At 36.3% G+C, this 72,089-nt stretch overlaps 1 protein-coding gene and 2 long non-coding RNA genes across 4 annotated transcripts; 2 read left to right on the plus strand and 1 right to left on the minus strand.

The window, feature by feature from the left end:
* Positions 1 to 361: 361 nt before the first annotated feature.
* On the plus strand, positions 362 to 10,905 carry BET1 (Bet1 golgi vesicular membrane trafficking protein). The gene is made up of 4 exons (XM_005550206.5): positions 362 to 522; positions 5,038 to 5,162; positions 7,862 to 7,918; positions 9,775 to 10,905. The coding sequence occupies exons 1-4, from the start codon at positions 504 to 506 to the stop codon at positions 9,928 to 9,930; spliced, it is 357 nt and encodes a 118-aa protein (XP_005550263.1). The 5' UTR covers positions 362 to 503; the 3' UTR covers positions 9,931 to 10,905.
* A 3,283-nt stretch (positions 10,906 to 14,188) lies between these two features.
* On the minus strand, positions 14,189 to 39,676 carry LOC135970199 (uncharacterized). Of its 2 annotated transcripts, XR_010585781.1 has the most exons (4): positions 38,478 to 38,704; positions 38,249 to 38,311; positions 18,591 to 18,755; positions 14,189 to 15,321 (listed from the first exon to the last, which is right to left on the minus strand). It is a non-coding gene; the product is annotated as an uncharacterized lncRNA (long non-coding RNA). The 2 variants fall into 2 exon arrangements; XR_010585780.1 differs by having other exon boundaries at positions 38,249 to 39,676.
* LOC135970200 (uncharacterized) lies at positions 31,806 to 42,375 on the plus strand. Its single transcript, XR_010585782.1, has 3 exons — positions 31,806 to 32,028; positions 32,762 to 32,860; positions 42,200 to 42,375. It is a non-coding gene; the product is annotated as an uncharacterized lncRNA (long non-coding RNA).
* The last annotated feature ends 29,714 nt before the right edge of the window (positions 42,376 to 72,089 follow it).

Genomic DNA, 72,089 nt, shown 5'->3' on the forward strand with positions numbered 1-72,089 from the left:
TTTGTCTAACTTTCCCTCAACTGCCTCTGGAGGTGAGAGGGAGTACGAGGCTGAATCAGGAAAGATACCCCAACCACCCTCTTGTGGGTCGGGAGGAGCAGATCTGCTGGGTTAATCTTGGTGGTTAACAAACTGAAAGCAGCTACCTGAAGCTGCGAGCGGAGCAGCTGGAACGTTGTCGGAGCAGCAGTAGAAGCCGGCCCCTTTACCGGAAGCCCCGGCCGCCCCTGGAACCTGGCTCACACCACGCCCTCAACAACACTTTATGCGTCGGTGAACTACATTTCCCAGAATGCCATTCAACCTTCTTCCCAGGGCTCCAATGAGCGCCCTGGTGACGCCATCAGCAGGCGCGGTGTTTAGACTACACTGATGTCGTGGCGCTTTAGGGGAAGAAGTTGGTGTTTCGCCCGGCCCTGGTACTGAAGACGCGGTCGGGGTCACAGCTCTTTCCTACTCACCCAACCCCCCGCGCCCGCCTTTTCTCTCTCTCCTCTGGCAGGATGAGGCGTGCAGGCCTGGGTAAGAAGAGGGCTGAGGTTCGAAGTTCGGGGCCCTAGAACCGGCCATGCTGGGCGCGGAAAGAAATCGAACCTGTCTTCTGTTCCTGGCATTTGGTCCAAAAAACAGGCTGTCTAGAGGGGATCTTTGTGGGCCAAGTCGAATGGAAACATACCATTTGTCCCAGTTCCTTGGAGTTTCCTTAAGTCTGAGTCAGATTCAAGTTTGGATGGTAGGCTAGAGAAAGTAGTGGACTGGGGGTGGGTGTGTACAGGTGGCATCTCAGTGGTCGAGTGTCTTAGTGTTATTGCCTGAGCGTGGTTATGGACACTGCTATGTTTTCCAAAGCCCGACTCCGGTTTCTCTTCCTCTACTGGCCCTGGATCTTAGTTTCTTCAGAAGTGGAATTTGAAGAGTGGGTGGTTGCACGCAAAACACACTAGTAGTAGTGGTCGTTAGTCTGGTAACAGTGAGTTACAAAGGTAAATAAATGTACGTGTCATTATTGTTAAAGGTCCTGGAACTGTAACTTCTGGGTCAAAGGCGATTTCTTAATCTGAACCTTGTGCCACGGTTAAGGCAGTAGAACGTGATAAGGTTTGGCGACTTAACATTTGATCTTTACCTTTGGGGTTAGTAAAGTGGCTCATCAGCAAGAATAAGTTAGACCCAAGGAATTTTAATGGGCCCTTATAGTAACGCACAGCTACTAGAACAGCATTTTCTGATTCTGAAGCTTTCTCTTAGGACACGATTTATTTTTTATTTTTTTTTTTTTTAAAGAAGACCCTGCTAAATTAAGAGTGCAGTATACTTCAGAAAATAAATGAAACTTTTGAAAAAAGATAGTGTTACCTTTCTCAGTCATTATAAGATTGAAGAAAGAAAAACAAATTCCCCAATGTGTCAGATATAATGAAAGTTGCCAATAACCATAGACTTGTTTATTTATTAATAAATTGTAGTATGAAAAAGTTTTTTGTTTTTTTTAATGAAGTTTTTATGAATACTTGGATCATAGAAAGTGGGGCCAGGTAAATTGATGAGAAAAAAAAAAGAAAGAATTTTGAGTAAGTTTGGTTTTATATGTGTAAATGTTTTTCTTGTTCATCATCATTAATGACAAAAAAAGATTTATTGTGTGCTTGAGTAAGCTCTAGGTATACAGTTGTTTGTTGCCCGGTTTGCGATCCCCAAAGCTTCCAGTCTAGTTGGAGAGTAGAAATATGTGCAAAGATAAGTTATAGTACAAAGTAGTCGCTATACATCCAAATACCAGATAGGTTCTACATACAAGGGATGGTCTCAGAGATTTCAGAGACAGATTACTGTGTACTTTGTGGAGAAGATCCTTGTGTATTTTGTGGAGACATAGGAATTTGAAGTAGACCTTGAATAATTGAGAGTAGGGGAAGTGGGTTCCAGATAGGAGGAACTAAAAAGAAATAAGGGATTATGATTAAACCAGTTTGGGTGAAGTAAGTGATGCGGGATCACACTGTGGAGATCTTCGCATGCGAGGCCAAAGAGTTTGGATTTCATCAGTAGGCCCCTAGGCCCTTTTGAGCATTTTTCTGCTGCAGTGTGCCATGTTAAATTACAGGAAAGTGACTTGAGTAATGATTCTCAGCCCTGACTGTACATTAGAATCCCCTGGGAAATTTTTAAAGTATTGTTTCCTGGACCTCAGCTCAGCCAGTTAAATTAGAATTTCACTAATTTAGAACCCACTACCTACTCTTTAAAAAAAAAAAAAAAACAAAACATTTTTTCTTTTCTTATTTTTAAAGTATGAATGTATATTGACCTGAAATTTTAAATTTGGGATCATAGTGAATCTGATAGATATCTGTAGGCAGAAGTTGCCACACTTCACATGATAACTGGTTTTGTTAGCTTACTGATAGAACCCATCCAAAAGAAGTAGCGTTTATCTAAATAAACAAAGGCTGAGGATGATCTTCAGTAATCACTAGCTTTTTTACAACTTTTCATAGCAGTACACCACCAGAAGGGAAGTGGCTCTGTTTGGAATAGCAATTCTAGCATTTTATTTGTTTTTTACTTTTTTCATTGTATTTGGGATGGGTCATAGTTTGAGGGAAGATCAACTCTTCAATAGAAATGTGCATTGATATATTTTTGGCAATAAATACAACAAGAATATCACTTTGAATAAATGGAACAGCATGGAAGAACTCTAAAATTAAAATTAAGATAGGCAAAAGCAACTAAACAAAGGAAAGAAAATAGGAAAGAAAAAATTTAGAATGAATTCCTTGGTGAAGTTGTCAAATGTTTCCATTCAACCAGTCAGTAATTACTTACTGGGTAAATGTTGTATACTCAGAACCTCAGCCACACAAAATAAGAAGACATTATTCTTTTCTTTAAGTATCTTGGCCCTTATTAAACTACAGTTTGCACAGAGTATCATTGATTAATAGAGTAGGAATGCGTTTTTAAATGGTAACTTTAATTGTTGACTGGGGGAAAAAATATGCCCACTCCTTGAGTTCTTTTATAATAACACATGTGGAGAGCTTTATGGATAGTGTGTCAGCAGGAAAATTCAGATAGTACAACTCTCTTCTGTTTGGAAAATACTTCTCCAATATTTTGTTGTGGTTTTTGTGGTGGTGGAGATTGCATAGGTATCTGCTGCATATAAAGTACTCATTAGGTACAGGGAGGATATAGAAGCATGAGATACTGTCCTTGCCTTCAGAGAAGCATATGACTCCATTCTGGACAAAGGTGTGCACATTCAAAGTTCAATAACAGTGAACTCAGATTCTTTTCATTAATTAGTTCACATCGTGTATTCATTGAGTGTACCTTACAGTGTGTATGTGTTTGTAGGTTTATGGGGGGACGTACAGTCTTGAGTCAAACAAACTTAGTCTCTGACCTTATAGTACTGTACAGAGTGCAATATTAATGTTACATACAATCAGAGCTGTAAGAAATCAGTGAGAGTTTTGCTTTATAGGGAAAATGAAATTTGTGTTGTGCCTTGAAAGAACTTCCTATTCTCACCTTGACTGTCCTTCAGTGATCAGTGCTGTTACCTCCTGTCATTGCTGCTGCATCGCTCATTGAGCATATGGAGTCCTCTAGTTTTGTTTGTTTTTAATAGATGCAGCCTTGCTGTGTTGCCCAGGCTGGTGTCAAGTTCCTGGCCTCAAGTGATCCTGCCTCCCTCAGCTTCCGGAGTAGCTGGGATTATAGGCGTGAGCTGCTGTGCCCAGCAGGCTCTGAGACCTTTAGTTTCGATATCATCCTTTTCCCCACATTCTCGAGCCACTGTTGAATCTACTTCAATATCTGTCCAGTCTAATCCCCATAATCCAGATCTTCTACCACTCTTTTGGCAGGCAGTCCCAACCTCTTGGGGCTCTGTTTTTCTGCAACCCCGATACTATAAACTTCCAACTACAGATTAGTCCAACCATCCATCTTCTCCTGGACTAACTCAGGCCGATGACTCTTCTGTAGGAAAAAAACCACACACCTGGGAGGATTGAAGCCACCATAGTATATTGCCTCAAACAAGTTTGTTTTATCTTTAGTAATCCTGTGCAGTCCCGGTCCCTTTCTTCCATTCATTCTCCTTACTGTATATTCTGAATGATCATCCATTCTTCAGCAGTTAGCCCGTTTTCTCCCTTTACTGAGAAAATTGATGGCAACAATTATATTAAAAAAAAAAAAGTGTAGTTAACTAACACCCTGAACTATGCCGTTCCCTCTCAATCGCCCAACATATTTATGTATGTATTCGCTGTCTAAGGCCCACTCCATCTGTTGTTTGATAGCCTGATGACTGTGAAGTACTACATTAGGCAGGGTGGTGGACATTCTTATCCCTTAGAGTTCCATAAAAGTAGCACCTAGAAAGAACAATGGATCTGATACATGGTACTTCTTCAAATATATGTTGAAGAATAAATGAATCTCCCTCTTGACTCTCAGCTAACATTCTGCATGAGTTATTCCATCTCTTTCCTAGAGCTTCAATTTGCCCCCTCCCTGCTTTGGCTCTTTCCTGTCCAACTGTCTGTTTAAGAGAAAGAGATGCCAGTAAAGGACCCTCACTGCTATGAGCTCCCCTCCTGCTGTATTAACCACTTTTCCCTTCCTCTTCATAGCCATGCTTCTTCAATGTTAACAGTAGATGATGTTACTGCTTTTAGAACTTTTATTAAACTATATGTTTCTCTTGAGCAGGGAATGTATCCTGAATATCCTTGTGTATTAGTACCTATTTTTGTATCTTCTGGGCAATCAATAAGCAGTCCAGAAATGTGTATTAAAATGAACTGAACTGAATCTTCTTTGGTTAACAGAGGGTAATGGAAAGAATTGATCTGATCTCTGTTTGGTTATTTATTTTTTAAATTCATTTGGAGTATGAATATTAGAGACATATGTGGTTTGCAACGCCCACCAGGGGTCTTTTTCAGTTCTTTCCTAACTATCTATGTTTCAAAAGTGGCTTCTCTACAATCCCCTTTGTGACTCTGATCCTTGCAGGTGAAGGAGTACCTCCTGGCAGCTATGGGAACTATGGCTATGCTAATAGTGGGTATAGTGCCTGTGAAGAAGAAAATGAGAGGCTCACTGAAAGTCTGAGAAGCAAAGTAACTGCTATAAAATCTGTAAGTGTATAACAAATTTTATATGTGTTTTAATTCATCTATTTCTATACATATATAATTATAAACTATATTCTTATTGACGTCATCCTAAGGAATTCAGTTACTCAGATACTGTGGTTTTGTGAGGTCAAAGTACACTCAAAATTTAGACTGTGCTTTGAGTAAGTTAGAAAATGTGACACATCAAAAGATAGGTTTTTTTTTTTAATACTTAAGAAGAATCTCCAGCTGTTTTTTATATACTGTGTGCTGTCTGCTGTAATGTCTCAAACAGAGCTGTCCATCTTCCACCCCCAAGTAGCTCTTCTGCTTTTTTTAATCCAGTCTTCTAAGCTATAAATCTTGGTCTTTCTTATTTCTACCTTTGTACTCCATTTCGGTCACTGAGTATTACAATGTCTTTCTGATGTTTCTATCTTTGCCTTTCTATTTCTAATACTATCCCCTGGTTTTCTTTTCTTTTTTTTTTTTTGAGATGGAGTTTTGCTCTTGTTGCCCAGGCTGGAGTGCAATGGCGCGGTTTTAGCTCCCTGAAACCTCTGCCTCTCCTGGGTTAAAGCAATCCCCCTGTCTCAGCCTCCCAAGTAGCTGCGATTACAGGCACCCGCCACCACACCTGGCTAATTTTTGTATTTTTAGTAGGGACAGGGTTTTACCATGTTGGCCAGCTGGTCTTGAACTCCTTAACTCAGGTGATCCGCCCACCTTGGCCTCCCAAAGTGCTGGAATTACAGGTGTGAGCCACTGTGCCCGGACTATACCCTGGTTTTCTTAGTTGAACTATTGGAAGAACCTCTTAACCTATCTGTTCCTGGTTTTTTGCACATTATGATCTGAGTTATATAATCATTGCCACAGTCCTCTTTTAGAATATTTTAAAGCTTGCATCCTGCACTCCCAGAAGTCTTCAGTGTCCTTCCACAATTTAATAAAGTTCATGCTTCATAGCTTGATTAAATCAGATAGATCTTTCAAAAATTGGCCTTAGCTTATCTCTCAACACTTCCAGAATCTGTGTGTGCTTTCTACTAGACAAAAAAGTAACTTTTCTTCTTATGAACATAAGACCATTTGTGCCATTTCTGCAGCACTTATTCATATTGATTTGCATTGGCCTTATTTGTATGTAAAAGGAATTTACCAGAATGCAGGTTTTCTATTGTACTTACTTTATATTCTATATAGCACCTAGTATAATTCCTTATCAGTGGTGTTAATTAAGTAAATTTGTATTGATCAAAGGAATTACACAAAGATGATTTTAATAATATATGTGATTGATACTGCATTATAATGAACATGACGTTCACTTGTAAAGCATTCAGTAGAAGTCCATGTTGATAAAACTTAATTGGCATTTCATTATAATCTTTGGAAAATCGAATTACATTCAGCTGGAGACCTTTAGATTTTGAAACAGGATTGTTTTCAAAGTCATATTAAACTAAAATAAGTTGATTTAGGAACTGAGTAATATTGTATAATGCCAATTTTAAAAATACAACACTTGGAAGGACTTAAGAATTAAATGCCTTAAAAAAAAAAACCCTAATGTAGATAATTTAGATTACTTGTTAGAAAAAAGTTGTGATGTCCTGGAAATATTTTTCTTTAGCATAAATGACAGTGATAGAAGTTGAGTAATGTGGACAATCTAACTTTATAGTTACTTTATTATCTCTGAGTTGTTAAATCTGGCAGGAAAGCTCATGTTCTGATCTACAGAATTCTAGTATGGTTTTGTGTCAGTATTATCCCATGTGCTTTCACACACATGAAGAACAATATTTGCAGTGTTTTACCAAGATTTTCAGTAGATGATTCTGTTTATTTAAATATCTTGGAAGTAAAGCCTTTGATGAATCTGTCCTATAAAGTATTAGATAGATTTTAGTTTGAATAGCTGTCGTAATTACCTATAGTATTGTGTTTTGTAAGCTATGACTCTTTTCTGTGGAGCTTCAGAAAGTAACACTAATATATATATTTTTTCAATTTATTATATATTTTAAAGCAAAAACCTTTAACATCTAAGGAAATAATCAATTTAGACATATTTAAAGTAATGTAACATTTCATTAGGAAAATATTAAATAATTTTGTCTAGATTTGAATTGGTTGTATGGGTATTTGTCAGTCTTTTGAAATGTAAGAAGGTTGGGTACTGGGCTTAATTCTTGGGTGATGAAATAATCTGTACAACAAATCCATGTGACATGAGTTTACCTGTATAACAAACCTTCACCTGTACCCCAAACCTAAAATAAAAGTTAAAAAAAATAAAAAATGTGTAATTTATAAAATATAATAAATAATAAATAAAATGTAAGAAGGAAATATACAGATATTTGTAGGAATTTGTAGCTTTTGTAGGAATATAATAAAGATATAAAAGCATGCAAGTGTAAGAGAATCAGAGAGAAGTAGTACATACCAAATTAAAAGATGGAATTGAATATTAAGATGAAATTAAAATAAAGAAGAAAGAGGAAATGTCCATAATTTGGGAGGAGTAGAAATTCCAAATTCCAAATTTATTTTTTATTGAGCTTGATGGAAAGAGTATCAGAAGAAGAGAGTTTGTGTCTAGAAGACCATTTCATTTCAGAAAATGTGTATGCTTAGAATGACATTATTTTTAGTTTATAATCTTGAATACGTTTATGTGAGTAATCATGTGTATACCTTCTTCTTTACAGCTTTCCATTGAAATAGGCCATGAAGTTAAAACCCAGAATAAATTATTATCTGAAATGGTAAGTGGTTATGTTTTTAAGAAATTTGATCTAATATTTGCGAATAATAAAATTTCAACTTTTATTCATTTTGAAATAGATACAGAGATCCTAAGTCCTTGATTCCCATCCATTTGTATATAATGTGTTTGGAATAACTATAAGGTTTATTTTTTGCCATGCTTTTGCATTTTTCATCTCGTCTCACACATGTAAGTGGGAGGAACAAGTGGAAGCCAATATATCTTTAATCCTGTTTTTAGAAAGATTGTTAAAAACTCAAGACAAATGACTATTTTGAGTAGTCTTAGAAATCTCAATAGTAGAGACTGCTAGTAATTTATTAACCAAGCAATCAAAAAGCGCTTTATATCCAACCAACCAAATGTCGTTCACTTAATGGAAACTTACTCTTTTGCTTGATTTCCTAAGGATCACGTCTGAAAAAAGTGCTCATAAATTTGAACAGCCCGGAACCTTTTCTCTCTAACAACATATACCTTTTCTTGTTAGAGTCCTCTTCCATTTGTTAATGTTTATCTTGAATGTCACGCTTCTCTGAACCTTCTCTGGTTCCATGTGCTTTTAAAATTGTGCTATTCAAAAATGAATTTGGCATCAAAAACAATGTTCTTGCTAAGCTTGTGCGCTGTAATCAGCTAGGGACCTCTTTAAAAATGTATTGAAGAGACAATGTATTCTGTCTTTAAATACACTGATTTAGAATTTTGTGGGGAGGGATCTAGACATAAATATTTTGAAAGAAGCATCTCCGGTGATTCTGATGCATAACTGTGGTGAAGAACCATAGATCTAAAGTGTATGAGCCACACAGACACTGAGCTGTACAAAGGATATTATTATGCCAGGGCCTTTACATCTCAGGATATTAAAATTTCTGTGAAAGTATGTGTAATATTTCTAGTCCATACCTAGGCCTGTCTCATCTTTAGGATTTTCCAGCTATGTTTTAATATGGTAGTTTTTCCCCATCCGTATTTATAGTCCTTATCACATTTTACTACCTCTATATGATGTTCTCTTAACTTTTAATAGACTACTTCAAAGTCAGCTGTCTAAACAAAAGGATATTAAAAGTAAAGGTCCAAGGCCGGGCGCGGTAGCTCATGCCTGTAATCCCAACATTTTGTTAGGATGAGGTGGGCGGATTACCCAAGGTCAGTAGTTTAAGACCAGCCTGGCCAACATGGTGAAACCACATCTCTACTAAAAATACAAAAAAATTAACTGGGCGTGGTGGCCTACGCCTGTAGTCCCAGTTACTTGGGAGGCTGAGGCAGGAGAATCACTTGAACCTGGGAGGCAGAGGTTGCAGTGAGCTGAGATTGCACCACTGCACTCCAGGTTGGGCAACAGAGCGAGACTGCATCTCTAAATAAATAAATAAATAAATAAATAAATAAAGGTACATTTAACTGCTAACCATATTACATTTTGGATGAATTCTTCTACTTGGGTAGCAATCAACCATTTGACCTTGGGGAGCAATGACACAACAAAAAATGGGAAGAAAAATCTGTATGATAATGCACAAAGTACTTACATTTATTGTTAATTCTTTTTTATCCACATAATTGGAATAACACCTAAATAGTTTTGAGTTGTTGAATTACTCTGTGGGGCTGAAGGAAGTGTTTATTGGACAGTGAAAGAGCTTTTTATTCACTGAGAGTATTACTGTATTTTGCATGGAGAAATCAGGCTGATTATCCAAGGTTATCAACAGGCTCCTGAATTAATTAAACACAAAACTGTCATTACAAATGTACTATGGTAACAGTTATTCAGTTACTTGGATGTGCATATGTAGACTTAAAATCTAACTATTATATTTTATTTGCCTTTATCTCTGATAGGATTCACAATTTGATTCCACAACTGGATTTCTAGGTAAAACTATGGGCAAACTGAAGATTTTATCCAGAGGGAGCCAAACAAAGCTGCTGTGCTATATGATGCTGTTTTCTTTATTTGTCTTTTTTATCATTTATTGGATTATTAAACTGAGGTGATGCATGTAATTGTGCATTTGGAATTTGTTCCAACTTAATGGCTTGGAGTACCACTTTGATAAAAATCAGCATCAAAACATTCCTTGTGTTCAAATACTGTGGCATTTTCCATTGAAAATTGCTGAATTTTGCTTATTTTATAAATCACATTAGTTAATACAGGGCTCTCTGAATACTGTTTCTTAATGACTCATTTTAGCCCCTATTTTCAGGGGTAGTGAGATGGTATGGCTCCACTGATTTCCAGTTTGTTTTTCTATTATTTGCCAACTGTCAGATTAAATAGCATTATAATATTTTGTTGTAAGCATAAATGCAGGTTTATGTTCCATGTAAGGAAACTTAGTGGGAGAGTAACAGAATACCTGGAGAGCCTAACTCTGAGCTCATGAAGTAGTCAACCAGTTTGTGGTAGAATGGTAATTGAATTTTCCTAACTGCATCAACTCTAATGATATACTCCCTCTCCTCCTTTATTTAGTTAAAATCGTAGGCTGATTTCTTTTTACTTACAATCTTCCTAATAATTTTTGATGATAATGACCCCTCATTTCTTTCTGCCCGAAGACCTCATTCTTTAAATAAAGCTTGTTATTTTGGCATATTTCTGGTAGGGCCTATTGCACATGTGTATCAATATAGTTATTGTTTCATATTAACTTTATAAATTCTCTTGGCTTATAATAGTTTTATGATTTTTACTATGTAGGTAGGATATTTGATTATCATTTGTGACAGAATAATGTGAAGTTAAGTAATTACTGAACTCTAAATGGAAATAGTATGCAAGAAACTCAGACGTTGAACTTGAAGATAAGAATATTGTTGCTTTAATCCAGTGTATTTGTTAATGGAAAGAAAAACATAAAGGCAGACTGTTGAGTAAAAAAAAAAATTAAAATATTGTTAATATTCTGTATTACTATTTTGGAATTTGTCCATTTATAGGCTCTGAAAATAAATTTTTAAATAAAATATATTAGTTGACTGTGTTGCTTCCTTGTTTAAGCCTCTTTTACATTCTTAATAGGATCTGAGAAATGGTCCTGAAAACTCAGATTCCAACCCAAATCAAGCAAAGCTAATATGTGTATTGTTGGAATTTGCTTCAAACAAATAAGCAAATCTTGACTGTATTTCAAAAATCTCTTTAATTCTTTATATTTTGGGTTATGAATGTATTTTCTTTGATTTTGTTGAGTTTTCATTTCTTTTTGTTCATCCTCAATAACCTGTCAATTTGGGTCCTGTTTTTACTGGCTGCATTTGTCATTATTTGGGCCTCTACCTGACAGGTTAAAACCAACGGAATTGAGTGTGGTTAAGTGACTTAAACAGACAAGCCTGAGGTGTGATGGGAGAGGCACTGGTTTGAGTTACATGACCTGGGTTCACATCTCTGTTCCTTCACTTGCTCAGTGCTTTTGTCCTTGATTTCTTCATTACACCATCTATTTCATAGGATAATTGTGAGAAGTAGATAATGTATTGTAAAGTGTCTGGCATGTGATAATCACAATAAATGTTGGTTCTCACTAACAGAAATTCTCAGAAAAGGTAGTTATTTTAAGGACAAGACAATAGGTTGTTTTCAGGCTTTGAGGTGATGAAATTCCTCCAAGTAGGTATTTTCATCAGACAATTGGAGAGTGACTCATTCATTCAAGAAGTTTTTAACTGTACTTTGTGCCAAGTATGTGACACCAGAGCTCAGGGGAGACTCAGAAATCACTGTCAATAATTAAAGTTGTGAAAAACGGGAAGAGCAGAAGGCCAAAGAAAATGACCTAAAGATGAAAACAGGATAATCAACAATGGAAGCAGAGGATATCAAAGCTTTAGGAAAACCAATGATGGCAAGAGAAGGATGGATTTCAGGATTGTTTGGCTATCTTATGGAAGTACTTTGTAAAATATTTGAAAACTTTAAATGTGGATAGTATCATCAGAGATTTCAGGAAAAGGGATTTGGGGTGGTATAAAAGTGATTCTCATCACCGCATGGTTCAACATTTCTTATGATTTTTATTTCTAAGTACTATGTAAAGTAGGTCTCTACCTGGCATTTTGTCTTGCTCGTTCACATCACTGTGTCTGCTGAGATTCCTGGCAAACTGGCATGTCCCTGCCCACCAGGCATCCTTCTGCCAACACCCTCCTTTCCCATCTAAAACAAATATGCAACATTTTAAGCATCAGAATTCTGGAGCAGAGAACACTAGCACCTGTCCCCATGAAAAGCTCTGGTTCTATAAAATAGCTTTCCTGATTTTTTAATGCTCCTAAATTTCAAGTTAGATATATTGAATTTACTTCTTTGAGACAATGTTGAAAAACTGCTTGATAATTTGGGTTTATGCAGTCAGTAAATAATGTCATCATTCTATACTGATGAATAAACTTTGACTAAATATTTACTGGGAAGCAGAGTAGCATCGTGGCTAAGTCCGAAGGCTGTACAGTTACACTGCCTGAGCATAAATCCTAGCTCCACCATTCACAGTATGACTTTGGGCTGATGACCTCTCCGTCTCAGTTACTCTATTTGTGAAACAGGAATAAAAAGTGTATAAAAATATAAAAATACACACATAGGCTGATAGGAATAATTAAATTAAATATTAAAAAATAGTAATTTTTTATTTCTGTGGTGTAAAATCTCCCACCACACTTGATTCCAAGCACTATTGTGACAGCACTGAAACACAAGAGTTGTGAAAATACATGCACAATTGGCTCTCATGAGTTGGTAAAAGCTAAATTCAGTACACTGTGGTTATGTTGATAAATGTTCTTCAGAAATATTTAGAAGTTATTTGTTTCCTAAATGAGAACCTCTTACTTAAATTTTAATAGAGAAACTTCAGATGACATGAAATTAACTGGTGAATTAACTTGAGAATGATACCTTTCAAAGGCAATAGACACTTAGAAGATCATTTACACATTTTGCATATGTTAACTTTTTCTCAACTTGTATGGATAAAATCTTCCTACATTTATTGACCTTCCATCTTCTGGTGTTTGAAATCTTGTCTAAGAATCATATATGAAAAAGGCACGTGGTTATTGTTACTCTGGCTCTCTCCGTGCTTTTCCCTTCGGCTAAATGTTCAAGCAGGAGAGCAGGATCCTTCTGTGCATTTCATATAGCTTTGTTCTCTTTGTACATATATTGGCATCTATATCTTAGCCAAGTAATTCACCTTGTCCTTTTAGAAGAATTTTTCACAAAACTTGGGAAGACTCTTACATAAACCAGAGAGATATGCAAAGTGCCAAGTTCGACTCTTAAAGTAATCTTTCCTTAATCTTCAAAATGAAGAGAAAGAAATAAACATAAAATATTTCTGACCAGAAAAACAAGCATATACTAGATGTGAGACTCCAAAATTCATTCAAGCTTGATCATTTATAACTTTAGTAGCTAAAGTATAATGCAAAATGTAACCATATTATCCATTATAAATATAAGTATTCTACAAAGTCTTTGTGACACTTAGAAAAGAAAACCTGTTTAACGTTTCTTTTGACTAACTTTGCTAATTTCAACATGGGTTATAATTATACAATTATGTAAAGAATTGTTCCTACTATGCTTTCTCAAAGATCTATGATTGTGGTGTGATACACTTGAAAGCAGACAGCTGAATCTGACTTTTAGTATTTATGGCTTCTCTAATGCCTGTAATTAATTTAGAAATGAGCAGGAAAAAATGAAATACATAGCATAAAAATGTACCACAGATATTAATATATAATGGAAAACCTTGTTAGTTCATCAATTTACATTTTAAAAGAATATTTATAATTATTGCTTTCTCCTCAAGTTTATCTCAATTAATAAATAGTCCAACCAGCTGGTAATTTAGTAAGCTTTTACATTATTTAATAATCCATTTGCCATGCAAATATTAATAATATTTGCATGCATATATATATATATATATATATATATATATGCATGCATATTTACTCATGACTGTTAAATTTTTGTTCTAGGACTTCCCTAGAGAGGTTATACACATACATCCATCCTAAAATGTAACATCTGCTATGTAAAACTCATGTTTTTCTTCACCAGTGAGGAATTTTAAACTGTTAACGTCTTCAAAAGATACCTCTTTTGAAGATACGGTGTTTGATGGCATATGCACATAAACAATTTTTCAATTCTTTTAGAGATATGAATTCCTAATAAAGAACATAACAATTATGTAGAAAAGAACATTTTTATTATAAAAAATAAAATGTTTGTGTTTAATTCATTTAGGAAAGACATATTTGGTGTGTACCAACATAAAGGACCTTATGTTAAACACCCATGTTTTCCATTAAGCACTTGGCACAGTAGTAGATCCCAACAAGTGTTTGTTGAATAAATTGATGCTTTGGTTTTCATCTTTTCTACTAGAGAACATATCTTTTTAATCACCTCTCATTAAAATTCCAGTGCTGAGACCATAAAAAGCCCTGAATAAAAATGTATGGCTTGATTAATAACATACCAAGTTTACTTACTAGCTGAGCTTCTTTGAGTATTAGAGGTACAATATTTTAGCCATTCGATTAATTGGGGGCCAAAAATTATTGCTAAATTAAAATTCTTCTTACGATTTTCCCTATTGTAAAGCTGAGGGAAGATGGGTTAAAATTGAATGCCATGTCTATAGGGTCAAGTATGGATGCCACTTACTCAGGCACAAGTGGAAGAACAATTGAGGAAAGCTGTTTAATATTCTTCCTCTTCCATCAAAATTCACATTTTGTAATCAAGTATCTTAGTTTTAAAATGCACTTAAAAACCTTTTTTTCTCTAAACTCAGAACATAGCCTTGAAATGACTTTAAAACTCTGTTTCTCTCCCTTTCCCACCAGATGCTCCCTAGCACCATCACACTTATTTAATGATATGCTTGTTTAGAAACTTCCGGGGCTACTCTAGAAGCAAACTAGATATGGAAACCCAGCTGTAGAACTCTCCCACATCTAGAAATTAACTCAGAGGGGATAATCTATGACCCAGCCACAGTGAAGATGATACCAGCTTGGATTCTGTTCAGGTAGACAATAATTCAAGATAGTCATTGGAACAAGACGTGCAGACCTGCACCTTGCACAACTCCTGCAAGTTTCTTTTTTTAAACCCCCACAGTCAGCCCAAAAATTTGAAATGGTTTTGTAGAGGCATAAACCCAGTCATTTCCTCAACTGCCGGCATTTGATTAATACAGCTGCTTTCCTTCCACTATACCTCACCTCTTGTGTATTCGGCTTCTCAAGTGGCAAATGGCTGAACTTGCGTTCCATTACAATTTCAAGGCATAAGAGGTTTATCAGTATCTCTGACCCAAGCTGATCCAGTGAGTCAGGCATTTCATTCCCGAAAGCCTAGATTAAAAAAAAACAAAAAAAAAAAAAAAAAAAACTTTTTTAAAAATTTTTATTTTTTGCTATACTTTAAGTTCTAGGGTACATGAGCACAACGTGCAGGTTTGTTATATACGTATACATGTGCCATGTTGGTGTGTTGCACTAATTAACTCATCATTTACATTAGGTTTATCTCCTAAGGCTATCTCTCCCCCCTCCCCCCACCCCACAACAGGCCCCGGTGTGAGATGTTACCCTTCCAGTGTCTAAGTGATCTCATTGTTCAATTCCCACCTATGAGTGAGAACATGTGGTGTTTGGTTTTCTGTTCTTGTGATAGTTTGCTGAGAATGATGGTTTCCAGCTGCATCCATATCCCTAAAAAGGACATGAACTCATCCTTTTTTATGGCTGCATAGTATTCCATGGTGTATATGTGCCACATTTTCTTAATCCAGTCTGTCACTGATGGACATTTGGGTTGGTTCCAAGTCTTTGCTATTGTGAATAGGGCTGCAATAAACATACGTGTGCATGAGTCTTTATAGCAGCATGATTTATAATCCTTTGGATATATACCCAGTAATGGGATGGCTGGGTCAAATGGTATTTCTAGTTCTATATCCTTGAGGAATCTCCACACTGTCTTCCACAATGGTTGAACTAGTTTACAGTCCCACCAACAGTGTAAAAGTGTTCCTATTTCTCCACATCCTCTCCAGCACCTGTTGTTTCTTGACTTTTTAATGATTGTCATTCTAACTGGTGTGAGATGGTATCTCATTGTGGTTTTGATTTGCATTTCTCTGATGGCGAGTGATGATGAGCATTTTTTCATGTGTCTGTTGGCTGCATAAATGTCTTCTTTTGAGAAGTGTCTGTTCATATCCTTTGCGCACTTTTTGATGGGGTTGTTTGTTTTTTTCTTGTAAATTTGATTGAGTTCTTTCTAGGTTCTGGATATTAGCCCTTTGTCAGGTGAGTAGATTGCAAAAATTTTCTCCCATTCTTTAGGTTGCCTGTTCACTCTGATGTGCAGAAGCTCTTCTTTTGCTGTGCAGAAGCTCTTTAGTTTAATTAGATCCCATTTCTCAATTTTGACTTTTGTTGCCATTGCTTTTGGTGTTTTAGACATGAAGTCCTTGCCCATGCCTATGTCCTGAATGGTATTGCCTAGGTTTTCTTCTAGGGTTTTTATGGTTTTAGGTCTAATATTTAAGTCTCTAATCCATCTTGAATTAATTTTTGTATAAAGTGTAAGGAAGGGATCCAGTTTCAGCTTTCTATTTATGGCTAGCCAGTTTTCCCACCACCATTTATTAAATAGGGAATCCTTTTCCCATTACTTGTTTTTGTCAGGTTTGTCAAAGATCAGATGACTGTAAATGTGTGGTATTATTTCTGAGGGCTCTGCTCTGTTTCATTGGTCTATATCTCTGTTTTGGTATCAGTTCCATGCTGTTTTGGTTACTGTAGCCTTGTAGTATAGTTTGAAGTCAGGTAGCATGATGCCTCCAGCCTTGTTCTTTTGGTTTAGGACTGTCTTGGCAATGCAGGCTCTTTTTTGATTCCATATGGACGTTAAAGCAGCTTTTTCCAATTCTGTGAAGAAAGTAATTGGTAGCTTAATGGGGATGGCATTGAATTTATAAATTACCTTGGGCAATATGGCCATTTTCACGATTCTTCCTATCCATGAGCATGGAATGTTCTTCCATTTGTTTGTGTCCTCTTTTATTTCATTGAGCAGTGGTTTGTAGTTCTCCTTGAAGAGGTCCTTCACATTCCTTGTAAGTTGGATTCCTAGGTATTTTATTCTCTTTGAAGCTATTGTGAATGGGAATTCACTCATGATTTGGCTCTCTGTTTGTCTGTTATTGGTGTTTAAGAATGATAGTGACTTTTGCACATTGATTTTGAGGCAATAATTAATAGCCTAGCAACCAAAAAAACTCCAGAACCAGAAGAATTCACTGCCGAATTCTACCAGAGGTATAAAGACGAGCTGGTACCATTCCTTCTGAAATTATTCCAATCATTATAAAAAGAGGGAATCCCCCCTAACTCATTTTATGAGGCCAACATCATCCTAATACCAAAGCCTGGCAGAGACAAAACAAAAAAAGAATTTTAGACCATTATCCCTGATGAACATTGATGCAAAAATCCTCAATAAAATACTGGCAAACCGAATCCAGCAGCACATCAAAAAGCTTATCCACCATGATCAAGTGGGCTTCATCCCCGGGATGCAAGGCTGGTTCAACATATGCAAATCAATAAATGTAATCCAGCATATAAACAGAACCAAAGACAAAAACCACATGATTCTCTCAATAGATGCAGAAAAGGCCTTTGACAAAATTCAGCAGCCCTTCATGATAAAAACTCTCAATAAATTTGGTATTGATGGAACATATCTCAAAATAATAAGAGCTATTTATGACAAACCCACAGCCAGTATCATACTGAATGGCCAAAAACTGGAAGCTTTCCCTTTGAAAACTGGCATAAGACAGGGTTGCCCTCTCTCACCACTCCTATTCAACATAGTGTTGGAAGTTCTGGCCAGGGCAATCAGGAAAGAGAAAGAAATAAAGTGTATTCAATTAGGAAAAGAGGAAGTCAAATTGTCCCTGTTTGCAGATGACATGATTGTATATTTAGAAAACCCCATCGTCTCAGCCCAAAATCTCCTTAAGCTGATAAGCAACTTCAGCAAAGTCTCAGGATACAAAACTATTTTTTTTTTCTATTTTGTTTCAGAAACACATTCTGAGAAATGCATTGTTAGGTGATTGGTTTCGTCCTTATGAGAACATCCTAGAGTGTGCATACACAAACCTACATGGTATGTTCTACTGTACACCTAGGCTATGAGGTGTACCCCATTGCTTCCAGGCTACAAACCTGTACAGCATATACTATACCGAATAGTGTAGACAATTGTAACACAGTGGGAAGTGTTTGTGTATCTGAACACATCTAATCATAGAAAAGGTAATGCATTGCACTGTGATGTTACAATGGCTACATCACTAGATTATAGGAATTTTTGCAATGTTACAATGAGTACAACATTACTAGATTACAGGAATTTTTGCAATGTTACAATGGCTACAACATTACTAGGGGAAAGGAATTTTTCAGCTCCAATTAATCTTATGGGACCACCATCATATATGTTGTCCATTGTGGACCTTAGCCAAGAAGTCTGCATTTTACTCAAAGCCCTACAGCAAGATGTGTAATCCACTTAGCCCACAATGTAAGTGGTGACATCTTACCTGGGAATTTCAGTGGCACATAAATTAAGAATGTATTCAAGCAACAGGCGGGGCATATCCCTGGTGTTGGCAATTAGGCATACCCAGTTAGCTTAGCATCTGTGAGTAGTTCACATTTTGCTGCCATTGATGATGCAGTCATCACCTTTCTTCACATTTCTTATGCTGATAAAAGGGAATCAGAGAAAAGAGTTTCAGTTTTCAACTTTCAGAACAGGCAATCCATTCTCGTTTGTGAAAGGCAAGTAACAAATATTAACAACTTAGAAACTCAGCTCTTTAGGTCTACCATGGATTTTCAGAGCTAAAACTTTCCAGTCTATTCAATGGATTATAGAATTTTGAATTGAAAATGAGACACTATTTAATTCAAACATTATTTTATAAATTCAAGTTTCTGGCCTTCACATGTTCACAGGTATAATTGAGAGATAATTGAGGACAAACTGAATCAAGAGGATGCACATAGGTAGAATAACAAAATCGAACAGATTTGTTTTTATTGTCTGGCTACCATCAACTCTCATTATTTCTAACCATTAACTTTAGCTGAGAAGATAACAACAGAAATGGTAAGGACAGAATAATAGGGTGAGGGGAGCAAGAAAAAAGATAAAACATTTAAATCTCAATATCACAGGAGGACCACTGTGGTCCATTGCTAACTTTACAACCACCAACTCTTAAGATGCTCTAGGTCCTTGGCTGTGTGTTTCTGCCTTGATCCCTTAGTTGCTTATCAGTTTGGAGGGTGTTGTTTGAATGACTGTGTCTTTTATTTAGTTGGCATGTCCATATTCATTGAGTCCTATTCCATTGAGCTCAACCTAACATTCATAAGAGCTGGATCATTGCTCTGTTAAAAACACATTTATATTAAGTATATGAGGTGATGTTTTGTACTTAAAACTCTCCATTTTTTGGTTTGAATACAATTTAGTTTGAATACATTATAAAACAGTTTGAATACATTACAATATAGTTTGAATACATTATAATATAGTTTAGTTTGAATATAAACTCTCCATTATTTAGCTTGAATACAGTTTAGTTTGAATACATTATTTAGTTTGAACTATTCTGTTATAAACCAGCATCACACAGGTTAATAATAATAATAACAATTTATTAGGTGAGAGACAGTTCTGAACACTTTATGTAATCTAGTTCATTTAACCTGCATAATATCCTTAAGGTGAATATTAGTAATAGCCTTATTTTGCGCATAAAATTCTGGCCCAGAGCCATTAAACAACTCAAAGTCACATAATGTTTGGAATTCGGGCAGTCTATTTCCAAAGCCTGCATTCTTAATCACACACAGTTTTTGTAACTCAGCATGAAACTTTATAGAAAGTCTTCCCACACTCAAGGTAGATTATAAAGTTGAAAGAGGACCAGCAACAGTAGCCATATTTCTAACTTTCTGGAGTTGGGAGCATGGTTGGGGAAGGTGGCAGAGACAGTGTGGGGAAGGGCAGAGTTATAGAGGTGAGAGAATGGGATAGTAAGACTATTTTGCTAGGAATTGAGCCTGATTAAAAATTTTGAATTTTCAAAATATACAGTGGGAATATCTATTCTTTATAGCTTCTGAAAAAAGCAAACTATTTTAATCTCCTATCTTCTGAATTTGATGTGTAAATCAGTAGTTGAATTTGGCTAGAGACTGTACTAGGCACAAAAAAATCTGTATAACTCCATGATACCTGGTATTTTCTTTTGTCCTGTGAGGCAATATAGTACTAATACATGACTAAGTTTTCTAGGTAGAAAAATTTGTTCATTTAGCCATATTTATATCTGGATTTTCTTTGAAAACTTTTTTTTTTTAATCGTGCAATGCTTTATAGTGCTCTGATTTAAATTTCCATCAAGCATTTACAAACACAATCTGGAAGCTATTTTGTAGTTCATTATACAAATAGGCATATTGAAGCACAAAAGGAAAGAATGACAAGCTAATCAGTGCTATGTTTTGCTACTCTAATTACAACATTTTTCTTTAACCCACGACATTTATCTTTGTTTCTGATTCATCCAATTTCCAGGAAAGGAAGTGGCCTTTTTCAGTAGAAGGAATTTCATCTCAAATAAGTTACAATTAATGTTCACCTATTTGGCAGAATGACATTTTAACAGTACTGAGAGGTTTGACATAGTTGTCCACCAACTCTTCTCAGATGTACTGAGTTGAATAATGGTTCCTAAAGATTCATGTGCACCCAGAACCTCAAAATATGACCTTATTTGGAAATAGCATCATTGCAGATATAATCTAGGTAAGATCAAGCCACACTGGGTTAGGGTGAGCCGTAATACAATGACTAATGTACTTACAAGAAGAAGGACATTTGATGGGCACAGAGGCACAGAGAATGCCATGTGGAGACAGAGGCAGAGACTGAGCAACATGCTTGCAAGCAAAGCAACACCAAGGATTGCCAGCAACCACCTGAAGCTAGGAGAAGGCAAGAAAGGGTCCTACCCATGAGCCCTCAGCAAGAGCATGGCCTTGTCAACACCTTGATTTTGAAGTTCTAACCTCCTGAACTGTGGGATAATAAATTTCTGTGGTTTTCAGCCACCAATTTGTCAGAGTCCCTAGGAAACTAAGACATCAGTCATTGCAGCATCATGGGTTGGCTAGGAGTGCCTGGGATGAAAATCCAGATGCACAAGAGTGAGATTCTGGACAGCAAAATACACGGCTCTGGCTACCACATTCTCCTGAGTGCCAGCTAAAGCCAATGCAGTCAGCTCTGTGGATATTCTAGGGAATATTGTCTCAAAAGACTTTATTTCTTTTCCTTTTTTTTTCATTTTTGCAATGCGTGACTGAAGAATTGAATTGGGTAAATAATGCACCCAGATTAGTAGAAGCAAGAACCTGAAATGAGGCTAAAATCAAGGAAAATATTCTGAAATGAGGGCCCACTAATAAGAAGACACTAACCCTTTCCAAATGATATAGTGTAATTCTGTAAGCATTTTTCTTCTACTACAATTTTGTACAGAGTCATGGCTCATCTTAATTTCATCTTAAATTTTTTTAGGTCCATGAATGTATATCAAACTTAGCCACTGATTCAGAAAACATATTATATATCCCTAAATGTAGAGGAACTATTATAAATTTTAGTCCCCTACAATATTGCAAGTTTTGGCGATTTTTTTTCCCATGAATCAGAGACCAGTTCATGTCTTTTTAGGGAATTCAATATATTGAGGTGAACTACCAATGCAATAATGTTTTAAAGACAAGAGTTAATCTTGCCATGGCATGAATAAATAATTAATAGAGATGTACTCCATGAAAAAGTGAAAGGGAGGATGTGTTCCAACTAGAATTGGGAAGAATAACGTGACACCAAATAACTTTTTCTATTAGTGATAGGAAAACAGAAAATCACAGGTCAAAAATAATCATCAAGCCATGGGTCATGCCTTAATCATTGAGTGAATGCTAAATGGGGAATCCCCCATGACTCTCTTAATTCCTGGCCTGGGCCACCTCTGGCCTTCTGGTACTGATTTTTTGGCATCAGGACCAACTTTCGATCTAGAAGAGGGAATTGTCTGAAGAATGCCTTATCTGCCCTGTTCTTTCCCTAATGTAGGCTCAATTACGTCAGTGCTAAAGAACATCAGAACCTTCATATTATGAGAAATGTATATACTCTTTTCTCGAGCAGAAGTAATAAAAATATTCTTACTGAAATATGTAGAGGTGTTTACAGTATTAAGCACAATTTAAATAAACAAGCAAAACTATCCCCTCTCTTGGAGACAAGGGACAAAATTCTGTATTATTTATTCATTTCTTATGTCCTCAGAACCTCAAAATATGACCTTATTTGGAAATAGTGTCTTTGCAGATATAATCTAGTTAAGATGAAGCCACACTGGATTAGGGTGAGCCCTAATCCAACGACTAATATCTTTACAAGAAGAAGGACATTTGATGGGCACAAAGACACGGAGCATTCCATGTGGAGAATAAATTCCCAACTATACTTTCAGTCTCTTGAGGGCAAGGACAGGATGTATACACATTTAATCTTTATTATCCAAGCCCAATATAGTATCTGGCACATAGTAGAAACCCAGTGGACTGAATGAACAAATAAATTCATAAAGTAAGGGGCAGCTGAACCAGAATCACCAAATTACAGAGTTCTAGACACCCAGGTAAGTAAATTTGTTTATGACTGAGAGTTGTCAATTATAATGGGATGCCAGAGTGAGAGAGAATTCCTGGCTTCCAAGACCATTGGAACTATCATCTTATACTATGTTTCTATTTGCTAGAAAGTCACATATTACAATGAGCTTCATAATTATAGACTGATCTATATAGAGTCATATTTCAAGCAGTGTGCCATGATTTCATAAAATATTTATTAAGCTTCTGTCAATAGTCTACTAGATATCATAGAAAAATATATATAAAATCCTGCCTTTAGCAGGTTGTGACATAGCTGAAGATGTTTACATTCATCACTACAATTAAGCAATACAGCAGATGCGAATAGATGTGTGGTGGGATAAAGAGGGAGTAGTTTTTATTTAATATCTGTATCAGATCCAGACTCTGAGTCATACCACAGCCACTCAGCTTCGCCTATCCACTCTCCCCACAATCCCCCACTTCCTTTGTTTCCCAGCTGGAAGGACCCTGGCACTGACCACTGGTCTTACAGTTTAATGCTGTGACTTCTGCCACTGCCATGCACACCCTTGGATCAGTTCCCATTGTCACTACTGACGGCAACACCTGCTCTATCACCAGACTGGGGAAAGAGAAGGTGTTACTTCTCCAGTGGCTGCCTGGGAATGCTACCTGGAAGTACGATGGATTTAATGACTTCTAGGAGGACTTCAACCAATGAAAGACAAAGAGACAGGCAGCAGCCAGTTGATACATTACTTGAATTCCAGGAATTGCCCTTCTGGAGAATTTATATGAGAACCAGAAACCTACTGTGTTTCCTTTGAGGCTATGGACAGCTTAGTAGTATGCTCTCTTTGCATTTTGGTCCCCTTTCTTCTCTGCCTTGCTGCTGTTTTCCGAGATTTACTTCCCAATAAGCTTTTGAATCAGGCTTTGTTTTTCAGGAAATGTGGGCCAAAGCAGTACTTGGAAAATATTTTACTTGAGAGAACATGATAGCTTTTTGCTATTTATAAGAATTCATAGACAATCCACTACTGAAGTAATGCAAACAATTAATGACCTTTTGCTTCTCTCACAATGTGGAATGATAGAAGCAATTCAATGACCAATCATCCCAGTTTGCAGAGGACTGAGAGATTTCCCAGGGCATGTGACTTCTAGTGCTGAAACTGAGAAAATCCTGCACAGACCAGGAAGAGTTGGTCACTATGAAAAGCAGTTAGGAGAAATTTACAAAGGTAGGCTGAATTTGTGTCTACACCCCCAACAGCAAACACACAGAAATGACAGATAAAATACTACAAATATTAACAAAACATTCATATAGGAATAAATGAAAGAAGGGGACATCTCCAGGTGGCAGAATTGAAGAAACTATCTAAAATGAAACCCAGAGACAAAAAACAGAAAACTAAAAGTGATACTAAGATAGGTAAATGGCGACTTTCTCAATTACACTTGAACTCTTGAGTGTGTACTTTTGCATTGCAGTAAAAACTTCTTTGCCTTTCACTTCAAAGAAAAAAAAATGGTAAAACGAGAACTCCAACATATATAAGATCACATTATCAGCAAACACAGACAGTTTTACTTCTTCCTTTCTGATACGGATGCGTTTAAAAAGTTTTCCTTGACTGATTGCTCTCACTAGGACTTCCAGTATCATATTGAGTAGAAGTGGCAATGGTGGGTATTCTGGCCTTGTTCTGGATCCTAAAGGAAAATATTTCAATTTTTCCCATTGAATATAATGCTGGCTGTGGGCTTTCCGTGTATGGCCTTTATTAGTTGAAGTAATTTATTTCTACTGCTAGTTCTTTGAGAGTTATTATGGAAGTGTGTTAAATGTTATCAAATGCTTTTCTCATGTGATTTTTATCCTTCATCTTGGTAATATTGTGTATCATGTTAATTGATTTTTGTATGTTGAACCATCCTTGTATCCCAAGGATAAATTTCACTTGATCCTGGTGTATGATTCATTCTTTTAATATGCTGTTCAATTTAATTTGCTAGTTTTTTGGTGAGAAATTTTGCATCTGTGATCATCAAGATTGTTGGCCTATAGTTGTTTTTCCTTGCTGTTGTTAAAAAGTAGTGTCTTTGGCTTTGGTGTCAGGATAATGCTGGTCCTGCAAAACGGATTTGGAAGTCTTCCCTTCTATTCAATTTTCTGAGGGAGTTTGAGAAGGATTGACATTAATTCTTTATATATTGGTAGAGTTCACCAGTGAAGTCATCTGATTCTGGGCTTTTCTTTGTTGGGAGGTTTCTGATTCTTGATTCAATCTCCATACAAGTTATAGATCTGTTTAGGTTTTCCATTTCTTCATGATTCAGTATTGGTAGGTTGTAGGTTTCTAGGAATTTATCTATTTCTTATAGGTAGGAAAATTTGGAATATTGCTCACATGGTCCAACTCTTTCCCTCCTCAGGCAGAAGGTGGAATCTGGGTTTGTTTGTTTGTTTGTTTTTTTAATTTTTTTTTATTATTATCACTTGCTTTGCACTGAACCAGGTGGAGGGGCTATGGCAAGTGCATGTGGGCTGCACTGAATCACAGTCTTTGTTCTTTCTCAGTGGTTCCCAGGCATCTAGAGTACATTGGGTCTGGTCAGAACCTTAAGACCAATGATACAGAAGCCAGTTCCTTGAGCAACCCTCAGAAGAATTAGAACATTGAATATATGATCCAGTCCTTTCCTTAACTCCCCAGGGAGAAGCTGGGAGATGGAAACTTCCTCCCAATCATATGGCAGTATGCTGGGGGTAGGGATTATGGTGAGAAGGAGAGTCAAATTTTCTTACTGGCTTCAATGTGCTGGTCTCATCCTTGCCTGGAGTGCAGGAGCCCTTCAATTAGTTTCTGAAGTTCTCACAAAAAGAATTGGTTCATATGTGGTTGCTGATGTGCCATGGGGAGAAGGAAGGTTCTTGCTGACATTACCATTCCCATCTATCAGTCATGTTTAAAGGCAGACAAGGTTATGAAGATTAGGATAGAATGTTAAAGTTCACTAATTTATTATATGACACTTATGGGAAAATGTCACTGCTTTCAGTAAATAAAAATATACTTTTATAGAAAAGTATGTATAAAACATTTTAAAGTTGGTGGTAAGTCCCTGTCATTGCACTGAACAGTGGCACAGCTAGGCCTGTGTGTTAGACATTGGCTATTTTTAGGTACCCAGCATCCAGACAATCCTTCCTATTATGAGACATTTCCTGGTTGTGTGTGTGTCCCTTCCCACTCCAGAAGCCAAAGGGATTGAAGATCCTCCCTTCCTGTCTTCCTGAAAGCCAGATGTAGGCTCAGAATGCAGACCTGATCAGTTGGATACCACCAACTGTACTTCCAAAGATTCAGGAATCTGAAAAACTATCAATGGCAGAAGGAGCAGCATCAATTATTTTGCAGGGATAGGTGTGGCATCCAGTGGCAGAGGCCTTGAGCATTTAGTGCTGAACAGTCTGGCAGACATGAGAAGACAGTATCCTAAGTTTCCACTAGTGGAAGCTCCAGTGATTGGGTGGCCTTGAGCCATGGCCATCTATGCTTCTTATTCTCTGGCCAACCTTCATTTGTCCTTATCCATTTTTTATTCATGATCTGCAAGCTTCCAGAATGAATATGTGGACTCCCTTCAGACAGATTCATTTTGTGTAAAAGTTTGTCAAAGCCATTTTTTCTAACATCAAACTCTGACTGATATCCCTTAATTTTCATGATGTAAGTTCGCATATTAAAGTAATTTTTAAACTACTAAAACTCAAGAAATGGGCACATGGTTTTTTACTTTAAATAAGTTATAAACTGAAAATTTAAACAAGATATTAAATAGAAAAAGGAAGCATATGAATACAGTCAAACAAGCCAGCAGACTAGTAAAGGCAAATTCTTAGAGAGTTCAGAAACTCTAACAATGTATGATAATGTAACGAGAAATGCATCAAGAGGGAAATGAAACGTGGGCAGTATTGTATAGGAAATGCAGGAATGAGATAGATGAAGAGAACCAGAGAGATCTTTCCAAGTGGAAGTGCTGGTCTGAGCAAAGATTTAGAAATGAGATTGCAGGCCAGGCACAGTGGCTCACGCCTGTAATCCCAACACTTTGGGAGGCCAAGGTGGGCAGATTACTTGAGCCCAGGAGCTCCAGACCAGCCTGGGCCACATTGCAAAACCTCTCTCAACAAAAAAATACAAAATTAGCAAGGCATCATGGTACACGCCTTTAGCCCCAGCTATGGAGAGGCTGAGAGATGGGAGGATCATTTAGCCTCAGAGGTCACAGCTGCAGTAAGCCAATCATGCCACTGCACTCCACCCTGGGCAACAGAGTGACACCCTGTCCTGGGGGCGGGGAAGAAAGAAAGAGACAAAGTTGCAGATGCTACATTTTGAGACAATAACAAAGAGTCTAGGACAGAGAGTTTGAGTAAAAGAAACATTCGATTATGGCCTCCCATACTAGTAAGCAGCTGGAATTTGAGCCTGTACACATGGGGAATTGAAGGTTCCTAAGTGGGCAAGTGGCATATAATCATGTAAAGGAGTCAATGAAACCATCACAAAGAAAGACTCCACAGGTCCTGGTCAATAAATTTGATGGGGTGTTCAGTAAAGAAAGTTTCAGAGATGTTTTCCAGCTGGAAGAATGGAAGACTGACACAAGCATCTGGCCTCTGGGACAACATGCAGAATTCAGTTTTATTTCTGTTTACAAAGGAGAGTGGTCAAAGTGGGAGTTCCAATTTAGGAAGGAAGCTTCTGCATCCTTCCTAAATTGTGGAAGGACCTGTGAGGATTGGTCTCATGGCCAAGAATAAGAGCTAGAGAGAGAGGAATGGAGAGCTGAGGTCTGAATCTTGTGCCAGACAGAAGTGAGTAAATGACCAAAACATAGGGTTTTTATTCTAACCTTTAAATCCTATTAAGTAAGTAATTTAAAATATGAGGATTCATTTATTAACCAATTTTTAATTCTTTCTCGAATTAGTTACACTTATACAGAGCTATTACTCGTGATCTGTAACATCTGTTTGGGGTTTATCTAATTAGAATGCATTCTGTAACAAAGTCAATGAAGGCTAAACAATGACTTAGACTGGCAGGCAAAAAACTCAGCAAATATATGCTTTCAAATTCAGTATGAAAAGAAAGAGATGAGAGAGAAGAGAGAGAAGAAGCATGCACCCTAGAGTTTACCATTTAGGCAACATTTAGGCAGCAGAGTTGCCCAGCACAATTCTACTATGCACCACCAGCATTGTGGGCTTTGTGAAGAGAGATTCTATCCTGGTTCAAGGCATGGGGCCTTTCCTTTTTTGATTTATCTGTTTTATTTATTTATTTATTTTTATTATACTTTAAGTTCCAGGGTACATGTGCACAACGTGCAGGTTTGTTATATATGTATACATGTGCCATGTTGGTGTGCTGCACTAATTAACTTGTCATTTACATTAGGTATATCTCCTATTGTTATCACCCCCCCAAAGTAGGCCCCGGTGTGTGATGTTCCCCCTCCTGTGTCCAAGTGTTCTCATTGTTCAATTCCCACCTACGAGTGAGAACATGCAGTGTTTGGTTTTCTGTTCTTGCGATAGTTTGCTGAGAATGATGGTTTCCAGCTGCATCCATGTCCCTACAAAGGACACGAACTCATCCTTTTTTATGGCTGCATAGTATTCCATGGTGTATATATGCCACATTTTCTTAACCAGTCTGTCACTGATGGACATTTGGGTTGATTCCAAGTCTTTGCTATTGTGAATAGTGCTGCAATAAACATACGTGTGCATGTGTCTTTATAGCAGCATGATTTATAATCCTTTGGATATATACCCAGTAATCGGATGGCTGGGTCAAATGGTATTTCTAGTTCTAGATCCTTGAGGAATTGCTACACTGTTTTCCACAATGCTTGAACTAGTTTAGAGTTCCACCAACAGTGTAAAAGTGTTCCTATTTCTCCACATCCTCTCCTAGGTATTTTATTCTCTTTGAAGCACCTGTTGTTTTCTGACTTTTTAATGATTGCCATTCTAACTGGTATGAGATGGTATCTCATTGTGGTTTTGATTTGCATTTCTGTGAGGGCTAGTGATGATGAGCATTTTTTCATGTGTCTGTTGGCTGTATGAATATCTTCTTTTGAGAAGTGTCTGTTCATATCCTTTGCCCACTTTTTGATGGGGTTGTTTGTTTTTTTCTTGTAAATTTGTTTGAGTTCTTTGTAGGTTCTGGATATTAGCCCTTTGTCAGATGAGTAGATTGCAAAAATTTTCTCCCATTCTGTAGGTTGCCTGTTCACTCTGATGGTAGTTTCTTTTGCTGTGCACAAGCTCTTCAGTTTAATTAGATCCCATTTGTCAATTTTGGCTTTTGTTGCTGTTGCTTTTGGTGTTTTAGACATGAAGTCCTTGCCCATGCCTATGTCCTGAATGGTATTACCTAGGTTTTCTTCTAGGGTTTTTATGGTTTTAGGTCTAACATTTAAGTCTCTAATCCATCTTGAATTAATTTTCGTATAAGGAGTAAGTAAAGGATCCAGTTTCAGCTTTCTACTTATGGCTAGCCAATTTTTCCACCATCATTTATTGAATAGGGAATCCTTTTCCCATTTCTTGTGTTTGTCAGGTTTGTCAAAGATCAAATGGTTGTAGATGTGTGGTATTATTTCTGAGGGCTCTGTTCTGTTCCATTGTTCTATATCTCTGTTTTGGTACCAGTACCATGCTGTTTTGATTACTGTAATCTTGTAGTATAGTTTGAAGTCAGGTAGTGTGATGCCTCTAGCTTTGTTGTTTTGACTTAGGATTGTATTGGTTGTGCAGGGTCTTTTTTGGTTCCATATGAACTTTAGAACAGTTTTTTCCAATTCCGTGAAGAAAGTAATTGGTAGCTTAATGGGGATGGCATTGAATCTATAAATTACCTTGGGCAGTATGGCCATTTTCACGATATTGATTCTTCCTATCCATGAGCATGGTATGTTCTTCCACTTGTTTGTTTCCTCTTTTATTTCACTGAGCAGTGGTTTGTACTTCTCCTTGAAGAGGTCCTTGACATCCCTTGTAAGTTGGATTCCTAGGTATTTTATTCTCTTTGAAGCAATTATGAATGGGAGTTCATTCATGATTTGGCTCTCTGTTACTGGTGTGTAAGAATGCTTGTGATTTTTGCACATTGATTTTGTATCCTGAGACTTTGTTGAAGTTGCTTATCAGCTTAAGGAGATTTTGGGCTGAGACGATGGGGTTTTCTAAATATACAATCATGTCATCTGCAAACAGGGCCAATTTGACTTCTTCTTTTCCTAACTGAATACCCTTTATTTCTTTCTCTTGCCTGATTGCCCCAGCCAGAACTTCCAACACTATGTTGAATAGGAGTGGTGAGAGAGGGCATCCCTGTCTTGTGCCAGTTTTCAAAGGGAATGCAATCATGTGGTTTTGGTCTTTGGTTCTGTTTATATGCTGGATTACATTTATTGATTTGCATATGTTGAACCAGCCTTGCATCCCAGGGATGAAGCCCACTTGATCATGGTGGATAAGCTTTTTGATGTGCTGCTGGATTCGGTTTGCCAGTATTTTGTTGAGGATTTTTGCATCGCTGTTCATCAGGGATATTGGTCTAAAATTCTGTTTTTTTGTTGTGTCTCTGCCAGTCTTTGGTATCAGGATGATGTTGGCCTCATGGGGCCTTTCCTTAGGGGTCACAGCTCTAAACAGATTCCGAGAAGCTCTCCTTTGAGCCCTCCTGTAGTCATAGGGTGGGAAACGGGTTCCTCCAGCAATAATAGGAGGTTTCCAACATTCCCTTAACATCCTACTAGGAACATAAGCTCATAGGTTTTACAGTTATAAGGATGGAGCCCAGATAGGAATTTAACCTTATACAAGTTATGGAAGCTTTCCAAATATCAGAAGCCAATTTTTAAATTTGGCACTTGGTATTTCTCCAGTTTTATTTAAAGTGTTATGCAAACATAGTTTCAGGTTCTCACTCAATCCCTCTTTCCAGTCAGATGGGTTCCCCTTAGTTCCTTCCATACAGAAATTTCTGGAGCCATAATTGGACGCAAATAGTAAAATCTTATCACCTCTTTTACCTAAAAATTTAAAAACAGTAGAAAATACCACAGTTCCTTAGAAAATATATTTATGTGAATAATTGTTAAAGTCAGGTTTTTCTAACCACTGTAAAATGCAGAAGAAATATATAGTCCTATGACATGAAAAATTAAATATTCGATGAGATGATTGAATAAATTTGTGTCAATATACAATAATGAAATATTATCTACTCATTACTACAGAAGATGTAATTCATTTAACTATAATATTGAACTCCTAACATGATGAAACCCAAAAAACAAACAAACAAAGCAACAACCAAAAATCTCACAGCAAGAGTTAGGGTCACACTTAACATTTTTGTTTAGCTGTCCTCATTAGAAATAATAAAACTATGATTCTGATGTGGCAATGTTTTGTTAAACACATGTGGACGAGGTGAGATGCAATATGAGGCAAAAAAGCAGCACTGTAATGCTATGTTCATTGCTATTTTTAAAGAACGATAAAATTACATTTTTTATTTACCTGAAAACTATTGTTCGGAGAACCTGCCGGCTTTCAAGCTTTACTAGTTTAAATAAAAATGACAGTATCAAACATGCTTATGTTGAAAAGGTCACTGTGCCACTTTAAGTGAGTACATGTATACTTCATTTTATTATGTTTTGCTTTATTGTGCTTTGCAGATGCTGAATGTATGTTTACACACACACACACACACACACACAGACACACACTTTAAATAGATATCTTTAAAATGTATCCTGTGAAAAGTAGTTCTGGATGTGAAGGGGTTGGAGGGAAGCAAGGATAAAATAATGACTTAGAAAGTTTTCTATCACATAAACCTTCCATTAATTCTCTCAATACCTGCTCAGTTTTTCTGTAACTCTTCTGAGAGTACATTTACTTCAAGTTTAATTTTTTTTCAAATTATTTAGAAACTAAGATCTCCATCTGTTTTTACAGTGAATGCTTCAGGTTCCAGGGATTTCACCAATAGCAATGAAAGTCTTCTTCTGTTAATTTTGACTGTTGCTCAGCATTTGTCCAGAAGCTTTAAAAAAAAAAGCAGGCTTACTTTCAGTGCCATCTATCACAGCTGCAGAATTATATAATGATATGTCAAAATAATGACTCTGAAGCCTTCCAAATCTTCCAAGAAAGAAGTAAGTTTTTAACAAGTACATTTCATAGTCTCATAATATTTTGAAAATTAAAAATCATATCTGGTAGGTGTGATTGAGCATGATATTAAAAGAGAACATCATGACATTCTTCAATTACTCAAGAGAAAGTAGCATTTTCCATTTATACCCATTATATCTGGGATCATCTTGGTTTTCAAAAATGGTAAGCAGTATGCTTGTAAAAATTAAAACATAAAGGAAGACTTAACGACAATTTAAGTATCTATGCAAAAAATAGCATTAACTGGAGTGGAATCTCCTTTGTTGTTAAAGCTTAAGACACTTTCTAATATGTCATATAAACATTTTTGCATTATTTTTTAAAATTAAAACACAATTTGTTAATTTTTTACAACTAAAGCCATATATAAGGGATTTCCTGGCCTAAAATAAAAATAGTAATGCATTTTCTAAATATTACATGCTTATTGTAGAGATTTTGGAAAACAAAATTAAGGAAAAAATAAGAATCATCTGCACTTTCACTTTCCAAAGATACCTATTCTCAATATTCTGGTACATTTTATTTCAATTTTTAAAAGCTTTTTGTTTTGTAACAACATTACTTACAGAAAAGTTATAAAAATAGAAAAATACAGTTGCTTTAATGGTCAAAACCAAAAAGTTAACATTGTTACACTGCTATTAATTAAATTACAGACATTATTCAAATTTCATCAATTTTTCTTTTAATGTTATGTTTATGTTCCAGGGTCCTAATCAGGATATCACGTCTCATTTATTTGTGATGTCTTTATGGTTTCCTCTGATCTGTGACATCAGATACAACAGACACTTCTGAAGAGTCCAGGTCAGCTATTGTGTAGAATTTCTATCAATTTGGTTCTATTTGATGTTTCTCATGATTAGATTGAGATTATGCATTTTTGGCAAGAATACTACAGAAGTGATGTGCCCCTCTCTGTGTAGTATCAGGTCAATATATGTATAGCATGTATGATGTCAATATATCTAATTATTGGTTGTGTTGACCTGGATCACTTTCTAAAAGTGGCGTCTCCCAGTTTTCTCTACTCTAAAGTTACTATATTTCTTTTTTAATTAATAAATATTTTGTAAGAGTTCCTTTCAAATGCAAATATTATTTCTCCTCATACTTTTAGCCAACAATTTCAGTATTCATTAATGGTGTTCTAATGGTGATTTTCTATTTCCCTCATTCCTTCTTTACTTATTAATTGGAATATTTTTCTAAAGAAGAGCTGCCTCTTCTCCTGTATTTATGTATCTACTCAAATACTTATCTTTATCACTATGACACCACAGATATTTATTTTATTCTATGGATTATAATCCAATTATATTTTTTCCTTTTGTAAATTTTTCTAGCTTTGGGCATTGGGATCTTTTCCATTTGGCTCCGTGCCCTTTCAACGTGCCCTATTCTTTTTTGAGTACTGTCTTACTTCCTGCTGCTGCATGAGGCTAAAGTCTTATCTTGTATATTTTCTGTACCAGTCCTGGAATCAACTATATCTCCAAGGAGTTCTGGTTCCTTTTATTATATAATGGCATTAGAAACAAAAATCTGGGTGTAGGTGTGCTTACTACTAACAGAGTGTCACTACTTTTAGTACCTGTCAGTGAACATGATTTCAGAATACGTATATTACACTGGTTCACGTATACACATATGTTTGTTTATGTCTGCATTTATTTTTAACAACTATGAATTCATATTGATATCTACAACTCCAATCCAATACTACAGGGTTTATTCTAGCTATCCCTTTTCTTATATATAACTTCTATCATAGACTAAGAGAAAACTGGCTCTCGTGGTCTTCAGTACATGCATGTATTTTTTCAACCCTAGCATACAAAGAAAATAGCTTCTGAAATATGAATCTGTACCCATTTAGGAACAAATTTACTAAGGAAAGTACATTATTTGTATGCAGTTCTTTTTGTCTTTAGCCTCATACTATTCAGTCAAAATATTGCTTTCCAAAATAACTTAGGTTAGTTCTTTTACACCTCCTATAGTGTTCCGTTACTCATTTTTAATACAGTTAGATACATTTGCTACAGTTTCTATTCATTTGGGGTTCTTCCCAGGCCTGGTGCATTTAAAAACCTTTATGTAGCATATAATTCAGTATTTGTATGTAGTGTCCCTGTTCAGATTCATTTGTGTTTCAGCGTTCTCATCACAGGGCCCAGAGGCCAGGTGTTGAGGTATATGTGGGAAGCCTATAGAACTGTCTTCTCTCTTTCTGTGTTCTTGCTCCATGATCAGTAGTCACTAGGTTTTTAAAATGTATGCTTTGTATGCATACACATTTTTTTTTTCTGAGTTCTTTATACAACAGTTCAAGTAATTAACCTGGAAAATCTATTTCATGAAAACTCCTTCTCCCGTGTTTGTTTCCCCAGAGCTAAATTCTGGTGAATGGGAATAATATGCACTTTGTAGTTCAAAAAGTTCAAGGAACCGAGGATCCCAAAACCTTCCTAGATACAGCTGAAGTTTTGAGCCTTTACTTTAGTCATCAGGTAGTACTGTAGCAAATATGATTCAAGAATGACGGTTCAATTCTTCTCAACAGCTATAAGAGATCTAAAATGCCAGACTTTTGCTTAATAGTAAGACCGCAGAATCCTTAAAGAACTCCAAACTCTCTTGTTCCCTACTGTGGACAATCTTTAATCCCACATGTGAAGTTTTGACATCTGTGGCAGCCATGACTGAATGCAACCCAGGACTTCTTTTTGATATCTGTTAACTATATTTCAAATATCTGTATAACCAAATAATTCATTGATCTTAAATGAAAAGAATCTCAGATTTTCCTGTTCTCCTTTGTATTCCTGATATTCTTTAATTTGGGAGCAAAATTTCTAGTTTTAACATTGAAAAGACTAAATAATTCAGCCAGTTTACAGCTTCAAAAATGAATGATATGCAGAAGATAAGGCTGTCTTGTAGTAGTAGAAAAATAGAATCTTCCCACTGAAATGTACAGTTTCCTTCATTGAATTGTGAAGGGCAGATGGTAGAAGAAAAAAAAAGATAAGAATGATGCTGTCTACCCACATTTTTCCCTTAGGAAAGTGTCGAAGATGTTTCAAAAATAATAGGAAAAAATATTAAATTTTATCTCCATGCAGGGATTCTTATTTTAGATTAGTAGGAAATGACTTTCTATCAAAAATAATAGGAAAAAATAATATTCAATTTTATCTCCATGCAGGAATCCTTATTTTAGATTAGTAGAAAATGGCTTTCTACCACTCTGAAAAAGTCTCTTATTGGCCGAACATCAAAGTCTGGAGCCAGAGATGTAAGCAGAAATGGGGCAGAAAGAGCTCACATGTTGAATCAATCAGCCTTGATTTGAATCAACCTTCCATCAATTACCAGCTAAGTGACTTTTAAAAAGTCACTTAATCTCTCTGGCTTTCTATTTCCCCATCTGGAAAGTAACACATACCTCACAAGTTGTTATTAAGAACAAATAAAAAAATTGTGTCAAGATGTGTGGCACATAATAGGTTTTCCATAAATGTTAATTGAATCAGAAAATAGCTGTGGTTCAACATATTTTGCCTTTAAGCCAATGACAATGATAGCATTTCGTGCATATTGGTTTCGTTGCCTAACTACTTAGGCAATGTTACTGAACTTACAGTGTTGTGACATTGTTACACAGGAGAAGCAAACGTTGTCTCTGATGGATGGCTGCTCACACTGTAGAGCTAATACTTCATATACAATCACAAATGAAAGGAATGACTTGCTAATGTCTATAGCAAAATTCTGGCCAAATATTTGATGTTGAATGTTATTCTCCAGGTGGGAAGGAGCACAATCTTAGCTTGACACCTCAAAATAAAGCTCCTTTTTAAGAAAAAAACAAATTCTCCTTAGGGAATTTTCTCAAGAATGCTTCTTTTTTCATATCCAATGGCTTTTTTTTTTTTTAACTTGCAGTTTCTGGAAAGAACTGCACAGTATCAAAAAGCATTCCATTTAATAAAGCATTTATCTGCTCCTTTAAAAGTCAGATTACTTCATGGAAAGTTACCGTATAATTTAAACTTTCTTAGTTAAATCTCATTAGTAATGAATCCATATCATAATACAATTTCATATGTATTACCTTAACCTATAATATAATAACTATGTTATTTATTATGTAGACTGAGACACTTTGGAGAGTGAAAGTGGGCTTTATTAATTATTATCCTGAGGTCATAATGGAACATAAGTGGGGCCACATAGGGACAGCCTTGGACAGAAAATGTTTACTAGGCCTACTACTGATACCTAAGAAGAATGATCACAAGGTTCTGTGAAAGGAAGTAGAGCTGTTTAGATTCAGCAGAAGCATAGTATGATTATTTTTCTTCCTGAATTGGGAGATTTGCATGCCACTTTCATTTCAGCATTAACTGTTATTCCAAGAAAAACTCTGTACACTTAAATTGTCCTCAAATTTTAAGGCAGGAACAGAATTCCTGCGTTGATTGCATGGACTTGGATTTATCACTTGCTATTGCATTAACAACAGTAAGTCAACTTATGACTATTTGATTTGAGCTTCATTGTATGGTACCTGTTTCACCAAAAAGGGCATATTGCTTTTAGCAAGATATGTTGTTAAAAGGTATGTCTGGGCTTTTCAATGAAGTATGAAGGGAAACAAAGGTGCCTATTTATATATTATATTCTATAGGTATTTCTGCTTAAGTATTTACAGTATATATTTTGATCTATTGAATTTATGTTAGGTGCAGTAGAAGTTGTTTTAATATACTGCAGTATTTTCTGTCCGGCAATTTGCTTAATAACATAATAACATAAATTACAATCTTCAGTACTTGCTATTATAAGTAATTCACAGCTACTTAAAACTTTTGATAATAGCATGTCCCCCTATTCAGGAACCAGGCAAGATATATTTATTTCATCTGTGTCTGTCTTTTCCAAGATGTCTACGTTCATTCTGACAATTCACCATCTAGCTACATCTTCCAGCTAGTATATTACTAAGACTCTGAAATATTTAAAGAAAAAACTAAATGGTTGAATTAAAATACAAATCGAATAAGTTTGAGTTGTTTTTGGATTAAAACCAGATTCTATGTAATATTTAACACATTTATTCCCAATTACATTTGTAAACACATTTTCTCTTTATATAATTAATTCATTTTATAATCCAAATAATATTTTTAAACTATTTACTATTGTACACTATTCCCACTTTTGGGATGTCAATGTAAGATGTGCCTGGTCTCAAAGAGTTGACTTTAATACTTTCATGATTTAGAACAAGGTAACAGAGTAAGAATTACAACTATATATTTACATTATACGTGCTCAGGGTTCAGGAAAAAAATGTGTAAAATATGCAAATTCTTAAATTATTTTGAAGTCTAGCTACTTAAAAGGTCAAAAAAAGTGTTTTCTTCTCAAGAGCTAATAGAGATGGAGAAAAATCCACCAAACAGAGAGGTGCAATTTGGCCCTGCATTCATTAGCTTCTCCACACACTGTCACCTACCCAGACAAGAGGAGATACTTACCTAATGTTCCAGGGGCTACCTGAATGGGTACATTTCCCAAAGATGCAACCCTGTTTTCTGCTAGCATTTAATTATTTCTTTTTCTCCCCTCTATTAAACAAAGGTCTTGGTGAATATTCTTTGCAAAATCCACTTATTTCCCTCTTTCATGAATGTTAGATTGTACAAAATTTTATTTCAGAGTAAAATATCTTTAATGCAAATACTCTAATGTAATACATTTTGTATGAGGTATTGTGAATTTAGGTATTTCATTTACAAAGAGCCACTGACTGAAAACATTTAGCAATTGATACTCTCTCTGTGAAGACCAAAAAAGGCATATAGAAATTCATCAAATTAATACATATTTGGGTAATTATGACTTATCCAATATTGATTTCAAATAATACACATTGTTTTCTGCAATTCAATTTTGAAATTTATAACTAAGTTCAATGAGACCAAGTAGGGCATTTGAAATCATCATAAGCCAGGTGAGAATAGAACAAATTGTCATTTCCAGAATCTTGAAGAATCAAGGATGAAGAGACTAAAAATTAAACATATGAACAATTTAAATAGCCACTAATAAAGAATATAGAAATATATGCCCTGTGAGATTGCACTAACTGTTGTAAACTGAAATAAGTACAAAAACACTTACATGAAGTCCACATGTGCTCAGGTGAATGCCTTATGGATAATAATTTGGGTTTCTTCTGCTTTTCTAAAAAATAAAGCAGGTCATAAATGAACCTTCCTCTCCTAGGGGAAAAGTCCAGCGTCTATGTCTCCTTCTTGATCATTCATATCCACCAGCATACAGTAGAAAAATGTGAGTTTACTGGTTAAATTGATAGTTTGAGAGTGACTACCAAGTTACAATTACTCACTAGACAGGGAGCGTTCTTTAAGGAAGCAACACTTTCCCCGGGGAAGCCAGATCCTTCCCAAAGCTGTTCATTGTTGGACTACCCTGTTACAAATAAATCACATATTTCTCCTGTCTGTGTTATTAACAAATTGATAAATGAACTCAAAAGTCAGATGGTGATAAAAACAGAAATTTCATTACAAGTGGATTAGAGCATTTCCTTGGACCTAAGAACAAAAATGTGTCTCTCATTCTTCCCCCTCTCACTCCTCACTTTTCACCCAGTCAAGGGCAAAGTCGTTGGGCAACCAGTGACACAAGCATTCCACATCTTAATCTGCCTATTGCAGGCCAATAGTTTTCATTCTTTTGCTATCACACCAATTAGATAAATCATGCTCTTAGAGAAAAGTAGCTGTTTCTCATCCTTCACAGAAGGGTGAAGTCACTGGTGAAAGGATGGGGAAGAATGTGAGAAGAAAAGACGGTCAAATTCATAGATATTGTAAAACACAGATCCCCTAAAACATGTATAATACTCATAAGAATCAAAAACTTCTTCAATTACATTTGTCTATGTTGTACTCATCTCCACCTTATTTGAACTTTATATATATGTATATATGTGTGTGTGTGTGTATGAGTATGAGTGTATGTAGCTTCTCTGAACTTTATATGTATATAAGTTCTCCCTCCTTGATAATAGATTATAAATTTCAAAAGAAAGATAGTGTAGTGTGACAAAAGCATGTGGGCTTTAGATTCTTAGATAATTGGGTGCACATACTAGTTCTGCAACTTACTAGGTATATAAGTCCTCGGCTAAGTTACATTTGAGGCTCGGTCTTTTTATCTATAAAATGGGCCTAATGCTGAGGATTATCATAAAACATACGAATAATGGTGCACACAAAACATGTATTGAACAGCCCTTTAGACACATTGATGCTCATGTTTTTCCCACAGAAGAAGGCATTTGTTATCTATTTTGAACTCTGCACAAAGCATGACCTTCTGCACATTGTTAAGAATGTCAAATGACTTAATGAATATTAAGTTCCTACTTCCCTGCCTTGATAAGTCACTACAAATTAGATACTACTTTTGTATGTGTGATTTTGAAATATTTATACGTTTCGGTGTTTGGATATTCCTGTCTGGTAAATTAGAAAAAAAATCTACTTTTAAAATTAGGTATATTTCTGTAAGACAATGCCAACGCTTTTGCAATTCCTTCTAAAAATAATTGAAGACTTATTAATAAATTATATTTTGTTAGTTATGTTTGCTAATGTTTAGAAATTGCATAAATCATCAAGAGAATGATTATGCTAAATTTGAAGTAGAGGTGGTAGGAGTAGTATGGAGGAAGTGAGCTCATAACCAAATTGAAATGTTTGTGAATTGAATGTGCTCATTATTATGTTAAGAAAATGGAAGGATAAAATGTGATGTCATTTTAACATCCCACATGAAACAAATAATTGATTTAATATATTCTGGTTAGAATGTGTCAAATGAGTTTCTGCCAGAAGTAAATTTGGTTGTTTCCTTTATGGGCAAAGAAACACACTCAATGGAAATGCCCATTGTTACTTTGGGTTTTCAAAATACACTGTGATAACTGCAGAGATGTCACAAATAGAACTGGATTCTATTATTCTGATGGTTTATGTAATAAATTATATGGAATTACTTTACTGAAGTGAGAAATGCAGTACTTAATCATCTATGAATAACAGAGCCATTTTTGTCCTCTAGTACAAGATATTTTTTAAGAAATTGTTAAAGATTTTAAAATAGACCCTTTGAATTGTTAATAGACTTCATAATATAAAACTCATTTCAGCCTTTCAAAATAGATATAAAATCTAGTTTTAGTTTCTTAACAATTATAAAGACAAAAAAACCTGTCATTTACATATTCTAAGAGTTTCCTTTCAGTCTTATTAATTCTTAGATCTCTTCCTAAGAGAATTGATCCCGGTAATATCATATGATGCCAGAATTTCACAGCTGAAGTTGATGGCCCTATATTAAGAGTTTCTCAATAGTGAGGTATTTAAATACAATATGGTATACTCTTGTAGTATGAAGACTACCACTATTATAAATAACTGTGACCACCAAACCACATTGGATCAATTAGAAGAAAGTGTTACCAGTCTATGAATATCTACTGTAATGTTGAGTAAGGCACAAGAGACTCTTTAAGAGATTATGAAGATGGGATAGAAATCTAAAGCATTCCAGAAGTTGCCATATGGTTTGAGAATACAGATATGTATTCGTTAAAAGTACCTTACACAATTGTACGAATGGTTCTTCCTATTACTAAGAAGTAACAAACAGAATTACCATAGGAGGAATTGCTACCATAGTGGAATGGCAGTGAATGAAAAATAGTTTCCATTGCTTAAAGCTTCCTAATTCATAGGAACATTCTTTGTAAGTCTGTATATATTACCCTTACAATGCCCACCCAAAATGGAACATGGTTAAAAAGAGTATATTTAGAAGCATAAGAAACATCTCATTTGGGATGCTTTAGACTAAAACAGAAGAACCAACTCCAGATGGTCCAGCTATAACCCAAAGTCCAGAGGTAGAAAAGTCCCAGGAAAGGTTGATTCAGTGGTCCAAGGATGCTACCAAAAATTCTTTTTTTCCCTCTGTATTGCGAAACTGCCAATCCTTTGGGTAGATATCCAGATAACTCTGTCATATTAATGTGCCCTCGAGAAGTCTGCACAAACTAATTATGACATTCTTAAAAGGAACTAAAGGACTAAAAGATAGTTTATTCCCCTAGCTCCCCCCAAAAAAAGAGGAATTTTTCCCGGTACCTCCATTAGATTCTTGAGTGGCATTGGCTAGAATTGCATTTTGTGCTTATTTCTAAAACAAGCACTAGAAAAGGAAATGGCCTGACCTTCATTTGTTGAAAAGAATTAAGATTTGCCCCCTGCAAGTAAAGAGAGGCTCTATGATAGAAGCAATATATACATACCAGGTTTTAATTCTATTTAAATATTGTTCAAATTCATTAGATGTATTTCATGTATGAACCAAAATTTGCATTTTCAGAACAAAAACATGCATCTCTCAGTTTATATTCTTTTATTGTTTTAAATTTTAAACATAAATAAAAACTCAAAGCAAGCACTTCTTGGAAGAGAAGAGGGATGATATGAAGAGTTGAGAAGCATTCCCTTCTCTCTGCTTCTTTTACTTGGGACCAATCAATCAATTCTCCATAGGAGAGATGTGGATTCTTTGTAAATATCAGAATCATATCAGTGATTTTAGTGATTCCAGGTAGCTTAAGTGACTTCTTAAGCTCAGTGACCACCATTAATATTCCCCTGTTGGCTATTTTGACCCTGTTCACTTTTGAAAAATGACTTCATTTTTGCTAATCATAAGATGAGTACTTAGTCAGTGGTGGCTTAGGAAGTCAGAGTAGTGGTAGCAGGCTACTCCAGGTGCAGACTTAAGAGTACACACCATCTGTAAAAAATTTAAAAGCAATAAGAAAACTAAGTAAAGGTCTATGATGTTTTCTCATCACTATCCGCCAGAAATATTTTAGATGTTGGTAATAAAGTACTTCTCTTAGAAAAAGTTATTTATTGATTTCATTTCTAAATTGCTTTGGTTACTGCTGAATTTCAATAATCTATTTTAAGCTTCAAATTAGTATATTTTATTATACTTTCATAAACACTGTATTTTACACAGAAATTAATGCAGAGAACTCCCAGTTGGACAATCAGTTCCAGACTCCACAGATCCCAGGACACACACTCTATTCAAGAATCTGTTGGTGATGGCTCAGAAGTTTTCAAGCTCGCTTTGGGTACAAATTGTATTTCCAACACTTCTAGCACTATATATTCCTGTCAATGATATTGTACTTATAAATACAAACATGTCCTTATTATGGATGAAGTTATAGATTAATTAAAATTGTATAGGTTATATATTAACATATGATATTATACATCATTATAAAAATGAAGAAATAGGACTTGAGCTTTTTTCAATTTTGCCACTGTTAAAGTCACTTGAATCTTTATCTTTGGGAACTAGCATTCACAAAATGGTGAATACTAACTCTTATCCCGATTTGCTGCAAGAAACTAGTCTGGAATGAGCAGTATAATTATTAGCACTACACTCTTTCTATGCTTCACACACTACAGAAGTTTCCAGAATCTTCATCTTCAAATCTGTTATTCCTCAAAGTACATGGATCAACATTTAGGCTTCTGGAGGCCAGAAATGAACGAGGCAGAGCAAAAATGACCATAATTCGTAGTCAACCAGCCAACATGTGTTGCTTCGGGCATGTGTTATTGTATTCACTGGATGTTAACAGGATTTCCAGTTAGATTGAGAGATGAGAAACTGTTTTTTTTTTTTTTTTTTTGAGACGGAGTCTTGCTCTGTCGCCCAGGCTGGGGTGCAGTGGCCGGATCTCAGCTCACTGCAAGCTCCACCTCCCGGGTTTACGCCATTCTCCTGCCTCAGCCTCCTGAGTAGCTGGGACTACAGGCGCCCGCCACCTCGCCCGGCTAGTTTTTTGTATTTTTTAGTAGAGATGGGGTTTCACCGTGTTAGCCAGGATGGTCTCGATCTCCTGACCTCGTGATCCACCCGTCTCGGCCTCCCAAAGTGCTGGGATTACAGGCTTGAGCCACCGCGCCCGGCCGAGAAACTCTTTAAAAAGCTCATTCTCTTTGGTAGAATGATGTATTTTGGATAGATACTCAGTAATGAGATTGCTGGGCTGAGTGGTAGTTCTGTTTTAAATTAGTTGAGAAATCTCCAAACTGATTTCCATAGTGGCGGAACTAATTTACATCCCTACCAACAGTATATAAGTGTTCTCTTTTCTCTACAGCCTCGCCAGCATCTGTTATTTTTTGACTTTTTAATAATAGCCATTTTGACTGGTGTGCAATCTCATGGTGTCTCATTGTGGTTTTGCTTTGCATTTGTCTAGTAATTAGTGATGATGAGCATTTTTTTGATATGTTTGTTGGCTGCTTGAATGACTTCGTTGGAGAAGTGTCTGTTTACATCCTTTACCCACCTTTTAATGGGGTTATTTGTTTTTTGTGTATCGATTTAAGTTCCTTAAAGATTCTGGAAGTTACATGCACTCATATGTTCATCGCAGTGCTATTCACAATAACAAGGATATGGAATCAACTGAGGTGCCCTTCAACGGTGGACTGGATAAAGAAAATGTGGTACATATATGCCATGGAATATTACACACCATAAAAAAGAATGAAGTCATATCCTTTGCAGCAACATGCATGCAGCTGGAGGTCATACTCCTAATTGAATTAATGCAGGAACAGAAAACCAAATACTGCATGTTCTTACTTTTAAGTGGGACCTAACATTGAGTGCCCATAGCCAAAAAATTGGAACAACAGGCACTGTAGAAGGGGGAAGGGAGGAAGGAAGGTATGGGTCGAAAAACTAGCTGTTGAGTACTATGCTCACTACTTGGGTGAGAAATTCATATCCCAAACCTCAGCATCACGCAACATAACCACATAACAAATCTGCGCATGTAACCCCTGAGTCCAAAATAAAAGTTGAAATTGTTTGTATTTTTGTATTATTTATTTATTTTTATTTTTATTTACTTATGTTTTGAGATAGAGTCTCGCTCTGTCGCCCAGACTGGAGTGCAGTGGCGCGATCTCGGCTCACTGCAACCTCCACCTCCTGAGTTTAAGCGATTCTCCTGGCTCAGATTCCTGAGTAGCTGTGACTACAGGCACACACCATCATGCCCAGCTAATTTTTGTATTTTTAGTAGAGACGGGGTTTCACCATGTTGGTTGGAGGCTGAGGCTGGCGGATTACCTGCGGTCAGGAGTTTGAAGTTGTTTTAAAAAAGTATGTTTTGATATAAAGCCTTTTTTCAAATTTTTTAAAGTCTAATTCTCGACAGAGCAACAGAAACAAATAAAATAGAAACCCAAAAGGAAATTTGTCATTACTAAAACCAACCAGGCTCAGGTGCCTTTTCTTGTCCATTCACACGGGAGCTTAAGTTAACAAAAATACCTTTAACAAATTGAAGGCAACTTAAAGATCAGTTTATTTATTCATTCAACAAATGTTTATTAACTGGCTGCCACATAGCTATCATTGTTCTAAATTCTACAGATATAGTAGTCAATTAAGTTCCTTCCCTCAGTGAGGACTTGACTTTGAGTGGAGAGAACAAAAATTAGACAAATAAAATACATAGTATGTCAAATGATAAGTGCTTTGAAAGAAAAAATGACTACTAGATTCGGCATGCATGATCCTGACCTGCTCTTTAAATTTTAGGAGTTTTAGGAAATGTCTACTGTATTAGTTTTCTTCTCATACTGCTATAAAGACATACCTGAGACTGGGTAATTTATAAAGAAAAGAGGTTTAACCAGCTCATGGTTCTTGGGGCTATACAGGTTTAGGCCTCTAGGGAGGCCTCAGAAAACTTACAACCATGGTGGAATGCGAAATGAAAGTAGACAAGACAGAGTTTCAGTTTTAGTCTTAAAAGAAAAAAAAAATACATCTATAACTGCCTCTAGTCCTTTTGTTGGCAATAACTATGCCTTTTGACTTGTTAGGGAATGAGCATTTTTGACATGGACTTGAGGAAGTCATGGCCAATGTTAACTTTAAATAAGTTTGAAACTATTGTTTATACTAGATCAAATAAATTGCAGAGGATTTTTTTCCAAACATTCCATAAATGCACAGAATTGAAAGTAAGTTTCGTTTCCAATAGTTAGAGTCTAACCTGTCCACTTTTAATTGTAGCCAAGATGTTTATAATCTTATTAGACGTTCTGTACTGTGAACTGTTGGGAATCTATTAGCTCAGTATTTTGAACTTCAGATAATGTATCCTGTGTGTTTTTTTTTTTTTAAATAAAGGTTTATCTTACCATTAAATTATGAAAGCTTTGAACCCTGTGTGTAAAGAAATAAGCTCAAGTCTTAGGAATTTATCTTAGTAACTGGTGATTTTCAATTTGTATTATTAAACATTACTTGAGAGTTTTCTATTAGCTTTCAAGAGATTCAACTTAGTTTCATTTTTGTTTATTGTGAAACTGGACTTCCAGGCTCATCAGAGTTGGTTTGCATGGTTCAGATATAGTTTCAGACTATGGGTAAATGTAGAAAAACACTAAAACAAAGACTTTTTTTTGTAACATGGTTGAATTTTCATATATTCCATTTGACATCATTTATCTTCCCTCTGATTTCTTTTCAATGACAATCTTTTGACAAGACTAGAAATCTACTGTTGAGGTAAAGATAAATCCAGAATATAGATGATGAGTCATATTTTGTACATAGGTCAAGCTTATTATAAAAACTTGTATTTAAACTCAGTAGCATGTAACTGATCTATAAAAAGACTAGGAGATTGATCATTGAAAAATTACATTTGTATGGAACAATTTCTGAATAGGATTAGAAATACTGAGGTAATTCTTAGTACCCTCACTAGAACTAGAATCATTCCCATAGAACACCATACTAACTTTAAAGAGTGATATTTGGTGTGAAAAAAGACGTTCACCACAACTAACGAACTATGGTATTGTTAACAAATTTCTAAAAACAAATACATGCCAATGAAAAGCATACAACTTCTCAGAAATCTTTGAAATTTTATAGAACTTTATCAAACACTTTCATAACACTGGTCCATCATTTGATACCTATTGAGTTGAAATTTTATAAACATATAGATGCACATGTAACACACATATATGTATGTATGGATATATAAAAATAGTGTTTTCTCAGTGAAGAGGAGTATTATCCTCTTGTATTATTAGTGTGGTAGACAGCCTCCAAGATGGTCCCCCAATCTCTCCATATGGTAGTAAACCCATATAGCTATTGAGTATTTGAAAATGAAATCTCACAAGTTTACAAGCTTAAGGAGAGGTGCTAACATCAGAGCAATGCAAATTAGAACATCACTTAGAATGTCTTAAACCCTATTTTTCTGGCAAAATTAGACAGCTACTAAATGAAAGACATTGGTGGAAGAAATGGAAATACAGATACCCTCATGCACCTGTAGTACCTACATTGTCAGAACATAGGTACGTGTGTACGTGTGTGTGTGTGTGTGTATATATATACATAATATATAAACACACACATGCATATATACATATATAAATTATACATACAAACAGAAATACTATACTTGTGTTTGCAAATGTACTTTATATTATACATACACATACTTTTCTATTTTGTTCTGTCCTACTATTTTCTTCATTTGTTTTAGGCATAGTCATACAGCCAAATATATTCAAAGTTTATTACTCTTTGGTGCAAAAGAGATCAAATTACAAGATTAAAAAAGATCATATTAATAATATTGTACTCTCCTCTCGTATGTTGAAAACATATACCTGTAGTCTTCAGACTTGAATAGCTTAACTGCATGTAAAAGCCCTGACTCACACATTTTTTCCCCTATCTGGTCACACAAATCTTCCAGCTTCTTATTCTTCTTTAAGATTACCCTAGGCCAGGTGCTGTGGCTCATGCCTGTAATCCCTTGGGAGGTTGAGGCGGTGGGATCACCTAAGTTCAGGAGTTTGAGACCAGACTGGCCAATATAGTGAAACCCCGTCTGTACTAAAAATACAAAACTTAACCAGGCGTGGTGGCAGGCGCCTGTAATCCCAGCTACTCAGGAGGCTGAGTTATGAGAATCGCTTGAACCCAGGAGGCAGAGGTTGCAGTGAGCTGAGATCACACCACTGCACTCCAGCCTGGGCAATAGAGGGAGACTCAACTGAAAAAAAATAAAAAATAAAAAATAAAAAATAAATTATCCTAGCTATTCGTGGCCTTTTGCTTCTCCACGTAGACTTTAGAGTCGGTATGTCAATGTCCATAAAATAATCTGCAAAAGGCTTTCATTGAAATAACATTAAATCTATGAATTATTTTGAGGGAACTTGACCCCTTTACAATATTGAATCTTAAAATCCATAAAGATAGAATACCTCCCATTTTATTATATTATCTTTAATAACTTGCTATACTATTTCATAGTTTTTGGTGTGGAGTTATTAATTGCATTTCAGTAGCAAGTATTCCTAGCTATTTGATGTCTTAAGATACCTTTTTTAAAATTTAAAGTTTTATTTTTAAGCTAATGGTATATAGAAATACAATTGAATTTACCTATTGGCTGTTTATCCAGCAACTTTGTTAAATTTAATTGTTAGTTCTAAGAGTCTGTAGATTGTTTTAATCCTGTTAAACTATATTTTTATTTTGTGTTTATTTTTATTTCCTTATCCACATGCCTTATGTTTACATCAAGTGTCTAGTGTTCCTTGTACTCATTCTAGTTTTCTTTCATTATATTTTTTACTTTTATTTTAATTCTATAACTTACTCTTCATCTATTTCAGTTTTTTTTTCTATGTCTTCCCTGATTTCTTGTATTTCTACTTTGTGATCTTCCTTCATACAGGTGATTGTGTCAATGAGGTTTTCAATTCATTATAAACTTTTGGTCACAATTTTCATTCATTCTATGGCAACAATTTTCTAGTGAGTACTCAATCTCTTATAAAATTTTATTGTTATTTTTCTTCCTTTTTCTATAGACTTTTAAAATATTTGTATATGCTATGTATTCTCTTAAAAAAATAATAACTATAGATGGCAGGCTTAAAGGTGGCCCTCCCAGTGATCCTGGCCTCCTGGTATTCATGCTTTTATATGATTTCTTCCCTTGGGTGTAGGTGGGAACTTGACTTGTTTCTAACCAAGAGACTATGGCAAAAGTATTGGAATATATGTGATTACATGATTATGTTTCATAAGACTGTAACATTTCTTAAGATTGTAACCCATCTCCTTTGCTGGCTTTGTAGAAACATGATGTGAGGCATCATATGGGGAGGGCCATGTGACCATAAGCTGAGGGCAGCCTCCCACTGACAGCCAGCAAGAAACAAGCCCTCAATCTCACTGGCACAAGGAACTAAATTCTACTAACAACCACGTGAGTTTAGAAGTAGATCGTTTGCCAGTCAAGCCTGCAGCCCTAGAAACACCATGACTGAGTCTTTGTGAGACCCAGTGGCAAAAGACCCAGATAAGCTGTGCCTGGACTCCTCATCCATAGAAACTGTGAGATAATAAACATGTGTTGTTTTAAGTCACTAAGTTTGTGGTAAGACTGTTACACATCAGCAGAAAACAAATGCAATCACTCATTATTGCAGTTTGCTGAAAAATATTACAGTCTTACTTTATAAGATATACTTTACTATAAACATACTTTATATATTTATATATAATATAAAAATATTTTGCTATATAAAATATACTATTTACTTTATAAATATAATGGCCCCTCTTGTTGCTGCTTCCAGAAGGAAATTGCTGCTTGCACATGTCAATCTTTGTGCAGCCTCACTTCCTCCATTTCTCTGAGTCAAACCAGTCCCTCCAGCTATAACTCCATTCCTGTACTCTCCGCAGCAAACAGGGCTATAGCTTACGCATATTTGCCTTTACGCATATTTCAGCATTGATGGATCATATCTGTTTTTTTAGATTCACTGAAAATGAAGTTTAATTATTTTTTTGATTAGTTTTAAATCTCTCTTTGTTGCTTTTGGATGATTCCAGGAAGAGAGGCGAAAAACACTGACGTAAATAGCCATATTCATCCTCGAGGTCCAGACCTGCATTATGAGATGACTGCTCTGGCAACCCTGCAGAGAATAAATGAAAGAGAACCCAGTAGCCATGGCTAAACCAATTAGGAAGATGCTGCAGTGGTTCAGGTGGTAGACTACAGTAGTTTAGACCAGCATAGAATCAGTAAAATCAGAATTGGAGTCAAAGGGGAAATGAGTAAGATAATTTGGCTTAGGTGTCTGATCTGCATCATACTCCAATCTGCGTCTCATATTATCAGTGTCATGTGCTTAAAACAATTCCTGGAATTTTCCATCAACTCTAGCTGTTATTGTATGCAAATTGCTATTTTCTCATTGCCAATAAGTACTTACCATCAGTTATATTAGTACTAGACTAAAATATGAAATGAAATAGTAAATAAAATGCTTGCAAGCTATGATTCTCAGACTTTTCAACCAATGACACAAAAAACAAATTTTGAAATACACAAACAGGAAAATCTGCTCTTGCTGTCACTACTGCTATTATTACTATTAATAATACTTATGCATGTATTTTTCAAATGCCAGTGAAGCCACATGGTTTATAGTTAAGAGTAGATGGAATGGAAAGAAATAGGGTTGAGAGTAAATGCTCACTCCTGTCTTCAAGCACATGATTGTCTGCTTAATAGATCTCCATTTCACTTTTCTGTGAGGTGAAGGGTGCGGCACACTTATGGAGGCCCTGCCCCATCTTCTGTTTCACATTCAAAACATACATGCAATTAGGCACCTGTCTAAATTTATCACATTTGTAATTTTTCAGAGTTTCCTTTACATTTAAGTATACTTACTGAATTCTTCTAGGGTGAATCTTGACTTGATTTATGAAATACATTATTCCTTTTGTTTCAAAAAAGAGAAATTTTATGTATTGAACTACCAAAGGGATGTTAAGATATATTTACTGTATTAGTCTGTTCTCACGTTGCTAATAAAGATATACCAAAGACTAGTTAATTTATAAAGGAAAGAGGTTTAATTGACTCACAGTTCCACATAGCTGGGGAGGCCTCACAATCATCGCAGAAGGCAAAGGAGAAACAAAGGCATGGCTTACATGGTGGCAGGCAAGAGAGAACTTGTGCAGGGAAACTGCCATTTATAAAACCATCAGATCTCCAGGGACTAATTAACTACCACGAGAACAGTATGAGGGAAAGTGCCCCCATGATTCAATTACCTCCCAGTGGGTCCCTTCCACAACATGTGGGAAGTATGGGAGGTACAATTTAAGTTGAGATTTGGGTGGGGATACAGTCAAACCATATCATTTATTCCTAATTATTCATCTTTGAAAAACTTTGGAGGAATTAACACAAGTTACCAAACAAGACTTAGAGACAGTCTCTGAAGCAATGATCTTTTGGTGGCTCAGATTCTTCAAGTTCTTCTTCCTTAACTTAGAGGGGTGCAAATGTGGCAGCCATGTTGCTATCAAAGAGCTGAAAACTGACTGTCCAGGGCTAAAGTCAACAGGTGATTCCAATTCAACCCAGTGGATGATTTCTTCTGTGTGCTAAAATTAGGACAATCTAACTCTCTCTTCCTCTCTCTCTTTCACATTTTGTTTGACTAAAACTATTATCCATGCAACAATTTCCACCACAGTAGGAGAAGACACTGGCACGCAAGTGGAGAGGAGAAAATCAGGCAGAAGATAGGACTAAAATATGAAAGAGACAGTCTGCAGAGCATTTTAGTTTCTGGTTTTCATTTTTACTCGCCTTTGGTTCCGACGGTGTATCTGTTTTAGTGATTTTCTGTTTAGCTTAAGCTATTTCAAATTGCTTTCTCTCAGTTGTAACTGAAACAATCCTAACTAGCATAATCTCCAAGTCATACCCACTGACACAAGAAAGTGTGGACCTATTGCCAGTGTTTTGTTCATACCCTGACACTGGTATAACTGTGGTTTCCCCAGAGCACCTGAGATCATACCTCTGGGGAGAAATGGTCATAATGCAGGGCTCTGCCTTTTGCCTTCTTCTGATTTAACTTTCTTAGTAGTTGCTGTGCCAGTCCAGGATCCCCTAGGCCTACCATATTCTGCAGTTGGCTAAGGCTTGGCTCATTTATTAAAACTGTCTGGCTTTCTGTCCTTGCCTAGCCAAAGTTATTTTTGCTACTTTGCCTAGAGGAAGGGGGAAAGGAACTAATGGGCAGAAAAATTAGGAAAAGTTAAAAAGTGTGGAGAATGGAAGATGTAAGTAGAGTAAATGATAAGGAGGGAAGGAATGCCAAAGCAACCAGAACGGGTGGGGTTAGAAATAAAGAAGGAAAATAGGAGGAAGTTGATAAGAAAAGTGAATAAAGTAAATAAAATGAAAGAATATGCAAAAATCACATCTACTTGAAAGATATTAAACTGCATTTTCATTACACCTTCCTCTTCGAGCTTCCCTTTTTCTCCAACATATCAGTGAAAAGGTGTTGTTCCTTACTCACCCTTTTATCTTTGTAGGTGTTTGCACCTTCTTTACCTTTTTTACTGCTTCTGAATATGGTCACCCCACTCCTTCTCTCTAGCCCACAGTCCTCAACCCTGACTGAATATTAGAGTCTCCTGGGAAATATTGAAAAATATGACATCTGGGCTCCCCATCAGACCACTTATATCAAAATCTTTAGGAGTATGACCCAGCATTAATACTTTTTAAAAGCTACCCAGCTGAGTTTCAACACACTTCTTGCTTCCAGTGATCAGAACTATATAGTAAAAGTTCTCTCAATATTACATTTATTTTCCTTCAAATCTCTCTAGGTGTTGCTATCTTTTTTTTCCTCTGTGATCTTGGGGGAAAATTATCCTATCTTTTTTGGAAGATAGTACCTCTACATCTACTCCTGATTCTATGACCCATGCCACCATCCTCAAACTTGCTTTATTATTACTATTCTTTCTCATTTTATTTTCTCCCACCATTGGCTGAAAAACTGCTTTTCATTAAGGAAAACTTTCCTTTACTTCCTCTGCGGGAATCAGTTCTGTTTCTTCTTCATCTTGACCATTAAATTTCTTCTTCCTACATTCTCATATATTGTTTTCATAATTCATGTTTCAATTGAGGCTTCATGTCCAACTGCAGTGACACTGTTCACTCAAGACCACTCGTGACTCCCAAGGGTTCAGATGCTGTGACTCATTTCAGTCCTGGTTCACCCTATTTCTTCTGCGCTATTTGGCAGTGCTGCCCTTCTCGACTTCCTGATACTGTGTCCTAGTTCTCTCATCCTGGGTGAAAATGTTCCCTCTGCCTCCCTGTACCAGTCTTCCAAAGGTTCACTCATATTTCAAATCTCACTTCAGACTTGTCATGCACAAAACTCTTATATTATAGAATTAACCTCTACTTATATTAACAGTAATCCCTCCCTTTATAATTAATCATTTTAGGTATTCTAAATATTGCCTTAGAAAAACTTACATCTCGTTTGGTAACAAAACTTTGGGGAAAAAAATGCCATAAAGCCAACAGGTCTGGGAGAAGCATTTAGATGTGAAGAGTAAGGAAGGAGTAGGGGTCAATTGTGGTTCCTAGGTGTCTAGCTTGAACAGATGACCTTTGACAAGAAGCAAGTTAGGGGAGCGAGAGATGAAAATAATTACATTTTATAGCATGCTGTATGAGATATAGCTGTGTACCGTTGGCATGGACTCATAAGAGTGACAAAGACATAAGTTTATGTTGTAGTTGGGGCTTTGCAAGTAGGTCTATTTCTCTATTGAAAGCATTCAAAGTGAGAAAAGGTCAAGGATAAAAGTCTGCAACATCAGTATTTGAGAATCAGACAAAAGCAGAGATTCCCACTTCCTATTTAGATAAAACTCATATAATGGATAACATCAACTGCTTTGAAATATTTGATACCATGTTGATAGATTACAACTTTGATTATATGTATCTTGTGTACAAAGCAGGGCACTGCATCATAAAATGAAATTAAATTCATCTAGCAGGAGCTGCATTCCTCATGGATTCACTCTGGTGTCCCTATGACCACCCTACCCCCAAGAACCTTTGCTCTGTGGCTCTGCCTGTGAAATTTGAAGTTTTCTATTTCATCCAATGGAAGCTATAATTTTTAAATATTTGGTTCTGTCTCTTAGACCCTTAAGCTCAAGGATAGCAAGTACTAGGAACATGAAGTACCTATTGAAAACATTACATGTTTGCTGGAGAATTCTTGCAAGGTAACAACAATAACAACTGTTATAGAGAAACTTTAAGAAGAGATAGTGCGTTTCTGTAAATACCTGCAACACTTCTTGCTACAATGTGTTACATAAAATAAGTAGAAACTCCTAAAAATACTTAGGTCATTTTTCATTATTACCTTACATCATGCCAGGAACCCCGTCTACTCCTCTGTGTTCCATTGAGTGCACTCAATTTTGTTTTCAGCAGAAGTTGTGTCATGCACTCACTGTGCAAAGCTGACGGTCCCTAACATCATTTGTTTTGATGAGGGTTAAAGAAAGGGTATTGTTGTTTCATAAAAACAAAGTTGAATAAATTTATAAATAACTTTGTAATGATGAATTGTTTATACACTGCTGTTGAATTACATATGGGCAAAACATTAATAAAATTTCTAACAATTCATTTGGCACAATTACTTTTCAAGTCTCTCAACTCTTTTGCTTAAAATAAAAAGCTAGACTGGACCCCAGACATTGCATAGCCCATCCTTTGGCATCTTTCCAGTTATCTTAATCCTTGATGTAAGTCTGTTGAATTATTGTGAAAACAACCAATGGAAGGTTCCATATTATATATTTGTATGTGTGTAAAATGTGTGTGTACATTTGTATGTGTGTAAAAGGGAGAGAACACTCAGGCATAGAGTCAATTCTGCTCTTTACCATGTTTTTCAAACTAACAGCAGGTGTGGCCCACTAAACCTTCATTGTTTTAAATTTAACAAAAGGAGGGGGATTTCTTTCTTTCTTTTTTTTTTATACTTTAAATTCTAGGGTACATGTGCACAACGTGCAGGTTTGTTATATATGTATACATGTGCCATGTTGGTGTGCTGCACCCATCAACTCGTCAGCACCCATCAACTTGTCATTTACATCAGGTATAACTCCCAATGCCATCCCTCCTCCCTCCCCCCTCCCCATAATAGGCCCTGCTGTGTGATGTTCCCCTTCCCATGTCCAGGAGATCTCATGTTCAATTCCCACCTATGAGTGAGAACATGCGGTGTTTGCTGAGAATGATGGTTTCCAGCTGCATCCATGTCCATACAAAGGACACGGATGCATCTTTTTTTATGGCTGCATAGTATTCTATGGTGTATATGTGCCACATTTTCTTTTTTTTTTTTTTATTATACTTTAAGTTCTAGGGTACATGTGTACAACGTGCAGGTTTGTTACATATGTATACTTGTGCCATGTTGGTGTGCTGCACCCATCAAATCGTCAGCACCCATCAACTCATCATTTACATCAGGCATAACTCCCAATGCCATCCCTCCCCTCTCCTCCCTCCCCCCTCCCCATGATAGGCCCCGGTGTGTGATGTTCCCCTTCCAGAATCCAAGTGATCTCATTGTTCAGTTCCCACCTATGAGTAGAACAAGCGGTGTTTGGTTTTCTGTTCTTGCGATAGTTTGCTGAGAATGATGGTTTCCAGCTGCATCCATATCCCTACAAAGGACACAAACTCATCCTTTTTATGGCTGCATAGTATTCCATGGTGTATATGTGCCACATTTTCTTAATCCAGTCTGTCACTGATGGACATTTGGGTTGATTCCAAGTCTTTGCTATTGTGAATAGTGCCGCAATAAACATACGTGTGCATGTGTCTTTATAGCAGCATGATTTATAATCCTTTGGATATATACCCAGTAATGGGATGGCTGGGTCATATGGTATTTCTGGTTCTAGATCCTTGAGGAATCGCCATACTGTTTTCCACAATGGTCGAACCAGTTTACAATCCCACCAACAGTGTAAAAGTGTTCCTATTTCTCCACATCCTCTCCAGCACCTGTTGTTTCCTGACTTTTTAATGATTGTCATTCTAACTGGTGTGAGATGATATCTCATTGTGCTTTTGATTTGCATTTCTCTGATGGCCAGTGATGACAAGCATTTTTTTCATGTGCCTGTTGGCTGTATGCATGTCTTCTTTTGAGAAATGTCTGTACTACCAGGCACTTAACTAAAGCAGCTCTGGCAGGGACAATTATATTATAATTTATCACCAGAGAGCACACAAAGATGCAGAATATGTAATTATCTTATCGATAAGTAGAGAGCAGTGGCAAAACTCATTTGAATTAAGAACCAAAAATGTAAGTCTCAAGGAAATTATAAGGTGTCAAGCAATCAGTAATATTGAGATGAATTTTACTGGGATGCAGGAAGGTTTACCTAAGACTGAGGGAAAAGCAGAATTGAGATGAACTTCTTGAAGTATGGACCTTGCACCACGTACAAGGCAGTGATGATCTGTCTACCCTAGAGGGAAAGATGCAATTCTTAAAAGGATTCAATGTAAGGTGTAGGAAAATAAGGCCCGTTGAAGTCTGAGAGTAGAGGAACAGAAGTGACAAAAATTCTGTAGCACTCCAGACCTTACACTAAGTGTATCTTTCGTACACAATGACAAGCAGTCAATAAAAAATCACAAAATACATGAAAAAGTAAGAAAATATACCATTAAGAAAAAACAATCAAAAGAAAACTAGGCATGTGTATTAGTCCATTTTCACACTGCTGATAAAGACATACCTGACCAAGACTGGGCAATTTACAGAAGAAAGAGGTTATTGAACTCACAGTTCAACATAGCTGGGGAGGCCTCACAATCATGCAGAAAGGTGAAAAGTACTTCTTACACGGTGGTGGCAAGAAAAGAGAGAGTTTGTGTAAGGAAACTCACCTTTTTAAAACTATCAGATCTTGTGAGACTCACTTGCTATCAAGAGAGCAGTATGGGAAAGACCTGGCCTCATGATTCAGTTATCTCTTACTGGGTCCCTCCCACAACATGTGGCAATTGTGGGAGTTACAAGATGAGATTTGGGTGAGGACACAAATCATATCAACATGGAACATATATTAAAATAAGAAATCATAATTGTTTATTGTTATTATTTACCAAGAGCATCATCACCTCAAAGGCCCTCTATGCAAGCAGTGGTTCTCAAAGTATGATTGGAAGACCAATAGCAACAGCATCTTTGGGAACTTATTTGAAATGCAAATTTTTTGGCCCCACTCTAGACCTACAGAAGCTTTGAGGAAGACTCAACAATTTGTGTTTTGACAACCTGCCCAATGGTAGTGATGCATACTAAAACTTAAGAACCACTAAAACCCCTATATTAAATAATTTGAATTCATCATCTTAAACAAAGATAACACTAGGCCCAAACACCTCCACTCATGAATATTATTAAGTTTGCAGAATGAAATAATAGAAATGATACAAAAACATTTTGCAAAATTAAGGAAAGGGAAATGGTTTTGAACTAATTTCAGGAGGCCTGCATAACCTTACTACTCACCTGATAAAACTACTGTAAGAAAAGGAAGCCATAGAACAATATTCTGCATAAAATTATATATGAAAATTTTAAGCAAAATACTAGATAATTTAATATAACAACAGAGAAAAAAATAATACATCATGACCAAGTGAAGTTTATTCCAGAAATGCCAAGTTAGATTGACAACACGGAATCAATCAACCCTGCAATTCGTAATGTTAATGAAATAAATAGAAATATTATATGATCCATTTTATAGGTGCAGACAAGGCATTTGACAAAATTCAATACCTGTTAATGTTGAAAATCTCCCATCAAAGTACGATTGGAAGAGGAATTCTAAATCTGATCAAAGAAGTGTATTAAAAAAACCAACAATTAACTTCCTACGTAATTGTGGAATGTTATACTTAGAACTCTTAGAATAGTTCTTGGCACAAAACAAGTACTACGAAAAATATTGCATAAAAAGTAATTACTCAAATTTTTCATTCGTCTTGTCATAAATGCTACAAGTAACTACATGCTGTAAAACTTTATGACATGATACAAAGTAACTAAATTTATCCTGGCAAAATTAAATGTTCAATAAATATTTTTCTTAATTTAAGGGCATTCTGTATACTTTAAGACAGGAAAAGAGAGATTTTGAGTCATAAAAAGTTTTAAACATTTGTATTATTTTCCTTCTCTCTAAAGGATGGATAATGTTTTGCTATTTTCATAGACCGAAAATGTTTGCAGCAGCAATACAAGTTCCCGACTGTGTGATCATGTGTTTGCATGTATCTGATCTGTTTTTCACATCAGGATTCCTTTTTATCTTGTCCTACTTCATGTGTATGTCTGAATGAAGCCTGGTCTTTCCATGCAGCATCAGAGGTCAGTAAAACACATACATTTAGGTGGTGGCTCAGTGGTTCCAGTTGAACCTTTGTGTCCCAGTCATGTTTCCAATACAGACCTTCAAATTCAAAAGCTTATTTAAAGAACTGCAGTATTTCCCCACTTCTGTTCAGGTTTTTGAAGGACGAAGGTATTTTTCCCTTAAAATGCCAGCTTGAGTTACAAGCTGTCCCTAACTCTTTATTTCAAGCTTTCTGAACGTGGATCCTCTCATCAGAAGAAAAGGAAAACCCACCTTTATCCATAAAAGGAGGAGGAGACTGAGTCAAGATTAGGCAATTTAAACTGCTGCAGCCAGTTAAGTGCCAGAGTTGAGTTTTGAAACCATGAAAACTGGGGCCAGACTTTCAGTTCTTAAACATTGGATACACTGCCACTCAAATTAAAATCATGTGCTTGATGTCTTCCATAAGTTGTAGGTTTCACAAAGTCATCAACCATTTACCTTGTTCACAGGACCTACCTAGTACATAGATTTACAAGAAACGGATGTTGAATAGATGAATCATGTCAGGTAGCAATTATCCCTAATCTACAGACAAGGAAACTGACATTTACAAAGCCAAAATAATCTGTTCAGAATCAAACAACTAGTACGTATAAAATTTGAACCTGGACTACTCTGAGTTCAAATCTTTTCCTCATTCTTTTTCATACCACACCACAATAACTATTCTCTAGAAATCTGAAAATCTTCAAAAAATGGATAAACAGGAGGAATGCAGTTGGGGAAAATTTGTCCCCTTGAAGGATGTATATTAAATCACATATATCATGAGGCCTTTAAGAGTACTTTATGTAAAGAGGTACTCAGTGTCACCTCCTGGTGATGGCAAGGGCCTTGAGGTCCCTGATATGATAATGACTATGGTGGTGATGATGATGATGATGATGATAATGATGGAAATAATAATAATAATAATAATTCCTAAAATAAAGAATTAGTTTTAGTACCAGAAACAAAAGAGACTGAAGTTCCACTCATGGAATGTAATGTTGCTTACCTCAATTAGGCCATTAGGCATCATGCATGTAAACTTTGATGTATCCAGTAAAAGAGATCTACTCTTTTCACATCCAGAAAATTAACTGGGCAAGTGAAAAAATCACTCAATTCAGCCATACCACAGCAAATACTGATTTAGTATTGTCACTAAAATAGTACTTCACAATCTAATGGACAGTTTTTTAAAAATTTTTAAGCTTTTTACTTTTTATGTATATAGACGCTGCATGAAATATCCTTAAAGAGGAAAGGGACACATTTAAGTTAAGGAGAGAAGACTGGACTCAAAGATATCAATACAGTTGTAATAAAAAAAAAATTCAAAGGAAGTAAATCAATGTGCTTATATTCTTTACAGATTCATAGCTCAAAATGGAAAAATTTACATTTTAGCAGATAGCTAATTATTAGTGTAACAGGAACGGCATTCATGTCATGCACAACAAACTCAATAGGCCATTATCTTAATAGTGAGGTTCAGTGTAGTTCTATCCTGTTACATTCCATTGTTTTCTTCTTAAAGAAGGAAACTGAAAAATAATTGGAAAAGCAGACCTTTGCTATCATTCAGGATTAGCTGCAGGCACAACCACAGAGCATATTGACGTAAAAAATGGACTCTTACTGTCCAGACAAGTGGCTGACTCACTCCCAGACTTGCTCTCTGGATTGAATTGTAATTACTAGAAACTTTCACAATTTTCTGCCTGATGTTGTGAATAAAAAGAGAGCACAAATTTTTGTTTAATGGACAAATAAAACATTTGTTTTGCTGGTTTGAGTAACCCAATCTAATCTTTTGATCAATCTTTTGATCACTAAGTGACTAAAATACCATATACTCATTCTTAAATATTGCAAGAAAAGGAAATAGAATCAGTAAGATATGTGTTGACAACAATCTGTAAACAAAAGGCCAAACTAAAGTATATTGTTCTTTCTTTCATTCCTTCTGTTCTTCTTCCCTTCCCTTATTCATTCATTCAACAAGTATTTATTGATTACCTATCATGAGCAAGGCTAAGTATGTAGACACTTGTACTGCACAGCCAGCCCACATAAGTGAGCTAGCATACCATATTGAAATAGGGCAGTATGCGATGGATAACATTTCAATAATAAGCAGTTTAAACAACCAGGATTGGTGAAGCTAGATAAAAAACAGCTTCCATTTGGGAATAATCAGGTAAGGCATCTGAGACCCTTCTTGAATCTCATCAGGACTGCCAACCCAATTACATCCCTCCCTCCCTCCCTCTCTCCTTCCCTCCCTTCTTCCTTCCCTCCCTATTTCCCTCCCTCCCTCCATCCCTTCCTTCTTCACTATCTCCCTTCCTTGCTTCCTTCCTTCCTTCATTCCTTCTTCCTTTTCCTCTCTTTCTTTCTTATTCTGTTAAACCTACTAGTCTTTTTCTCCTTCATTTTCCTCTTCACAGTATATATTACACTATTCCAGTAACAATCTTGAAGACAGGCATGGTGGCTCATGCCTGTAATCCCAGCACTTTGGAAGGCAAGAGGACTGCTTGAGCCCAGGAGTTCAAGATCAGCCTAGGCAACACAATGAGACCCCCATCTATACAAAAAAAATAAAAAATTAGCTAGGCATGGTGGTGGACACCTGTAGTCCCAGATGTTTAAGAAGCTGAGGCAGAAGAATTGCTTGAAACTTGACAGGTCAATGCTGCAGTGTGCCATGATCTTGCCACTGTACTCCAACCTGAGCAACAGAGTGAGACTCTATCCCAGAACAGAAACAAAAACAAAACCAAAAAATCCCCAAAAAACACTCTTGAGCACATTCTAAATGTACTTATGTCTGTATATTTTGATCACACTGCTCTTAACAAACCAGTCCTGAATAAACCCACATATTGAGTCTTTCTTCATTTACATTCGTTTCTGGCATTCCAATATTTTTTTTCAAATTACTTTGCAATGACATTACTCTGCAGTGACTGTTTCAAATCCTTTACATTCTCCTGAAACTCCCATCCCTGCTACTTCCCACTTCCTCCGTGGTGTCAGAGGTTGATCTCACTTACTATCTCAAAGGAAAAATAGATGCCATCTGTTGGACATTTCTTCAATCTCTAAATCACATGCTCTAAGCCACCAAACACACATATGTTTTCTCCTCACCCATGTCTACCTTTTCTCTTTTTGCAAGATAGGAGGTGGGCCTGCTCCTTGCTCACACTAAATCTCCTGGCTTTTGAGCTTATCCTCTTCCCCTTTCTTAGGAACTTTACTCAAATGTTTTTTCTCTTTGCATTATTTTCTAACTTTCCCATTAAACCTGAGTATTTTTAATGGCTTTTAAGCTACCTCCAGCCACTCCCAAGAAAGAGGATTGGTTCCTCATTCTCTTTCAGTCACAACAAGCTCTCCAGAAATATACATTTTTTGCCGTCTCCACTTCTTCGTCTCTTGATCACTAGCCAGCACTAATCTGGCTTGACCCTTTACCACTCCACCAAAAGAGCTCTCATCAGTGTCTGCAGTGGCCCATGACACTAAATTCTATTCCCCCCCACCCACTTTTGTTTTTGATTTTTATCTCATTTGATTTTTTAGGAACATTGGAAAATATCAAATACTACATTTCTTTTGAAAAACTTTCTTCTCTTGACTTGTATCATATCAGATTCTCCTGGCTTTTCTCCTGTATTTGACCACAACTTGCTGGTGTCTTTTTCTTGTTTCTTCTTCCTACTCCCAAGGTAACTATTAGCCTGCCTTCAGGCCAGGCCATGCCTAGGCTCTCTGCTGCTCACTTTTACAACTCTCCTTAAGTAATCCCATGGTATTAGCTAGCATCCATGTCTTTGTTGGAACGAAATCTTATGCCCCTTTGGAGATGTCCCTTGACTGCCTCCTTCTTTTTTATTCTTGGTCAGTGCCCCATCTGGATGGACCTGGTCATACCTCTACCTCAAGGCTAATGCTGAAGTTTTTTGATTTGGCTGTTTAAGATTGAGTAGAATTTTAAAAGATGGAACGTAGAAGTAGAAGAATTAATTCCAGAAATTGAAAGTGGCAAAACAAAGGTGCAAACTCATAAAAAAAAGATCAAGGCAAATTTTGGCATCAGCAAGTAGTCTGCTTGACATGAGCACAAGCTTTAAAGGTAAGTTAAACCTGGCTTATGGAGAATTTGACTGTCAGAATAAGGAACCCAGCTTTCATTCAGTAGATAATAGCAATCCCATGATGGTTTTCAACAAGAGACATGTGGTTTTAAAACAGTGGTTTAAGATGGCAGACCTAAGGATCTTTTGCAACGTGGCTTTCAGAAAAAAGACTATAGAGACAGGAATATGAAGCTGCAATATAACTATTTTAAGCTTTCTGTTTTGATGTGATAAAAGCTTTAATCAAGAAGACAATGAGAACTGGGAGGAAGAATGGGCCCCAGAAAACATACTGAAGGACAGCAACTAAATTTGGCATGCCTAATATGCAACAGATGAAAACACAGGTTAAAAAGCCTCTTTCAGGTTAAAAGTAATTGGAAAAAGAAAGTCCCTATTTATGTTCAGAAGGGGAGTTGAAAATGTGAAACTCACCACTAACAGTGAAGCCTGCGGTACTCGCATTAATTTGAAAGCTGTAAAGAGATGATAGCTGAAAATTTCAAAGTTGAGTTTTCCAAAGAGAAGGACGTAGAGAAGGGGAAGAGAAGAAAGTTAAGAATAAGGGCTTAGGAGTTATATAAAATGTTAACGAAGGAAACACAAAAAGAACAAGCAAAGAAGAAATTCAATTTGTGCAGGGCTAGATAAGCCAGAGAAAGGGAGCAGGTCAGGAATGCTACTGAGAGGCTAAAAGGAAAAGAAAGCATTTGGCAAATTCCAAGAGTTTAAAAATCCTTGCAAGGAATTAAGAAGAGGTTGATGAAACAGCCTTGTGCTTTAACAGACATTGTGGTTAAAAGGAGAAACATGTTCTAATGTGCTAGTTTAAGTAGGGAGTAGAATTGGTGAAAAGTCTGTGGCTTTGCGTGCTTGGTTAAAGCCAAGGAAAAACTGACAGCATATTTTTAGTGAGGAGGGGCAATTATTGGAGAGAAGAGACATAATATAGTAAAGAAGTGACTAAGTGATGAACACTTAGGAGAATGGAAGAAACTAAAGGAATTAAAGGAACTGGGAAAGATAAATTATTAAAAAAGAGGAAGGACACCTTGTCCTAGAAATAGGAAGTTATATAATGGTTGAAAATAGATTAGTTGTGAAGACCTGAGAGTGATGTGCTCAGAAGTCTATTCAAACTGGATGAGATAAACTTTGCAGACACTATTGGAAAAGAAAGATAAGGGAGGAATCAGATCACATGAAGTTATTTGTCTCCTAAAATAGCCGTGTATTAGACAGAGCAGGGGCTGCCAAAATGGTTTTTCGGCATTTCTTTTGGAAAGCGATTAATGATACGTTTTGCCAAATGATTGTATTTGCTATGTTTTGGAAAGTCTAAACCTGGGAAAGCAAATAGGTTTAATATGTCATGTCAACTCCAATTGATTAGTAAACCTGCAGTGCTATTGGAAAGGATTATGAGGGCTGTTCTAGCTCAGTGGGAGAGCACTCAGTGACTGATTAGCAGTGTCTACTTTGAGCCAAGCATAAAGGGTTGATATATTTGCTAACTCTGGAACCATAACTGTAAGTTATTTAGTCCAATTTTCTGACATACAGATCGGAAGCAAGGCCACATTTAGGTATCCATCACAGATTTATACCAAAGTAGAAAAGTCATAAAAAGCCACCCTACTTTAGGATTCCTTGGCTGAAAGATATGGACCTTGGAACTTGGGTTTTGAAATCTACAGGGTTCAAACAGAAAAAAAATGAAACCCCATTCGCTTATCTGATCTGTTCTTATTCCTTCCAAATTCATTTGGACTGACTTTAGAGACAAGGTCTTGCTCTGTTGCCCAGGCTGGAGTGCAGTGTGTGATCATAGCTCACTGCAGCCTCGAACTCCTGGGCTCAAAGTGATCTACCTACTTCAGCCTCCCAAGTAGCTGGGACTACAAGCACATATGTCACCATGCCAGGCTAGGTAAATATATTTGAACATTACAGTCAAAGAACTATAAATCAAAATTTACACTACTATCCCAGATCAATTTTCTGATATTCTTTTCAGCAAGAACAAATACTCTGTTCTGGATTTATAATATAAACATTGATATATTTCTAGAGTATAATTAACTTTTTGATTTACATTATCAAAATCAATGTCTATATTTAATAGTTACATTCTTGTTTTTATACTTGTTATAAAATTCCTCTGCTATTATGTAGTGCATTGTTCATGTGAAACTGTTTTTAAAGGAAACACAGTTCTGTCTTGATAAATATCAGGAAACTACCAGATGTTTCCTACTGTCTAAGCCAAACCAGTCAACAGTATGATCATGCTTTAACTAACATGGATATAAAATGCATACCACCCACAGCCTCTCTATAGTACAGAGTCCAGTGCTTTAGCACAGAGCAAAATGTGCAATTTAAAAAGAAAACAAAAGAAATAAGTGAGGAATGTCATTCTAGTGCAGTTTTACCTTTCTCACCGAAAAATAAAATATACATTAATCATTTTAAAATTCTCAATCCACAAAGGAATGAACTTGCTTTTTAATATCATGGGGCATTTCCCTAAATGGAATAGAATTTACATTTTTTCCCTTAAAAATGGAGACTTCTTTGAAAGATGAGGAAAAACAAAACGAACTTGTTTAAGAATAATATATCAAGAAAGGCTAGTTGTGAAGCAAGTTTCTATTTAAGTAACTCACAAGTGGTTGTCATGCCCTTGAACAGTCTGACTTCTAGCCTCAGGGTCACCTTGACAGGTGGTGAGAAGGGAAGAGACACGTAAACTTTCAGACAGAATAAATAGTATCACAATGACTAGGAGACAGAGAAGCTTAAGATTTACTTAGCTATCAACCAGCTGCTTCTGGATACGTATACAGAGACAAACAAAAGGAGAAAATATGCTGGCATAAGAGATTCAAAATGTGTGTTGTGGAACCTTGAAGCCAGATAGTTTGTACTTAAATTAGAAGGCAAAATAAGACAATTGAGTGTTTCTCTAGGGGGAAATGTATTTTGGATTGGTGGAGAGTTTCCACATGCAGAAGGATAAAGAAAGAAGTGTATAAGACAGGGATCACGGTATGCCTGTGTATAAGAGCCTGGAAAGTGTTGCTATCAAACAAGTTGGAAAAGCTCCAAATGGCAGAGGCAGGCAGAGGAGCATAGTAGGTGAGGTTTTGATGTCAAAGGAGGAAAAGGCTTTGAGTAGAAACCAGATTCCAGTTATACAGAAGGTCACAAGTAAATGAGACTATAAATACACTGGACTTGGCAGTTGGAAAGTCATAGGGAGAAAGTTGGTAGTGAGAATAAGATTGTAATATTTCAAAAGAAATGTAATTTAATGTTTCTCTTCTGAAAAATGGAGACTCATTTAAAGGATAAGAAAGAAAAATGCAGGTATTTAAGAATAATATTATTCTTAAGTATAATTAATTAGTAAGGAATGGAGGCAGGCAAATAATATAATCAATGAAACACCTGATGATTTAAAAAAATCTGAAATTGAATAAAACCATAGAGAGTATTGCTCTTATAGGAAGCAGGAACAAAGAAAAATTTCTTCTTTTGCTTTGTTATTACAATTGTTGTTATTATTGATTTAGGTAGATTGTACAAATCATGTTTTTAGGCAGAAAAAAAGAAACATAACCAATTGAGGGCAAGAGGTAGAAAATCTAAGACAAGAAGGTGTAACTTAGGTCCCAGGAGATCCACAGTCACCAGAGTTCAAAAACATAGGCTTAGTAAAAGGAAAAACAAGCAAACAAACAAACAAACAAACACAAGATACTTGCTTCTCCATTGAAAAAGAGAGGAACCAGGAAAGAAAGATGAACAATTAACACGTTCTCATGTAGGTAGGAGAAAAATTAGGGGAATGTACATCTGATGTTTTCAAACTTTTCCACCTAGTAGAAGTGCAGGACATTTGCCAGCAAGATGTCAGGCTGAAATAGTGCTGGACTCTTGAAGAAAAGAGAGAAGGTTTGTAAATGATATAGTAAAGAATTCAAGTGAGAAATAAAAGAACCCCAGTGTGCAGCAAAGGTTAGTCAGGTTTTCTTCATACCTAACCAACATCTCAAGTGCAGATGAAACTCAAGGCCGTGGTAAGACAAGGATGGTCACCTTCTTGGCAAAAGGCTATGGAATTTTATGTCAATCGTTATAACTTTCTTACCACACTATCTTATATGTAACTGAGTGACTTGTACTTGAAGTGACCACCTCTTTTCTTCCTGAGTAAACAAAAGTAAATGATCTCTAGGCCTACTTTAGTCCAGAAACACTCACTCCTGCACTCTCTTTTAGAGTGCCAATAGGATCCACTGATGTGACCTAAGGAAGGCTGCTCATATCACATGTTGCTGCCCAAAGCTGATCATAGAGGAGGAAGTAAACAATTTGCATAAGAAGTTCAGAACCTTATGGGAAGGAATGACTCCTTCTCCCCAAGATTTGATGTTAAAAATTCTGTTGGATTGGACCAATGTACCATAAAGTTGGCAGGCAAGATAATATGCCAAAGGTCTCAAAGAGAAATGCGCTCATTGGGTAGGACCCAGTATGTGCTGGAGAACCCATTATGTGCTGGCAACTTGTGCTCCATTGTTGGGTGGCTGGCACAGCAGTTATCTCAGGCTTGTGCTTTGGTAAATAGTTAGTGATCATATGTGCAACTCAAACAAGGGAGTCATCAAATGTGGACCTAAGCTTGAAATAAATGGGATTCAGTTCAACAAGCACATTATTGAAAAATGAAGAAACTTTGATTGGACTGCTCAGAAGCAACAGAAAATGTAAACTGATCAGGTGTTCCATTTCTCTACTCTCCTGGTATTTGATAGCTCAACTGTTCCCATTTTCAACTTGTAAAAATTTGGGGTGACCATTAAAACGTGAGCAAAAGACACAAGCAGTCACTTCTCAAAAGAAGACACACTAGTGGTCAACAAATGTACAAAAATATGTTCAACATTACTAATAACCACAGAAATGCAAGTCAAAACCACAATGAGATATTAGATCATCTCACACCAGTCATAATGGCTATTGTTAAAAAGTCAAAAAACAACAGATGCTGAGTAGGCTGTGGGGAAAAAGGAAAGCTTATACACTGTTGGAGGGAATGAAAATTAGTTCAGCCACTGTGGAAAACAGCTTGGAGATTGCCCAAAGAACTTAAAACAGAACTACCATTTCACCCAATCTTATTACTGGGTATATATTTTTTTTAAAAAATTGTCCTACCAAAAATACACATACACTCACATGTTCATCACAGTACTATTTACAGTAGCAAATACATGGAATCAACCTAGGTGCCCATCAACAGTGGATTGAATAAAGAAATTGTGGTACCTGTACACCAGGGAATACTATGCAGCCATAAAAAAGAACAAAATCATGTCACTTACAGTAACATGAATGCAGCTGGAGGCCATTATCCTAAGCTAATTAATATAAGAGCAGAAAACCAAACCTTATAAGTGGGATCTAAACAATGGGTACTCATGAACATAAAGATGCTAATAATAGATATTGGGGACTACTGGAGGGGAGAAGGAGGGAGGAAAGGAGAGGGCAAGGGCTGAAAAACAACTATTGGATACTATGCTCAGTACCCGGGTGACGGGATCATTCATTCCCCAAACCTCAGCATCGTGTGATATACTCAGATAACAGACCTGCACCTGTACCCCCAACCTAAAATAAAAGCTGACGTTGTTTTGAAAAATGGGGTGATAAGGTTCAAGTGGGAAATATATACTTGCTTCTAATAATATAGAAAACAATAATTTAAAGAGAAAATAGAAAATATCATCATACTGTTACTGGGAACCAGTAAAGACTCCTGTGTCAATTTTGTTTCCCATTGGACTATGAGCACCAAGATAGCAGACATGGACTTATTCATCCTAGTCTCTTTAGTACTTAAGGGCAGCTGGTCCACATTCAATATATTTTGACCAACAGAGTGAAGGAGGGAAAGAAGGTGGAGGAGGCATGGAGAGAAGAGGAGGAAGGACACAGCAGCCTCCATGGAGGAGCTGGTTCAAATAGAACCCTAAACAATCTCTTATCTATGAGCTGACTAGGAGGAAGGGAAGCTAAAGATGATAAAATTTAGCAAAGGCTGCTGGGCCAGCAAGAGCGTGCAGCAAGAGCATGCCATGGGTCAAATACAGTTACCCCTAAAAAAGTCTGGGAACAAAGGTCAATAATCAGAAATGAGTTGGTGTCAGGGATTTGCTGTTGAGGGAGAGACGTCATCCAAGGGGAAGCTCTGCAAGCAAGCCAAGATGAAGGCTGAGGGCAATGGCAGTTTACAAACAAAAACAGGTTAAGACAGGACAGGAGGAGAGGAGTTGGAGGTGAAGTTTGAAAGCAAAAGGAAAATGAACTGACTAAGATGGTGAGGCAGAGATTTATTTACAGATGAATATATTAGTGTTGGATTCCTAAGTACTTTGTTCTACCCCTACTTCTTAAGAAAATAGACATGCAGGCTTGACAGAAATTTTTTTAAAAGAAGAAAAAGGAGGTGGGTGCTTTACAATGGTGGCAACTATAACCAAAGAGAGAAAAATAACATATGAGTTTATGTTAGGAAAAGAGCTGTATTTAAAAAAAAAAAAAAAACCCTAAAAACGGTTTTGGTGAAAGAGTGGAAATGAAAGGTGAGTCACTGAAAGAAGAGAAGCAAAACAATAGTTAAATTGACTGATTTTCATTAGAAATTAACTGAAATTTGGAGGTGAACTAGAATAGAAAATAAAGGAAAGGAAGAGAGAAATGTTGGAGAAGGACTGGACAGCATGACTTGAATAGCTGAAAGATCTCCATGTACAGAGATGTCTGGTGCTCAATTTGACTTTGTTTTCTCTTATCTTGTAAACTCCTTTCACCCAAGTCATGAACAATATTATCTACAGACAAAAATGCCTTGGGAGAAGAGTTATGGGAAAGTGACGGACTCAGAAAAGAATAGCAGCAAGAGGTGAGGGGTGAGTGGGCTACAGGGAGGAGCTGGGTAGAATTCAGAACTAGAGGTGACCTTGAGAAAGTACACCCCAGGAATCGTAAAGAACCGGACACTGAAGTGATGCGGTATGATGTGAAAATGGCTGATCACCTGGGGCAGGCTGGTCGAGGCAAAGAAAATCAGAAGGTGGGGGAAAATCAGGAGAAACACACTAGAGTAGGATGTGGACAAATACCAGGATTTATGTAAGGGAAAAGGAGAGATGGAGTCCTGGAAAACTCACATTTGAGATATTGAAGATGGGAGGATTTTAAGATAAGCCAGTGCTGGCAGAGATGAAGAGGAAGGAAAGATAAGGGAATTCAGCAGCAACTCCAACACTGAAGGGCATAGACAATACTGGTATTTAATATTTCAGTTCATAATTTATTACAGAGCAAAAGGTGGTTGTCTTCATATTCTACATTCTGCCCAAGGTGCTGCTTCCCCTGAAAGAGGGTCAGGGTACAGACCTCAGGTGTCTTGGACCTCTGGCTCAGATGATTGATAAAAATAAGTCCTGGTTTAAATAAATCATCTAAGAGCACCAGGGGTCAAGCCCCTGACAATTTATCAGACTTAGAATAAGAAGAAATGAGAGCAAAGCGCATCATTAATCAGCCTACAGAGATGGTATGGGAGTTAGACAAGGCGACGACCTCTCGCCCTTCATTACTCGCTTTTATTCAGGAATACCCCTGTCACACAGTTTCCTATTCTCCGGATTCCCTCCACCAACAATTTTTAAAGAAAATCCTATCATAAACCTCAGGAAGTGTGGGCCAAACTAGTTTTGGGGAACTACAAATGACTAAATCATAAGAAAGGTTGCTTGGCTCGCTATTAACCAGGGAAATCAGATTTAAAATAGAAATACTTTTAGATATTTAACAGGGAAGAAATGAAGTCAGAATACTTTCAAAGCGATAGTGAATGTGCACATAAACTAAACATATACAGTGCAAGAAATGTTCACAAAGTGAATACAACTGTGTTATGAGGGATGCCATTCAACATCAAAACATGACCATCATCCCAGAAGCCCCTTTGATGTTCCCTTTCATACCACACCCCAAAGAGCAGACTCAAACTTTACCTCTAACACCACAGGTTAGTGTTGCATTAAAAAGTGTAATCATTTTATTCAAAATTTTAATACTTTCTGAGTGCAAAATAGAGATCATTAATATCCAAAATTGGTAGATATTACCAATTATACTAAAATACTTTAAAGTAGCACAGTACAATAGAACAGCAGAAAGTAAAATACTAGTATTGTGATCACTCAGGTTAGAGAGATTGATACATTCTAAGGTTTAGTGTTAAAAGAGTCATCCTCTTAGAACTTGAAGTTGACAGGAGACAAGGAGGAAGAGTGGAGTTGAGGTCTCTGAGCCGTATGTTGATGTCACTAAAAGTCAGTTGAGCAGGTGACTGCAACCAAGGAGAGAGGAAGACACAGAGTTCAAGTGTCAATAAGTAAAGGCAACAAGTTGTGATCAGAATATAGCAGTGGGGAGCCCTTCTATCTATTAACGATTTTTTTTTTGGTAGAAGAAGGAGCAGCTTCTTTGAGTGATTGTGATGACAGGGAAAGCTAATGGGAGAAAATGATTGAGAAGATGAGTCAGTTTGATTACTGTGGGATGGAAGCTAGACAAGGCACAGTGGAGGGTGTTCCTAGTCTTCTGCAAGTCTCCCGCAAGTCTCCAACACAGTGAAACAGCAACAAGGTCTAAACTAAAGGCTCAAAGTGATCCCTTTCATATGGGAAAAGGATGTAAGCAATTTGCCTCCTAAGGTAAGAGATCCTAACCATGTTTGCCTTGTTGACACTTTTGAGATGAAAAAAGTAGATTGTCACAAGGAGGAGCACAGGAGAGAGTGGCACATACACACAACATTTAAAATTCTATTTTAGAAGGTTAACTGACTCCTGAAACTCATTCATGTAGATCCATGTATATTACAGGTTAAGAACTCTTGGTTCAAGGAAAATGTGTATTTGAGAAAATAGCAAGCCGACTAAGAATATTTATTAAACAGAGTAAAAACATGGTGTGGTGGGAAAAGCACTGTATTTGAAGTTAGAAGTCCTGGTTGGATGCATGCCCATGGCAAATGGACTCAATTTGCTCATTTCCAGGATGAAAATAAGTCAGGGGCTATAACATGTACTTCTTCCTACTTTTCAGGTTCAAATGAAATAATGTGACTGTGCATAGAAAACATCCAAAAGACCATACAAATAGAAGTCACTATCAGTGTTATGTTTACCTATTACTTGTTGGTTTATTCATTCCCAAGTATCCAGCTTTTGCTAGAATATTAAACAAAAGAGGAGCAGGAAAGCATTGTTTTTCTTCCCACTGGTGACCAAAAGGGTGAATCTCCTTATCTATATTCTGTAATCAAGGTTGAAAAAATAAGAAAACTGTTTCATCAAAAGGGAGTTTTCCTGTAAAAACTTTGTCCTGAACTGTAAATTATATAGTCAGAACAGTTATTTCATTTCAGATTTAAGTCCATTATAAATAATACTAACAGAAATTATACTGTGCCTATTTTTCCATTTCTTTCTACTTCCAGACATCATCTGGGTATCCTTATTCTAAGTATGTAAAGGAAGGAAAAGAGAAAATTTGGGGTTGCATTATAGTGTAAATAGCAGTAAAACACTCAGAGACAGCGTTATAGCAACATCTACTTAAGCAAAGCCCAACCAACTACCTCATTCAGCGGAAATTTTGTTTTAACTTAGCTTTTAGGAAATACAGGAGGTTGAGATTAGCCTAATCAGGTTTTGGCAATAATAATCATGATGATGATGGATATAAAGGATAAGAATGAGAAGAAGTGAGAGAAAGGAGGAGAGAGAATAGAGAAGAAAGAAGAGAAAGAAGAAGAGGAGGATAATGGAGGCAAAGATGAAAAGAAAAAAAACCAAGGTTTCAACAGTAATGTGGAAGACCAAGAAGATATGTGGGGCTTTAAACCTTTACCCTGTATCTTGTTCATTATTTCAACCTTTCATCATTAAGTATTCATTACGTTGTGTACTAAGGGGAATACAAAATATATTTACTATATATGTGATCCAATTATTTGTTATTTACACATATACCAGGTAACCTGGTGGTTTCAAATGAAAGAAATTCAACTTCTTTAAAGAAGAAATGTACAACACCCAAAAGAGACAATATCAAGCAGTGAAAAAAATAATTCAAGTTGAATCAGATTCCCCGGATTTGAATCCTTATTCCATCATTTAAAACCTGTATGATCCAGGGAAAATTACCTA

Source organism: Macaca fascicularis, chromosome 3, assembly GCF_037993035.2.
Source record: "Macaca fascicularis isolate 582-1 chromosome 3, T2T-MFA8v1.1".
NCBI classification, from domain to species: domain Eukaryota; kingdom Metazoa; phylum Chordata; class Mammalia; order Primates; family Cercopithecidae; genus Macaca; species Macaca fascicularis.

Bases quoted from the DNA above. Each gene is read 5' to 3' on its own strand.
- BET1 (XM_005550206.5), top strand. The intron at 5,163-7,861 runs GTAAGTGTATAA...TCTTCTTTACAG, and splicing joins AAGTAACTGCTATAAAATCT to CTTTCCATTGAAATAGGCCA. The intron at 7,919-9,774 runs GTAAGTGGTTAT...TATCTCTGATAG, and splicing joins ATAAATTATTATCTGAAATG to GATTCACAATTTGATTCCAC.